A 72,089-nucleotide genomic window follows, 5' to 3' on the forward strand; every position below is an offset into this window, starting at 1 on the left:
AGTGGATAAAGGAAGAGGAAAGAAAATGGAAAGGTATTGAAGAAATGGAATTTTTAGATTTAACAAGAGAAGATATTGAAACAGTAACGCGAAAAATGAAAAACTGGAAGGCTGCGGGGTTAGATGGTGTACAAAACTTTTGGTTTAAAAAACTTACTTTTCTACACGAGATACTTGCTAAAAAATGTACAGAACTGATTAAAGGAGAAGCTCAATTACCAGACTTTGTAACAAAAGGTATAACCCATATGCTACCAAAAAGCGAAGATACATCAAACCCATCTCAGTATAGACCAATTACTTGTTTGCCAACCTTATACAAACTAATTACGTCCTGCATATCCAATAAAATTAAATCGCATATAGAATCCAATAACATATTAGCAGAAGAGCAAAAAGGTTGTAGGCAGAGTCATAGGGGATGTAAGGAACAGTTAATTATTGATTCTACAATTCTAAAACAAGCACAAAAACACAGTAAAAATTTACATGTAACATACATCGACTACAAAAAAGCTTTTGACAGTGTACCACATTCTTGGTTAATTAGAGTTCTTCAAATCTATAAAGTAAACCCGACAATAATAACATTCCTGGAAGATGCCATGACCAAATGGAAAACAACTTTATCCCTTTCCAACGGGACTTCCAAAATAATCACAGATGAAATTCATATTTGTAACGGCATTTTTCAGGGTGATTCTCTCAGTCCCCTATGGTTCTGCCTTGCACTTAACCCACTTTCGCATTTACTTAACCAATCTAAAAACGGATACAAGCTATCTAACAGTACAGCAATAACGCATCTTATGTATATGGATGACATCAAGTTATATGGTAAATCAGATAATGATATGAAAGACCTCCTAACAATAACAATAACAGCGAACTTCAGTAAAGATATCCACATGACGTTTGGACTTGATAAATGCAAAACTTTACACATTCACAATGGAAAGATATTGAAAGGAGATTATAACATAAATAATGAAATAAATATTACAGCAATGGACATAAACCACACATATAAGTATCTAGGCATACAACAAAACAAATACATAAATCACACACAAATTAAAAAAGAACTTACATCAGAATATCTAAGAAGAGTCAATATCATATGTAGAAAGAAACTTAATTCTAGAAATTTGTTTAAAGCTCTCAATACTTACGCCGTTCCTATACTGACATACTCATTTGCTATAATTAAATGGACCAATACAGATATATCTCACTTACAAACTAAAACAAGAACTTCATTAACTAAACACAAATACCTCCACCCAAAATCTGCCATTGAAAGAATGACCATTAAAAGAGAGAAAGGGGGAAGAGGACTAATTGATCTAAAAATATTGTGGGAAAGCCAAATAAATAACCTGAGAATTTTTTTCTATAGCAAAACTGAGAGTCCAATACACAGAGCCGTGGTAGACATAGACGATAAAATGACACCACTAAATTTAAAAGAAAAGCACGTTACTTATAAGTTAAAGAATATCACCGAAAAGGAAAAACTAGATACATGGCGACAAAAACAGCTTCATGGCAGACACATTAAAGACTTAGAACAACAACACATTGATTCACCAGCTTCAAACAAATGGCTAAAATTAGGTTACTTATTCCCAGAAACAGAAGGATTCTTGATTTCAATACAAGACCAAGTCATCAACACTAAAAATTACAGGAAACATATAATTAAAGATCCCAGCGCACTAGACGACCGATGTAGAAAATGTCACAAAAACCCAGAAACCATTCAGCACATAATAAATGCATGTCCACTTTTAACACAAAACGACTACACCCACCGACATAACCAAATCGCATATTTTATACATCAAAAACTTGCTATTAAATATAAACTGTTACCGCCAAAAGTAGAACCATACTACCAGTACACACCCAAAGCCGTTCTGGAGAGTCCCCGTTTTAGGATGTACTTTGACCGAGCTATACTAACAGACAAAACGATTTATTGCAATAGACCAGACATCACCGTAGTTGATAAAGCGAATAAAACTGCATATTTAATAGACATAGCCGTTCCAAATACCCATAATATTAATCAAACAATTGCAGATAAAATACATAAATATTCGGAACTTAAAGAAGAGATTCTTAGAATATGGAATTTGGACAAAGTTTACATCGTTCCACTGGTACTCTCCAGTACTGGAGTAATTCCTAACCATCTACACCATAGTATTAAATTACTACAACTCCCAGAAAATACATATATCACCATGCAATAAGCTGCCATTCTAAATACATGCCGTATTGTCCGTCGTTTTCTTCAGGATGAACCTACATCGAACGTATTACCTAATTAAATGCATAAATAAGATCATTTACTTGGCTATGCCCGTAAATGATCTACAAAAATACCAGCTCTCATGCTGAGAAAAACATATATACAGAAATAATAATAATAAAAACATTTATTGCTTCAGATAAAATCGCACATTACAAAATATATCTTAAGAAAAAAAAAAAAAAAAAACTATACATTCTACTTAATTGCTAATATTACAACCTATTTTTTTTTTCTTACATAGTGCTTTTTACTTGGCGACAGTATCGCAATTGGATGCTAGCTCAGCTATGTGCTGTGCTACGCACAGCGCTGATTTTCAGCTTGCTCCTTCTAAATTACTTATATTTAACTTATAGCGCCGCACCGTTCCGTAACAAGTTTATGTATAACAAAAAAAAAAAAAATTAAAAAGAAACCATTGACATATTAAAGCACCACGACTAAAAATAAAGTTAAAAAGAAAACATCTATTCTACATTAATATATAATAAATAAATAAAACGACTAAAAATTAATTTACGCTCACATCTCCGTATCATAACAACCACAACACTATGTTTAAAAGGTATGCCTACAAAAAAAAAAAATATATTGATATATAAAAGTAAATTAAAAAATTAAATAAATAAATATCTAAGCTATTTAGGATTTTAGGTATTTTTATTTTTATACGTAGCTGCATCGACTTGTAGATGAAAGTAAAATTCTTTGAGATATTTTTTTAAAGTTATAAGTGACAGGTGACATTCACGTAGAGGTGGTGGGAGGTCATTCCAAATTTTTGCTGCAGCGTATTTGAAAGCACCTTTAAAACCTGCAGTGTTATGTTTAGGAATTGATAATTTAAGCTTCACAGTTTCTCGGACACTTCTTTCTTTCCTATCTTCCAGCCAGTCGAGCTTTTTGTATAGGTAATGTGGCCTTTTGTTACGCACAAGTTTATGTATAGAAACTGCTAGATGTAGCTTCCTACGTGATTTCATGTTTAACATATTGTGAGAATTAATAAAGGGAGTTACATGGGATCTCTTTGGAATGTCAAAACAAAACCTAATGCAAGCATTGTGAACTCGCTGTACAGCTTTTTCTGTCTTTTTCAATAATCTGGGACCATACACTGTGTCACAGTAATTAAAAATAGATAAAATAAGTGACTCGACTAGGGTAATTCTTACTTTCTCAGACATGAAAGATCTCAAACCATATAGTACTTTTAATTTATAAAAAGCATTTTTTATTTTCAGATTAAGATGTTCTATAAACCTGAGATTTTCGTCGACGTAGAGACCAAGATTTTTTGCAACTTTAACTTGTTCTAGCAATTCATTGCCTATTTTAATCTGTGGATTATGTTCCTTAATACATTCCATTTGATATTTGGTGCCCAGTATAATATAGTTTGATTTATTCGCATTAAGAACCAAATTGTTTTCTTCAGACCATTTAGATATATGTTCCAAATCATTATTTATGGAATTTACTGAATTTGATGTATTTTTTGGATCAAAATGTAAATAAACCTGCGTATCATCGGCATATTGATGCATCTTACAGTATTTTATCTCGCTACTTAAATCTGCTGTATATATAATAAAAAGGATTGGGCTTAAACTTGATCCCTGGGGTGTTCCACGCGTATTATATTTAATGTGCGAAATCAGCGGTTCTCTTTGTTCTCCATTTATAAAAACATACTGTTTTCTATCCTTTAAGAAAGACTTAAACCATTTACAGGCATTATGAGATATTCCGTAGTAGTATAGTTTTGCTAGCATAAGTTCTATATTTATACAATCGAAAGCTCTTGAAAAATCTAGTAAAACGAGTATACTTCCATTGCCATTGTCTGAAGCCGATAAAATATCATCTGTTACTGCTGTTAACGCAGTGGCAGTTCCATACGCCTTTCTAAATCTAGATTGATATTCTGGGAGTATATTATGTGTTTCTAAATAGCTGGTTAATTGTATACAGACTATCTTTTCTATTATTTTTGCCATAGCTGGGAGAATACTAATGGGTCTTAAGTCTTTATAATCTTCCACTGATGTGATCTTCGGTAAAGGTATTACTTTCGCTATTTTCCATGAATCTGGGAACGTGTGAGTTTTGATAGACTGATTAATAATATAGATAATGATCTCAAGTGTTACAGGTAGTGTTAATTTTATCATAGTTATTGAAATGTCATCGTGACCTATTGCATTTGAAGAGATTTTGTTAATTATATTAAGTACTTGTTCTTGCGAGCATTATTTTATGGAAAATTCGGTGTTTGAGACTCGATTGGTTGTAAATTTATCTAATGTCTTTGCATTTGTTTTTTCATTGCCTGGCAATGTCATAAAAAAATCATTAATTTTATCAGGTTCTTGCAAATGAGGTGGTATATATCCGGAATTGTCTTTGCCCAAGGGGGATATTTTCTTAAAATGTTGCCACATTAAATTTGGCATCAGGACGAAACGAAGTGCCAATCTAATATCTTTATTTCTAACGCGAACACTGAATCCGTTCTAGACTAAATTTTCCAGTAGGCTGGCATGTGCTTAATTTGACTTTATAATTCATCTCGTGCTCGGAAAAACATCGTGAGGAAACCTACATGTGACAAATTTCATAGAAATTCTGCCACATATGTATTCCACAAACCCGCATTGTAACAGCGTGGTGGAATATGTTCCAAACCTTCTCCTCAAAGGGAGAGGAGGCCTTTAGCCCAGCAGTGGGAATTTACAGGCTGTTGTTGCTATGGATTGGACTGGACGTGGATACCTAGCCACGATAGTGTAAGCAATAGTTCGAGTACCAATCATTTATAAGAATCATTTTTCACTAACAATATCAGTTTGTATGTTCCAGAGCAGATTTATCAGGACGAAACGAAGTGCCAATCTAAAACTTTTTATTTCTAACGCGAACACTGAATCCGTTCTAGACTAAATTTTCCAGTAGGCTGGGTTCAGGATTTCGACACGTCTATAAGTTTTATACGCTATATTTTTCGACGTATAACAATATTACAAATATAACAAATCACTATTCATCAATAAGGTTATATAGAGATGGCCCAGTGGTTAGAACGCGTACATATTAACCGATGATTGTGGGTTTAAACCCAGGCAAGTACAACTGAATTTTCATGTGCTTTAATTTGTGTTTATAATTCATCTCGAACTTGGCGGTGAAGGAAAACATCGTGAGGAAACCTGCATGTGACAAATTTCATAGAAATTCTGCCACATGTGTATTCCACCAACCAGCATTAGAACAGCGTAGTGAAATATGTTCCAAACTGTCTCCTCAAAGGAAGAGGAAGGCATTGCCCAGTTATGGGAAATTTACAGGCTGTTGTTGTGTTGCGATATCGAGAGTAAGTTAAAAAGACAGTCAAAGTTTAAAAGCAGAAGGAAAATCTAATATTAGACACTATGTTATGAAGCTCGATTATTTAGCGATATATGAAATAGCTTTTTCCTCCCTCTGTGTCTATAGGCAAGAATTGCTGGCTTTGTTTGAATAAATTAAAAAAAAGAAAAATATCCATTTAAATTTTTTGTATAATAAACTTATAACAAAAAGCATTATAACGCTGGTAGTCATGAAACTGTGAATCAAGACGCTATCTGAGATTGAGAGATTAATGCTTTAAATAACACTTCATTGTATGGAGCCACAAAATTAGCGTTTATTTCGATTTTGATGAATATCTTAATTTAAATAATTCTATTTAACTAACTTGACTTTGTATTTTTTAAATGTTGAATAAAAGTAACTACTGTGTTTCTTGCCGGTTCTTCTCGGTAGAATCTACTTTCCGAACCGGTGGTAGCTTCACTTAATTGTAAAATTACGATTCAAAAGTGCTTGTAAAAGCCTACTTGAATAAAGTTTATTTTGATTTTTATTAAAATATTATTTTCTATACTGCATTATACTTTAAGGACAATAAAATTTGTTTTATAAAGTATTAATATTGTAGTAAATTATGTATAATCAAATAAAAATTATAATATAATAATAAACTATGTATAATTGGATAATTATATGATATAATTATATAATGAGAAAAAAACTTTGACAGAACTTTTTATAAGAAAAAAATATAATCATATTTTTTTATAAGAATTATAAAGCTAAAGAATTTACATTAAATTGTTTTGTTGAATTTGTTTTAATAATCTTTTAATTTTTTTAGTTTGATTGTTAAATGTGAAACAATTATTTATGTTATCTTAAAATAAATATCACTTACAAATAAAATTATAATAATTAACTAAATTCCGGTCATTTCATGGCCATATACCATGGAACTATTTGATCGATGCCCACAGTGATCTAACACGGCCGGCGCACGCGCAGATACCATCACGTCATATCGAATTAGAAATGCAATTGTCGAGTTAAATTAGAAGACTGACAGATAGACAGTCGTTCGTATCATTCACTCGGGGGTATCTAAGGCTCGTCTTAACCGTCGAAAAATGTATTCGTTTTTTAAATTTAATTTCGTTCTTTTTTATAAGTATTTTTAAATATAGAATTTGATTTGAATTCATTTTTTTTTGTTGTTGTTGTAAGTGTTCCATTTGAAATATAGGATTTGAATTGATTATTTTTTAATGTCTTTGTTGTGTATACAAACAGATTTAAAAGTAATATTTAAATTAAAAGAAATATAAAAAAATACATAAGTCAGTTCTTACAAATAATGATAGTATATTCAAATACTTATAATACGTGGTAGACGACCTCCTTGGTCGAGTGGTGTGTACACCGATTCTCATGGGTACGCCACTCCAAGGTCCCGGGTTCGATTCCCGGCCGTGTCGAAGTAGATTATTTATTAGTTTTCTATGTTGTCTTGATTTTCCATAACATAAGTGCTTTAGCTAATTACATTGGGATCAGAGTAATGTATGTGATTTTGTTTCATATTTATTATACTAATAAAAAGATAAAGCGCTTAATGTGAAGATCTACGGTATAATTATTTAGGTAGGAGACCAACGACCTCTTGTAGTAGTCATTTTGGTGTGAAGGATCACATCGTGAGAAAATCTGCATATGTCTAATTTCAACGAAATTCTTCAAAATTTGTATCCACCAATCTGCATTGAAGCCGCGTTGTGGAGTAAGTTCCAAGAACTTCTTAAAGTGGGAGGAGGTCTCAGCCCAGCAGTGGGAAATTTACAGGCTGTTACGATCTGGAATCTGCAGCCTCATATAGTATAGCAATAAATAGCAATGTGATGGAATACTAGATTAACGGATATTACCAACCACAGCAACTCATACTGAAACAGTACCGACTTTATTGAACGCTAAATAATAGCAATAAATAAATATGAACCGTGTTTCTGATAATTGGAAATGCTATTTATTGAGGGAAAAGATTAAATGAATTCTTTTCACGAATGTGTAGTAATGTTGCAACTCTTTGTAACGGGAATGTGTAAATAAATATAATTCATACCTACGTGAGTATTAGAACTAAACTAACGACTTTACCTATACTGTTTATATACATAGTCGAGATGGCCCAGTGGTTAGAAAACGTGCATCTTAACCGATGATTGCGGGTTCAAACCCAGGCAAGCACCGCTGATTCATGTGCTTAATTTGTCTTTATAATTCATCTCGTGCTCAGCGTTAAAGGAAAACATCGTGAGGAAACCTGCATGTGACAAATTTCATAAAAATTCTGCCACATGTGTATTCCACCAACCGGCATTGGAACAGCGTGGTGGAATATGTTCCAAACTTTCTCCTCAAAGGGAGAGGAGGCCTTTAGCCCTGCAGTGGGAATTTACAGGCTGTTGTTGTTTGTTTGTTGTTGTTACATATGTAGAATAACTAGTTACTTATAAGCAGTGGCAGATTTACAAATCTGCCGCTAGTAGGCTAGTAGGCTATTCAATTTTTGCCGTCCCTACTTTTTTTGCAACAAAATTGTGTCAAAATTTCAGGCCTCTAGGTCCAGTGGTTTAGGCTGTGCCTGTCTGTCAGTAGGCATTTTTTAATCGTTATTTAATAAATATATTAAGTGAAGCTACTACCGGTTCGGAAAATAGATTCTACTGAGAAGAACTAGCAGTAGTTATTTTTATTCAACATTTTAAAAAATCATGTTAGTTAAATACAATTATATATATAATTGTATATTTGTATTATTATTTTTAGTTGTATATGTTGTATATCCTACCAAAAAGTCCGCAAGTATTAAATTCACGCTTTTTTATCGTCTGTATAATCTTGTATTGAATAATTATCCTTTTTTTTATCAATGCAAACAAATCTTTCTATATCAATGTATTTCTTACAAATGATTTGAATTTATAAAACAGCAAAGTTAAAAATGTACATAATTATACATTTTCTAATAAATTTAGTTCTCGAAACAAATTTCACATAAATTTAAAAGACCATTCAAGTAAAATGGACATTTTTAAAATGGCGTCAGCGCGAAGACCGCTCGTATGCCACGGATTTGAAATTGGAAGCCATAAAGGCGCGAACCGACCGGAAGTCGGACGAGGCTTCATCAGATCCGTATCACAGACGCTGCGGATTCATTTCCGCTACACTTGCATTTTGAATTTAGAATCCTATTTGTATGATATGGGTCACATGAGATTTAACTTATGATAGACTTTATTTATGCAGATTTTTTTATATGTGTATATAATTAAATGTATTACTAGGTATATTATGATGATGAAAAAATTGGCAAAAATAAAACTGTTGTTTCCTTCTAAGTAATTTTATTATTACTTTTTAATTGTTTTTTACTTTACTTTCATACAGGGCTTTGCTTGTATCGGGGGCAGGTATGAGGTTACTCTATGACCTATTTTTCCCCTGGCAACTTTTCTACGAAGAACGAGCCCCTTTTGCTTTTACAATAATAATTAGAACGAGAAGGCATGATTGTAGGAATGCCTTTAAACGTCCATCTGCTGGGCCAAGACTTATTTAATTCCGCCAAGCGGGTCACATAGTTAGTGAATACAGATACTGTGGTAGGCTACCTCACCATGCTTTCCTTCACCGATCACGAGACGAATTATGAATAAAATTTGTACATGCATGCAACGCAGCTAACTACCAAATCGAATCAAAATATAATTTATTCAAGTAGGCACAAGCACTTTTGAATCGTCATTTACCAACTAAATTAAACGAAGCTGCCACCGGTTCGGAAAGTAGATTTTCAACATTTAAAAATACAAAGTCGTGTTAGCTAAACATAATTATATATGTATTTGTTTATTTGTCTGTATATATGACCACTGGGTGGCTCATATTTATACCAGCCAATACGTATATCACACAAACATAGATAAACCAGAATAAACGAGTGGTTTGATAAAGTTTTGTTTGAAACTCGGTCTCATTTTTCTAATTTTAAGTGTTGTAGGTTCTTGCAGCAACAAACGAAAACAATAAAAATAGAAAGAAGTGTAGCCTCATAAATAGTCTACGCGCGAACGTGCAAGTTTAGAATTTGCAGCGGGCAATAGATTCGCTGATATGTATCTGTTTCTAGGCGAAATCTAACGGATGTGTTTTGATATAATATGAAAAATATTCGTATGTGTTTATGAGAATTCCATGAATCTGTGCTTTGAGAAATAATATAATCTTCTAACAAGTTATGTTAAGTTAGTTAGTAGTTATGATAATTTATAATTAGTTAATGGATTTTTATTTATGTTATACCCTTTTATTTTTTAATGTTTTATACTTTGTATAATTTTTTCTTGTCCCAATAAACATTTCTTTCTTTATTCTTTCTTTCTAACAGATGTTTTTGGTGTTGATGTAATTTTCAAACGACTTAGAAAGGAGAATTTTCAATGTCAAATATAATAATAACTATAACTACGTTATATAATCGTAAATCGACTTTCAAGTAATCTAGTATTTTTCATTTCATTTTACTTAGGAAGACTCTAAAAAATATGTTGAATAAGTACGCAATTATTTTTATTACTTTTTAGTGCATATTCATTTGTTTTAAAATAGTGTTTTGTTTGAAGTCAGTTTTTCTTTTTGTGTATATTGACTAAATTATTCATCAAACTAATTCACAAGGTGAGATGAGAATACATACAGATACATAAAGTACCACTATTAAGCTATAACTTTAATTGTTACATTCACTTATGATCCTATAATGAACAGGCTGGATGTATACCATCCATACCAGCAAAGGAAAATGAAATGTGAATGAAAAATGAAATATATGCAGACTTATATTTACAGATATTTATATTGTAAATAAAAATCATAGACAAAATACCTTTATCATTTAACTTTGATGCTGGCTGGTACTAAAAACATTCAGACAAACTCAAAATTTAAAACAAAAAAGGTCAACAACCTACGGACAAGATATCTGTGTCCACAAATATAACAATAAAAAAGAATCTCCTTTCAAATAATGTAAAAAGAACAAAATTAAACAATTGTAAATTAAAAATGAACCCAAAATTAAAGTTCACGTAGTAGTCACGTAACTTCATAATTTGGTCAGGTTATAGTTTCATAAACCTCGACGCTGGTTTTTGTGACAGCCGGATAATCAACAACATAAGTTCTAGCTATTTTAATTAAAGCAATTCGAAATTAAACATTACAGATATGATTAGTCTCATGTAGACAGCTACTTTATTAGAGGTAGGGCTTGATGCCCGCCTGGGTACCTACCCACTCATCATCTGATGAGTGGGATACCTACCCAGACGGGGGTTCTAATACCCAACAATATTTCAAACAAATAACAACAACAACCTGTACATTTCCCACTGCTGGCCTCTCTCCCTTTGAGGAGAAGGTTTGGAACATATTTCACCACGCTGTTCCAATGCGTGTTGGTGGAATACACATGTGGCAGAATTTCTATGAAACTGCGTAAAGATATGCATTATCAAGGCAAATTAAGCAAATGAATATTCAGTGGTACTTGCCCGGGTTTGAACCCGCAATTATCGATTAAGACGCACGCGTTCTAACCACTGGGCCATGTCGGCTCTTAAACAATATTTATAATAATAATATTTATTGTTGTATTCCGGTTTGCAGATGTTTGAGTCAGTGTAACTATAACCACAAGGGACATAATATCTTAGTTCTCAAGGTGGGTGACGCTTCCACGATACAAAAAATTGTTAATGTATTTACAGGGCCAATGATTCTTGGACGGTGACCTCTTACCATCAGGCATGATTGCCTAAAAAAAGTGTTCTCAAATCAAACACCTCTATATATGTCTACTTATTCATTTGATTCCAATATTTAAAATTTCGGCTTAGACTGTCAGCCGTTCTTGGCGGTGGTAACAACTTGCCATCAGATATAAATTGCCTATATAAAGTGTTCTCAAATCAAAAACCTCTATATACATATAAGTCTATTTAGACTGAGATGTTTAATAAACCCCAAGAAAAATCCTATTTAATATTATAAATCGAATAAAATACTGGAGAGAAATACAGGTTTACGTGACAACGTCTAACAGGGAGACAGTTATTGTGACTGAAAAGGAAATTTGATACACCGCCTGTCCAGCAAGAGGTTCAGTTAAAACGAACGTATTGGAAATCATAATTGAATTTCATTTCTTTGACTTATTGGCCGGCTTTGTTAGTGAACGTTCGGAAATCATTTTAAACCAATCGAGCGTGAATTTTTTCAGTGGACGTAATTGTTAGTAATTAGTTTGTTTTGTAAATCATTTAAGAGTTTAACGTTTTATATGTGTGTACATATGACTTATGTGATGAGTAGTGCATACATGAATACGAATTTTATACAATAATTTTGTTCATTTATTTTTGGAGAAATTTTAAGATTTCAATCCGTTTTTAAATACCTATCCGAATTGAACAACGACAACAGCCTGTCAAATTCTCACTGCTGGGCTAAGACCTCCTCTCCCTTTGAGGAAAAGGTTTGAAACATATTCCACCACGCTGTTCTATGAATTTCTATGAAATTAGACACATGTCTCCTTAGGACGTTTTCCTTCAACGAGCACACGATGATATAAACACAAATTAAGCACATGAATATTCAGTGGTAAATAGGTTTGAACCCGCGATCATCGGTTAGGATGCACGCGTTCTAACCACTGGGTCATCTCGGCTCCAAAGTTGCAGAAAACTTGCTGGAAATTCTGGATTTTCCGTAAACAGTTTGCCCAGTAGTGGTATAAAGCCCAGCGAATCTACAAGTTTAAACAGACAAATGAATCATTAAAACGAACAACCATGCATGTTGGTAGTGTACTTTTTGTTCACATTAAAAAACCAGTATTTACTCAGAACGAGAGGATAATAATTTTTCCGCAGTGTTTTTAAGTAATCAAATTATTTCAACACATTGTTAACGAGCGATACTGATAGGGTGACCATTTTTTCAGTAAGGAATAATTCGGATAATTTTAAACATGAATTGCATAATTATTATAATCATTGGGAGAATCTCTTAAACAATGTGACTCTGTATTTGTCAAATTATTAATATTTCTTGTTATCTGGTTTTGGTAAATGTATTTTTTTTTGTGTTCAGCACAACTCATGAAGAAGTTCATTTCAGTTTCATTGAATTTAATCTTGAAAAGTTCGTATTCAAAGCGTATAAATATATGTAGATAAATTCTGGTCATTTTTTATGACAAAAGAGTAACGAATCGTGAGATAATCGGTTATATATTAAGCATTGAGTGACAGCCTCAATAAAATTAATTTAATCCATTGAAATGTTATAATTTTAAGAACCCCGAACTTGAATGTCTCAGACGACACCATTTTATTTTAGACATAGTAAAGTAACCGCCGAGCACGAGATGAATTATAAACACAAATTAAGCACATACATATATTGGTCCTTGTCTGGGTTTCAACCCGTAATCATTGGTTAAGATGCACGCGTTCTAGCCCCTGGACCATCTCAGCTCTATTTTAGAAATGTGTGTATTTTATTTTAGAGGTCACTAGTTACAGTTATGTATTGACAAGGGTTGCAACCCCAAAAACTTTGGGTTAAGCTTCTACAGAACCCTCCCACGCATCTCTAAAATAAAATTGCGTACTCTGACAAATGCAAGGTGAAATGTAAACCAATGGAATAATTAATAAAGTATAAGAATAATTAAATGAAAAGAAATAAAACAGTTATTAAAAATTCCGCGTGATAATCAATAACAAAATATACGTATTGACTTGTTGTATAATTTGACTTCCGTGGTCGAGTAGTGTGTATCAATTTTCATGGGTACGCCACTGTGAGGTCCCGGGTTCGATGCTCAGCCGATTCGATGTAGAAAAAATTCATTAGTTTTCTATGTTGTCTTGGGTCTGGGTGTTTGTGGTACCGTCGTGACTTCTGATTTTCCACAACATAAGTGCTTTAGCTACTTATATTGGGATCAGAGTTATGTATGTGATGTTTTCCAATATATTTTTCCAATATGCTCAAGTATTTTTATATAAAACAGTAATACATTGTAGAATATAACGCTGCTTCCTTACTAGACAATTTATGCTGGTTTACTTTACTTTAAGCTACGTAAACTTCTTTCGAAAAAATATAAAACCACTAGCGACTTGCACTGGCTTCTCACGTGTGCAATACTGATATACTATAGAATTTGTTTATTTACGACATCACATTTAAAACTTCTAAAATAGTCAGTGATCCTTTACTATATTGTCCATGTATTATATACAAAAACCTTCCTCTCGAATCACTCTATCAATTGAAAACAACAGCATCAAAATCCGTTGCGTAATTTTAAAGATCTAAGCATACATAGGGACAGACAGCTGTAAAAGACTTTGTTTTATACTGTAATGATTGTCACCCTAGCCACTGAGTGCGTTGTGTTTGTAATTTAAAAATAACACATCGTTATGAAGTGGCTTTAACACCAGTAATTCTGTGGTTATTTGTTAAATGAATATTGAATTTTATGTTTTTTATTACGATGCTTTTGTATTATTAATTTTCATTAATAGTTAGCAGACAAAGGAAACCGTCTGTTTTTAATTGCCTCTTCAGAATTTGGGTTATGGGACGCCATAGTCTTTATAATATAATGCAAATAAGGGTTAAAATCTAATGCAATGTTGACAATCTCCTAACGCTTATACCGAACTTTTAAGACCAATGCAAAAGTAAATTAAATTAAGATGAATTAAAATTGTTTCTTAAAATTTTGGTTAAAAATAAAAGTTCCAAATATTGGTACTTTAGTTCTTTCGTTATTTAATTAAAGAAAATAATTCGAGGCGTGACGAATCGAACCTACAAATTTCATATGTGATCTATGTCTGGAGTATTACTTATTGAATTTTTATGAACAATATAATATATTTTACATTCTTACAAATAAATAAATGAATTATGAATTATAAATGAATTACACTATGTTTAATAACTCGAATATCACAGATAATATATCAAAGCCTTGTTAATCAATATTCTTAAGTTTTTAAATTACAGTTATTACCTATTACTATTTACATCGATGGTTGAGGGAGATGATTCACCTTCCTTTGGCACCAGTCTCCACAGAAATGATAAGTTAAAGCCTTGTAATCGATGGAGAAAACTAGCTAGCTAACATTAATTAATTCTTAAGTCATTCATTTTCATAAAAGAGATCATTAAAATGTACGTCTAAAACTATGAAAAAAATGTATGAAAAATTACAATAGTGTTGTACGTAACACAATATCGCGGTTGTCGATAGCATCATTAAAAAAGGGAAACGAGCTATCGACTATACTGGGAATAAACAATATAGCCGACGTGCGTGATTTACGCCGTTCGGATATTGTTGAAATTCACGTCGATAGCGTTTTTGTTTCACCGTCTGCCTCCTTATCGCTCCATAGGGATGTGCCCCTGTGCATTGGTCATATTTAGATATATTTCAAGGTGAGTTGAAGGTATTTCATATGAAAAGGAGTGCAACAAATATTGCTTTTTTAAAAGGTTCTAGTGATATTGCTGTTTGATATCAAATACGGAAATTTATCTATGTATTTATAATGCAAAACTGTATACATATAATTACAGGACGTTGTCCCAATTTGAGCACACGTTAAACAAAAATATTTAAATTATCTATCTATGTTATTCTATAAATCTATCTAATATAATCTTTTATCCGCTTTATTGAGATAAATATAATATAGAGAATATTGCAATTCACATTATTTTTATTTTCGCCCAATATAGACTATGGTAAACAAATAAATTTCAAGTTAATCTTTTGGGTATTGAGAGGAATTAATTTCTTGATTGCTTAAGAATATAAGCGTATATAGTCTCCATTAAAAATATGTAAATTATTTTCGGAATATATTTTTAAATACCTCCTACACTATCAATTCAAAATAACGATGAAAATCTCCTCTTTTTTTGTATAACAGTCACCGAATTAGTCCTTTGCTAAATATATTTGAAGGCTGTTACTATATAAAGTATAAAGTACTCTATTAAAAATTCATTATATCGATATGCCAAATACATTCCAATGCTATGTACATCACTAAGAGAAAATCAAAATGGCGATATCGTGGTATTGTGAAAGGGCAATATTAAACGCATTCTACACTGTCGTAAAGGTATATTTATTAGTTTTAGCTCAATAATCTCTTTTTAATCTGCGTGGTTCCGTATAAAAGGCATACAAGGTGTACTTACACGGGTAATGGGCTATTAATGTCGGATTATACAGCCATATTTTATAGGTCATTTTTACAAAGCTTTTTAGGTTAATAAAATATAATATTGTAATTTCAGACTTGATTCGCCGTCTAAATGTCAACTGTCATCTTGTATGTTGTAATGTATGTGATGGATTGTGTGTCGAAATTATTTACAATCATATGTACCTATGTTTAAATATATGCTTAAATAAAATCGATATTTTGAAATTAAAAAGACGTAAGCGTCAAAAATTTTCTTTTATTTATAATTCTTATTGAATTAGTTTCCTTTGATGGTACGTTTAAAGTGTTTGTACCACGAGAGCACATACAAGCTTGTATGTGCTTTCGTTTGTTGAATTTGTTTAATTTTACAACTATATTTTTGTTTTAATAAAAAATCTTGGAACGATCTCTTTTTATACTCGTATAATAATAAGTAAATCCCACAGCTGGCCTTGGGCCTCTTCTCGCTCTGAAGAGAAAGTTAAGGAGCATATTCCACGACGTTTCTCCAATGCGGTTAGCTGGATTCACATGTGGCCGAATTTCATTGAAATTAGGTTTCATCAGGATGTTTTCTTTCACCGCGCTCAAGACGAATTATAAACACAAATTAGTCGCATGTAAATTCAGTGATACTTGCCTGGGATTGAACCCGCAATCATTGGTTAAAGTATGCGTTTTTACCACTGGGCCATCTCAGCTCAATTTTTATTATCATCTTTATTCATAAGCATTGTGGTCTTACAAATACGTAAACATCAGATGCGAGGCAATCATCATTTCGCTAACTGGGTATTTTTACAGAATACCATCCTTAATTTAACTCGCTAAACCTATTTATTACACAAATGATTCGTTTTTTCCTCTTTGAATTTCCCGCCATCTTAGCTGAAGAGGCGGTAATGACTTCAGACGACGTCGTAAAATGTAGCTGCGGTTCTTCTTAAGGGCTTCATCACACCTGTGTGTTTACTATCGTTTCTCGATTGTGAATATTTTTATTATTAATAACTTTCTGTGTTTTTTTTGTTTATAAAATTTGCTAACAAAGCATTTGCTGGTTATAAAAATACTAGCGGCTCGGGAAGCTGCGTATGGATGGACGTAAGATTTCTATTTTTATTTCTAATTATATGTTGTTTTTCAAAATAAAAAATCAAAATTAAAATAAAATTTATTCAAGTAGGCTTTAACAATTTGCAGCAATTTTGAATCGTCATTTTACAATTCAGTGAAGCTACCACCGGTTCGGAGATTTTATCATCTATAAAATCTTGTATCGAATAATATGTTTGTTTTTAAGAATGTATTTTTTGCAAACGATTTGAATTTACGAAACGGCAACGTTAAAAATGTCAGACATGTTTAACAATTGTTTTTAAACCTTAATTAATTATATGTTTAAACCTTTCTTATGAATCCCACCGTCTATTAGTGAAAACCTCATGAACATACAGATTAATAGTTAAATATTACTTTAATTATCAGTTTACAGTACATTAGAAGAAGGTTGAGTGAGCCAGTGTAACTACAGGCACAAGGGACATAACATCTTAGTTCCCAAGGTTTATGGTACAATGACGATGTAAGGAATAGTTAATATTTCTTACAGCGTCATTGTTTATGGGTGATGGTGACCACTTACCATCAGGTGGCCCGTATACTCGTCCGGCAACCAAATATATAATATGCTATTGCATTATAACTCCTTTACTAATCTTTCTATCAGTAAAAATTCGCATCAAAATCTAAGAAACAAACACACATATGTGACCATTCTCCATATTTTTTTGAAAAAACTGCACATTTTAACCATATGAGTCATATGTTATTCAATTATAAACTGAAACTTCAAACAACTTATGAATTAACGAATTAAGTAAACCAATTCACCGTATTTTTAATCAAACCGACATTGTTATTTAAATTACAAAATATATTTAATTAAATCACACTAACAATTTTGGCGTTCAATAAATCTATGGAGCTAAAGTGCATAAATCCTTTATTATTAAAATATTTGATTTATATAATACTAAAACCGTGGAGTGGTTACCGATAAAATTAATGAGCTGGCATGTAAAATTAATATACAAATTTAACACCATATATTTCAGTAACAAATAAATATGTTGACGTAAACCGTTTTGATTAAATTAACGTAATTTACGTGTTTAATGTTTCTATCAACATTTTATAATTGATCACTTAGGACGTTGTGGATTTGGGCTCTTAATGACAAAAGTGAAGTGAAGTGCTTTGTGTGATTCGTTACTGAAGATCTTGCTTGTCTTGAAATGCCTGCAATGGTCATATGTGAACTTTGAACCGACTTCAAAAAGGAGGAGTTTATAGATTCGTCTGTATTTTTTATGTTTGTTACCTTTGCATGCATTGCATTTGGAGTCGGTGTCAGCCAAGAAAACCCTACAATATATCTAGAAAAAAGTAATACGAGAATATATTGAGAAATACGTTTTTAATCAATTACCTATTATACGATAATATACTGTGTCAATCAAGGGACTCGTATAGCTTCTTTCTTTTGATTGTTAAGGCGATTTTAAGTAGTCTAATATTTTTAATTTCACTTTACTTAGGAGAACTCAAAAAATATTTTGAATACGAAGATTTTTTACTTTTTAGTGCATATTAATTTCTTTTGAAATAGTGTTTTGTTTGAAGTCGGTTTTTAATTTTGTTAATTTTTTTTTATACGTTCAACTGAATTATTATGTATTTATCTAAAAAGTTATTGTTCAATTCGCAAATCTTACAATAACATTTTAATTCTGCATTCGGCAGCTTTTGTAATATATACTTGGTGGTAGGGCTTTGTGCAAGACCGCCGAGGTAGTTACCACTCACTCATCAGATATTCTACCGCTTAACAACAGTACGCAGTATTGTTGTGTTCCAGTTTGAAGGGTGACTAAGCCAGTGTAACTACAGGCACAAGGGACATAGCATCTTATTTCCCAAGGTTGGTGTCACATTGACGATGTAAGGACTAGTTAATATTTCTTACAGCGTCATCTTCTATGGGTGATGGTGACCACTTACCATCAGGTGGCATATACGCTCGTCCGCCAACCTATTCCATGAAAACAATAAGTCGTTGGTGGCAGGCACCCGGAGGAGTCGTGGCAAGCGAGATGACTACGCGTTACTGGATCGTATTGGACATTGCGGCGTTCATTTATTATTTTATTATATATAATTCTAAAATAAAAGCTAAAGTTACTCCTTATTATATAAGCTATCTGCCAGTGAAAATCCCTTCAAAATCGATCCAGCCATGCCAGAGATTAGCAGGAACAAAAAGAAAATTTTTTAAAAATAATTATTATTTTGGTATATGTACCGTGTTTACATACGTATGCATTGAGTAAAAAAGCGCTATTTTAATATAAAAAACAGACACTCCTATTTTAATATATGTAAAGATAATTATATAAATCTGTTAATATTAGTAAGAGTAAAGAAATATTCTTATTATAAAGAACGCATTCAATTTCCATGAATACAACTGAAAACTCTTAAGGATCAGCGTGTTATTAACTCTAAACATTTATGTACGAAATTATTGTTATTTGCGAGTATTAAAATGTTTAGCTAGATTTTAAGCAACTTCATGAAAAGATTTTTGCAGCTATACCATTTGCAGTTTCAGTATTAAATACGACTTTACTTTAATTCTGATTATAAAGAGACGATTTAATTTTAAAGGATTTTCTGTTGCGTTGTTATATTTTAACTAGTTTGGATTACCTTTTAAAAATCGTATTGTTCTTCGTAACATTTTTTTTTGACGCTGGGTAAATCTATATAGATATCCTAGTCCTGGGGGGGGGGAATCGGTTTATGTGAGATTGTACTCACTAAAAACCTTTCGACGGCCATGTGCCATTAGCACGAAAACGGAGAGACTTTATAACATTTCCCTTTCCCAAAAAAAGTCTGTAAATTTCCCACCGCTTTTTTTTTTTTTTTTTTCTCGCTGGAGAAACGCTTTACGAAACCGGAAACGCGCTTCCCCCACGTGATGGAAAGTGGGGGGGTGTGTGGGACTCCCCGGAGCTCTGGACGCCTAGTGCGCCCAAGTACGCCGGGTTTACCCACTAAAAAACCAGCGGTACCCTCTCCGTCTTTCGGCGGACGCCACGGGATCGCTTACGCATGCTACCGTGACGCCCTGACGGTCGGCCCGCCTATGCGGGCCTCCAACTCCTAAGGGGAATTCCCGGGGTACTGGGACCCCCCCTGGTCCCTGCGGCGCCTAATGAGGCGGGGGGAGAAGGTGCGCGTAGCGCCTTTTCCTCCTCCCCGGTCGTCTTCTGCGGAGCGAGTCGGCGGCGGCATTATTTTCCCGCTCCCGCTCCGCGGCTTCCTTCTGCGACATGACACTTTCGCAGAAGGAGCGCATCTCCGACCAGCACATCTCGCTACTGAGCATGGCGTTGATAACGCTCGGTAGCGAGAGGTCTCCACCCATAGTCGCCGCAAGGATATGCCTCTGGGGTCCCCACGCAGCACACTCGTACAGGGTGTGGTACGCCGTGTCCACTGGCGCACCACACTCGTGGCAGGAGTGTGTTTCCTCCCGCCGCGCTATCGCGTGCAGGTACTTACCGAAGCATCCGTGCCCGGTAAGTACCTGCGTCATTCTGTACGACAGTGTGCCGTGCTTCCTTTTAGCCCAGCGACTCAAGTGGGGACGGATCGCCTCCACTGTCGCCAGGCCTGCTGTGGGTGACCCCAGATCCTCCTGCCATCGGACGATCAGGGCTTGCTGGGCTAGAGTCCTGATCCGCCCGATCTCCGTTGACCCTGGACGGTCGCCGCGGTTCCTCACCTCGACCCGAAACCGGTACACTTCCGCGAGCACCTCCGCCTGGAGCTCCCAGGGCGGATCGCCCGCGAGAAGTGTCACCGCAGTCCACGACACCGTACGGTACCCTCTGATGCCTCTCACCGCTATGACCCTCTGCGGCTTTCGCAGTAGGGCCCGATTTTTAGCGGTGAGGGCGTCTATCCAGATCGGGGCACCGTACAGCGCCATCGACCTCACTACGCCGGAATATAGACGCCGACATAGGGATCCCGGCCCCCCCACATTCGGAAGGAGGCGACCGAGAGCGGCAGCGGCGTTGATGAGCCTCGGGCCGAGATGGACAAAATGCTGCCCGAAGCTCCATCGCCCGTCCAGAATCAGGCCCAGATACTTCATCTGGGCCTGCACCTTGATCACCGTCCCCTGGACGGTGATACTCGCCCCTCGTGGGGGTCCTTTCCGTGGACCGTGGAAGAGGAGGGCCTCCGTTTTGGATATGGAGACCCTCAAGCCCAGCATTCCCATGCGGTCCACGGTGAGAGCCGTTCCGACTTCGGCGAGGCGAGGCGCCTCCTGGAAGTCCCGCCCAATCGCCGTGACGAGGGTGTCGTCAGCGTAACACAACACCCCCATCCCGGGAAGGACGGGAGCCTGCAGGAGCCAGTCGAAACCGACGTTCCACAGAATTGGGCCGAGAATCGACCCCTGTGGAACGCCACAGCCCACCCGATACCGGACGAGCCTCCCATCGACCCCCGCCCAGAGGATTACCCTGTCTTGGAGGTACGCCTCCAGCAGCCTCCTGAAATAGGAAGGCACCCCATGATATCGGAGTGCCTCCCGTATTGTCTCAAAGGGAAGACTGTTGAAGGCGTTCGCCACATCGAGCGACACTGCCAGGACGACTTGTCCCCGGGCCACCGCCTCCGTCGTCCGAGTCTTCAGGGCGTCCAGGGCATCGACCGTCGACCGGCCTGCCCTGATCCCGTACTGAGCCTCTGAAAGACCCGGACCGACTTTCTCGAGGTGTTGAACGAGACGGGCTGCGAGGATCTTCTCGAAGAGTTTTCCCGTCTCGTTCAGCAGCACAATTGGCCTGTATGCCCCAATCTTCCTTCCTTCCAAGGCTTCGGAAACTGTCCGCTGCGCAGACATTCGTCGAACAGCTCCCGAAGCCTTGTGTCTAGGTATTCCAGGGCGCTGCACAGAACAGGCCCTGGAACCCCGTCCGGACCCGGCGCTGTCTTCTTGGCCCACAAGCGGCCGAGGGCCATCTCCATCTCCCGCTCCGTGATCAGTGGTGGAGCCACTGCTGTTTCAATCACGGAGCGAGAGGCCATCTGCGGAGGGACATGCTCGCCTGGATGGGGGAAGAGTTCTCCAACCAGGCGCAGGAGGAGTTCCGGCGGCAGCGTCTCGGTGACGGGGGCACCTTGGGTGCGGAACTTCCCACGCACACCGCGGTACGGGCGCCCCCACGGGTCTCGGTTGAGACCCTCCAGAAGCTCCTCCCAGGCCTTCTCCTTAGCCTTCCTTATCGCCAGCTGCAGATCTTTTTTCAGCTGGCGATATGCGTCCAGCATCTGACCCTCCAGATCCGTGTCGAGGCCGTTGCGCCTTCGACAAAGGACGTAAGCCCTACGCGCCTGGCAGGAAGTCGCCCTAAGGACAGCGATTTCAGGCGACCACCAATAGACATGCCGGCGCGGTAACCTGCGCCTGGTCCGAGGCATGGCCGCATCGCAGATTTCCTTTAGCGAACTGCGCATGCGGCCCGCCAGCTCGTCTGAGCTGTCACCCTCCCTCCTCCCTGCGGAACCCCACCGCTGCACAATGGCGGCCTCCTTGACCATATCTCGGTCGACTTGACCGAGTGACCACCTCGGCAGCGTGGTCGACACCCTCTGGGGTTCCGCCGGCCTGCGCGAGGTGGAGATCTCAAATCGGATATAACGGTGATCCGATAGAGTCTCCACCTCCTCCTCCACTCTCCAGTCGACCACTCTGCGTGCTACGACAGGGGAGGCGAACGAAACGTCCACCACGGAACCCCCCTGCTGGCGCACGCAGGTATGAACCTGCCCCCTGTTGAGAAGGGACAGGTCGGAGAGTAGGGCCCACACTTGAACGGCCCTCCCTCGCGGATTCGTGGCGGGGTTGCCCCAAGCACGCGACTTCGCGTTTAAGTCGCCGAGAACCAATATCGGTTTCGGCGACTGCCTGGCCACCGCAGCTCTGACTAAGCCGAGATAGGTCTCGAACTCAGCCAGGCTGCGGTTAGGGGAGAAGTACGTCCCTACGACGACGTACTCCCCCCACCCCACCACTGCGTAGCCCGAGCCCCTCTCGATGAGTGAGAGGGGGGGGCCCGTTCCGCTCCTCGTGAGGACTGCCACGGTGTCGTCCACGTCCCCTACCCAGTGAGTTAAGGGAGGAACGTAATAGGGCTCGCAGGCCACAGCCAGGTCGATCCCCCACTCCGCCATGGACTGCAGCAGTAGATCCTGAGCCCCGGCGCAGTGGTTGAGATTCGTCTGAAGGAAGCTGAAGTCTGCGCTCATGTTGACATTGCAGCTTCCTCCTCGGCCTGGCGCTGTCCGACGTTGTTGTTGGTCTGGGTAGTGAGGACCACCTTACCTTTCGTGATGGGGGGGTTACATTCCTTAGACCCCATCACGTGCCCGGAGGGCTTGCCGGCGTCTGCGCACACCGCGCAGCGCAGCTTCCCGGTGCATTCAGCCGATTTGTGGCCATTAACGCCGCACCGAAAGCAAAGGCTCCCTCGATCCGCACTGAATGGGCATAGTATCCTCGTATGGCCAAGACCCATGCACTTGTAGCAGCGCAGAGGGCGCTGCTCCAGCACGTATACCCTAGCCGAGCTCCATCCAACCAAGAGACGTCCGGCGTCAGACAGCTTCTTCGCCGCAGCTACTGGACATGTCACGCGGACCATACCCATGTAACCGGGCCCACGTGTAATCTCTCCACATCTAACCACTTCAGTGGGACAATTTCCCTCGCGAGCGACTGCGGCGATTATCTTATCTTTGGTGACGGAGTCATCTAGCCCCGTCACCTTAATGTCCACCTTTCTTACGGGGTGAACGACGCTGGCCACCCCATCTAACACTGTGCGGAGCTTGTCGGCCAAATTTCCCACCGCTGGGCTAAGGTCTCCTCTCCATTTGAGGAGAAGGTTTTTGAACATATTCCAACACGCTGTTCCAATGTGAGCTGGCGTGTGGCTGGAGCTGCAAATTTCTATGAAATTAGACACATGCAGATTTCCTCACGATGATTTCTTCGCCGAGCACGAGATGAATTATAAACACAAATTAAGCACATGAATATTCAGAGGTGGTTGCGTGGATTTGAACCTGCAATTATCAGTTAAGTTGCACGTCTTCTAACCACTAGGCCATCTCTTCTCCCAAATCCGCCAAAAGAAAAATTTCCAAATATTCTTCCTTGCTTCTTGCCTTTTCAAGAATTATCAACTTATTGATTTGTATTCCAATTTTTTAAACTCAATAGTTTTTGAGTCTGACTTAATTTTGAGGACAAACAAGTTAATTTATAAATGAAACCAACTCCAATATTTTATGAAATAAAGCAAACTTCTCTAAACTAAATAATGACTGCTGATTGGTCGCTTATTACGTCATCATCTGTCATCGACCAATAACAATTGAGATTAAAGTATATCGTACAATGACACTCGACAACTATAGCAATGATATATTATGTAAGCCACTTGACAATTTGAGTATGAAATTGTTAGGAATAACTTTACAACATTTCATCGACCCAGTTAATTAGTGGCATATCATGCATGCATATTGATAATTAATTTGCAACTCTTATTATAAGTATATAGAGCTTAAAATGCAATTACCTTTAACGATAATGTCCGTATTCAAGCGATTGTAAAATACGTCACAGAACAAGAAGGTTGATAGAACTGGTATATTTTTGCATATAATGATGCCAGAAAAAAAAGTTTCTGACTAATTTGACTTTAGTTAATTGTCTCAGTATTGAGTGAGTAACAACATATAGGTATGTCTTGACTGGGTTGGATGTACACCACAGACACTCGGGGATAGTGCTCAGGGTAAAATTCTCAGGGGCGGCAAAATTAGGACATGAAAATAAATCTTAGCATTATCGAAATGCTTTGCCTTTTTCCAAACTTATTTAGAAATATGTTACATATATTTTTTTTATATAATAATTGTGTCTTACGACATTATCATCATCATCCTTCTGCCCTTATCCCAATTTTATGTGTCTTCTCCTTCCATACTTGGTTACATGGTTTCTTTGGTTGGATTGTGCAAAATTTCAATGCTGGGGTGGCATTCTTTTTTTAGCCCCTTTTTTCACAGGAACTGCGCTAAATGGAACTCGGTACTGGGTCATGCTACCTCGAAGCACAAGATGAGAATAAGCGAACAGATGATATTGAGTAGTATAGAATATTGATCTAAGAAATAAGCTATTTTGGAAAAAGTCAGGGCAATATTTTATATTATTGTTCCCATTATTTAGTAAACGATTGAATAGGAACTACGAGGCACGTGGAAAGATTAGCGTAACATATATTTATTGTACAAAAATATGCGTTATCTTTAAACATTATAAATATCAAATGATAATTATACATTAATATTTTGGGTATGCTAGTAAGAAACACACTGTCACACATAAGCATGATACAGAACTAAATAGTTTCACTGGGTCAAGTTTCTGTTTGTACTCAAGCAACCCAAATACTGGCAGATTTTTTAAGGACAGTTATTTTTTAAGCCAATTCTAGTCTTGTCTGTTCTGTGAAATATTTCGAGCAAATGATTCGCTTCTGATAGACCTGTAATGAAGTCTGTAATAAAGCCGAAATAAAATAGGGTAATTTGAGCGAAAAGTTATAAAAATTAGCATAAAAAGGACAATTTAATAACGAATTATATCAAAGATTAATGATAAGTTAATTTTTGTGAGATTTTTTATTGTCTTTGATTAATTATTTTTTTCATTAGTGGTGAAAGAATCGCGTTATCACATTCATTAAATCATTGATTATGAATTAACTTTGCCCAAACAAAAGAATATACATATATATGAATTAGATTTTTGACAATCAATAACCAACCTTAAGCCATATTGAATAAAGGCGATGTCTGTGACCTTACTCTTAGATGTCACATTCATTCATTTGTATTTTAAGATTACGTATATTATTAATAATAAATAAAAAAAAATTACAAAAAGAAAAACCGACTTCAAACATTACATAACACTATTTTAAATCAAATTAATGTGCACTAAAAAGTAATAAAAATTATTGCATGTTCAAAATATTTTAAGAGTCCTCCTAATTTAAAAGAAATGTATAAAATAAGACTACTTAAAATTCAATTTACGATTATATAATGTAGTTATGGTTATATTTGGAGCCGGTGTCAGCCACCGGCACAAGCCTCAACAATCAAAGGTAAGAAGCGATACGAGTCCCTCGATTGACAGTATATTATCGTATAAAAGGTAATTTGTAAAAAATAATGTCTTAAAGTATTCTCGTATTGTTCATTGATAGATATACTGTTTTTCTTGGCTGGCACGGACTCCAAATATAACAATAACTATAACTACATTTATAATTATCGCTATATTTGGAGTCAGTGTCCTCTTCTTTGAAGTCGGTTGAAAAATAAGCCATGTCGGATGTCTTCCTATCAAAAATTATTCAAAAATATTTTACATTTATAGTGTAGAACAATCAATTATTTACAAATTTAAGTACGGAGAGAAGAGAATAGTTCTGAAATTGTGCATTATGCAATGTAGGCAATACTTAATACCATAAAAATAAAATAATACTAAAAAATATACCAATGAATCAATATAAAATGTGAAAAGAGCTGGTAAAGATTAGACAGCATTTGTTAAAGCCGTTCAGCGACGATTAGATATACTCATATTCAAGATAAGATAACATTTTTAATTACAAATACATTAGTGATGGTAAAAATGTTGTTTATTGTTGGTTAAATGTTATTTATAAAAAAAAAAACTAAAATTATGAGAAGGTTTTAAACGCATATTTAAATAACGTGGTGGAATCTAATTTAGAATTTTAACTTAAAAGGATGCAATGATTTATAACTATTTAAATCTTATAACCCATATTTATCTTGCAAAGATTAACTTGATATAAATATCAGGATATATTCAGATAAGATAAACTAATGATTAATTTAAAAATTGATAATTTTCATTGTTATAATAACAATCGTTTGATACAAATGAAAACGTTCCTTGAAAATCCTGTAAAATGGAACTAAAAATAATTGTTTTAACATTATTCATAATAGCTGCAAACGCTGAAAAGGTAAGCTACGAAGGATATAGCCTTTACAAAGTAACTCCTACGAGAGAAAATCATCTGATACTTTTGAAAGATGTGCAAAAGAAGGGAGTGGGTGAATTTTGGGAAGATCCGTTGTATTTGAATTACGAAATGAGAATTATGGTGGCGAAAGAAAATAAAGTTTTATTTAAATCGATGCTCGGAAAATCTGGTATGGTCATTGAAGAGACGATAAAAGATTTACAGAGGTATGTGTACATTTATTTAAACTTGTATTTTTTAATGACATCATGCTTAATCAAAAGAAACAAACATTACATATATATTTTACTAGTTGTCGTCCGTGGTTCCGTTCGAGTTTCTGGAGTTAGTCGTCAGCTGATATGCATTCAAAATTATCTCTTCAAATTCGTTTCAGTGATCAAACAGACAGACAGACGTACTTACATTCACCTATACAATGTTAGTATAGATAAATAGGCAAAGACGAAACAGTTCAGTGCCCTTTTCTCCTTTTAATCAAATTTCCATATTTTTTTATTAGATAGATATTTTTTTTATTACAAACAGATAATTGCTTTTAAACATGGAAAAAATATTCTTATTCGCACAACCTTTCATATTTCAGAGCGATCGACGATCAATTAAAGCCGGCACAGCGGAGTGCACAGGACAGTCATTTATTTCTTTCAATGAACTGGAACCAATATTACAGTCTTGAAGAAATTAATAATTGGCTCGATGAAGTGGAAAAAAACTATCCAACTATTGTCACATCGGTTACCATGGGCCAATCATTCGAAAATAGACAAATAAAGGGGATCATCATCAATTATAGACCAGGGAGAAATAATTTAATTGGCATGTTACAAGGAACACTTCATGCCAGAGAATGGATAACAACTGCGACTATAACTTGGATTATCAAAGAGTTTTTGACGAGCACTGATCGTGAAGTAAGAGCTCTGGCTGAGAATTTCCAATGGCATTTGTTCCCAGTGGTCAATCCTGACGGATATGTCTATACTTTTACAACGGTAATTATGATATAACTTCTTTTCGGGCATTTTGTGTCGAATAGATGGCATATATTTTAAGCCATCTCTATATTCATCTAGGTCTTTTATATTTTCTGAAATGATGATGACATAACCATATTAAATGCAAGATACGAATAAAGTGAGAACTTACCTACTACCTTAGAACGGAGATGGCCCAGTGGTTTGAACACGTGCATCTTAACCGATGATTTTGGTTTCAAACCCAGGCAAGCACCACTATATATACATACTATGTGCTTAATTTGTGTTTATAATTCATTTCGTGCTCGGCGGTGAAGAAAAACATCGTAAGTAAACCTGCATGTGTCTAATTTTGTTGAAATTCTGCCACATGTGCATTCCACCAACCCGCATTGGAACAGCGTGGTGGAATATTTTCCAAACCCTCCCTTTAATGGAAAAGGAGGCCTCATCCCAACAGTGGGAAATTTACAGGCTGCTACTTTACTACTTTTACTACTTACCTTCCGATGATACATTTGACAGTCTTCGTATATAAATTAAAAAAAAATATATTTTATTGTGTTTTGTCAATATATATGTGGTTGTATATTATGGTCATTTTGTGGTTTATGTTTATCACTTGACCGCGCACAGAATGACCATCCACTGATACATTTGCCAGTCTTCGTACGTAAATTACCATACCTAAATTGCCAAAAATATTTTTTTCTTTCATTTTGCCGACATGTATGCGGTGTGTATATTATGATCATATGTTATATGTTTATATCTTAGAACAGAATGTGGAGAAAGAACAGAAGCACACAAAGTTTCACTTCTTGCCTCGCCTCGGGTGTTTCGAACGATTTAAGTAATGGAGTCGATTTGAATAGAAATTTTGACTATGCTTGGATGAGTAAGTAGTTTTGATACTTATAATTTAAATTTTGGATAAAATTAATAACTAACCAGTTCCAGCTATGTATGGTTGCTATTTATTAATGAGGAATATAATATGATCTGCAAACAATTTGTAGCCTCAGCTAAGGAATTCTGTAATTTAATACCTAATTTGTGAGATTACCCTACAGATGTATGGAATTGTTCCATAACTGATGTAAAATTAGATTCCAATTATAATTAAGTTTAAAAATGTTAATTTCGATTACATTTAATCTATTTTTTAAGAAGATATCTTAAGTTATAGTTATAGAACTTTAAAGACTGTCATGTTTGTTTTAGCTTTGGGTACATCTGATAATCCATGTACCCAAGTATATGCCGGTCCCGCTGCGTTTTCTGAACCGGAAACGAGAGCTATATCGAATTATATCCTGGGTCTGAATAGGGAAGGGCGTTTCATCTACTTCATTGACTTCCATTCCTACACTCAGCTCATTTGTATATCCTACAGTGATGTCAATGGAACCGACGTTTTGTTGGCAGAAAATTATGCTGATATGGTTTGTTAATATAAATTTTAGTCCATTTTTAAAATCACCGAGCTGAACATAGTTATGAATTAATTATAGAAATTAAGTGATTTCATTTCGCTATCGAATATTTTTATGTTTCAATGAATGCCAGCTGTACGCATTCATAAAAAATATTATATTTGAAAATTGCCAAATTAAGTGCTTTTATTTAATTTTTTTAAAAACGTATTAATGTTATCGATTGAATAATGGAATAGTAAAATTAAAAACATTTATTTTCATAAGCATTTAACATTAAGAGCTTAACTGTATGAAAATAGTAACTGTATACATTTTGACCACGCGAAATGGGAGCAAGAATGAAGTAATGGGAAAAAAACGTAAACTAGTGTAATTTGTTTTTTTATTGTAGTATGAGATAGCTGCAAGAGGCGCCGCAAAAATTGAAAACAGTCATGCAACGAGGTATAGAGTTGGAGTAGCGGCTGATATTTTGTGTAAGTTTTTTTATTTCACATTATGACAATATACTCTCCTTGACAACTTTGATTTTATAACCCTTATACCTGTAGTCATCCTTCAAACCGTACAACAATATTAAGTATTACTCTTCAGCTGTGGGATATCTATCTAATAGAGAGCTGAGATGACCCATTGGTCCGATGGTTGCGGGTTCAAACGCAAGCAAGCACCACTATATATATGTATGTGCTTAATTTGTGTTTATAATAAATTCATCTCGTGCTCGGCGGTGAAGAAAAACATCGTGAGGAAACCTGCGTGTGTCTAATTTCATTGAAATTCTGCCACATGTGCATTCCACCAAACCGCATTGGAACAGCGTGGTGGAATATGTTCCAAACCCTCTCCTTAATGGAAGAGGAGGCCTTATCCCAGCAGTGGGAAATTTACAGGCTGATACTATTCGTGAAATATCTGATAAGTTGGTGCTACCTGCCCAGATCAGATTGCACAAAACCCTCTAGAAATATATAATATATCATGTGTTATATTTCGACCACAGGAATACATTGTTATTATTTTTTACGTTTAGTCTCCAAAGTATTGAATATCATCTAACCAAGTTCCAAGTATTAAATTGTTAATGATTATCATTAAATTAACCTCTTATTCCTGAATGTAATCTTTTAGTTGAAGTCGTTGAATCTTTCGATGTCACTCGAATGAAGATATAGTAAGATAAATTCTTTTCAGATCCCATGAGCGGCACTAGTTTTGACTGGGCGAAGTACGCCGCGAGAATACCTATATCTTATCTTATCGAACTGAGAGACTTAGGCCAGTATGGCTTCCTGTTACCTCCTGAACAGATTATACCAAACAGTGTTGAAATTATGGATGCATTGCTGGTAATGGACAAGACCGCTAGATATATGGGTTATTATTCGGGGTCACAGTCTATAATTTGTTCGTTCAGTATCATTTTAATTGGGGTCCTAGTAGCTTTAATTAATTAAGTGAATTCTACAGAACTTTTTTATATGTGTCTTTCATATCTATAGATAATATGAAAATTTACATTATTTAATAAATATTTTATTGTATGTTAAAATTTTTATTTTTTCTTTTGTACATTTATATATTATACATTATATACATAGTATCTACAAAGTAGACTATTACATTATGTTTTTACCGCATTAAAGTATTGAATTAAAATTGCATAATAAAATTCTGTAAGTTTCGATAGGGTAAAGTAATACTCAATATATTTTCCACGTTGGATAAAAGCCCAATCTTCTGTTAAGGAGCTTATTCTATCACGCTCGTCTACAGCGGCTTGGTTATACATGTATTAAAGAATATATTTTACCCCTTCCTTAACTCATAGGTTTTTCTTCTAGGATTAGAATAGGATGATTTATAAATGAAGATTAGTGAATTAAAATAATCAGGTAAGGTGAACATAAGAGGTTATAAGGTCGCGAATATCAGAAATTTAAATTATGAATTATAATTTTTGACTTATAAAAACTAATTATTTATGTGATAGTTGTATAATAAGATGTAAATTTCAAATTCCATTGTTTTAGTTGAATTGCTTGCTGTCAAAACTTTTCTATTGATCATGCTAGTACATTTCATTTTTTTTTATGGCTAGGTGGCAAACGAACAGGAGGCTCGCCTGATGGATAGTGACTACCACCGCCAATGGACATCTGCAACACCAGGGGGCTTTCAGGTGTGTTCCCGGCCTTTAAGAAAGGAGTACGCTCTTTTCTTGAAGGTTCCCATGTCGTATCAAACATTCCTCGTGAAAAATTCGGTACAAGATGCAGAGTGATCCAACATCTCTACGCAAAGCCAAAGGATCAAAGGAGGTTTTTTAGCGGTTAACGCGCAGAACAGAATTGAACCCGAGATCATCGGTTAAGATGCACGCGTTCTAAGCACTGGGCCATCTCAGCTCTTTGACTACTTTTTTATTTACTATTATATACTCCAACTCATAATTTACTATAGTTTAAGGTTATTTTATTCATCTCTCATCTTCTATAGAAATCAAATAAATAATAATCCTTCTAATTCATAATGTGGTTTTAAAATTACGTATTGAATTGTTTACGATAATATTGAAGATATATTAAATTGATAAAAGGTCTTAACTGTTAATAGGGTTTGTTATCACTTTAATTACGGAACGTTGACAAAATGTGATAAGTATGGATATCATTAAATTAGTTTAGTACAAATGAATAAAATATATCGTCAGTTAATATTGGCAATATGAAGTTTAAAAGTAAATTATTACTGGTTTTAATATTAGCTGTATATGTTAATGCAGAATATATCAGTTATAAGGATTACAAAGTATTCAATATAATTCCAAAAACAGAAGAAGATGTAGACATTATAAAAAGTATACATAAAGAAAACAAATACATCTTCTGGAGTGATAAGATCAAAGTTGATAGTGATGTGAAAATTATGGTGAAACCAGATGAAGCGAGTGATTTCAAGAACTACGCAGAGAGTATTGGTTTAAATGCAAAATTAGTTATACAAAATGTTCAAAGGTTAGTAAAACTAAATGTTTTTATTAATTTATTGAATTAAATACAACAACAACAACAACAGCCTATAAATTCCCACTGCTGGGATAAAGGCCTCCTCTCCCTTTGAGGAGAAAAGAGGAGAACAGAGGTTTGGAACATATTCCAGCACGCTGTTCCAATGCGGGTTGGTGGAATGCACATGTGGCAGAATTGCTACGAAATTAGACATATGCAGGTTTCCTCACGACGTTTTCCTTCACCACTGAGCACGAGACGAATTGTAAAGACAAATTAAGCTAATGAATTAGCGGTGCTTGCCTGGGTTTGAACCTGCAATCACCGGTAAAATGCACACTTTCTAACCACTGGGCCATCTCGACTCACAACATCTTAACAATAACTACGGTTTGTAAATTTCCCACTGCTGGGCTAAGGCCTCCTCTTCCTTGGAGGAGAAGGTTTTGGAAAATATTCAATTAACATTAAACAATGATTATTTCAGTTTTATAGATGCTCAGCTAAAAAGACCATTAGTACGGAATTCGCAACAATACAATTGGGATTACTACCAAACCTTAGAGGAAATTTACGATTGGATGGACGAAATCGCTGAAGAACATCCTGATGTTGTTACCATAATAGATCTAGGAAGAAGCGTGGAAGGAAGAGTGATTAAGGGTGTAAAAATTGATTATAAGAAAAAAGAAAAGCCAGTTATAGGTTTCTACGAAGGAGGTTTGCATGCTAGAGAGTGGATATCTCCCGCAACGCTAACTTGGCTTATCAACGAATTCTTGAACAGCAATGACAGAAAAGTGAGAGAGCTAGCTGAGAATGTTGTTTGGCATATCGTTCCTGTGACCAATCCTGATGGATATAAATACAGTTTTACTGATGTAAGTTTTTTTATAGTGGTAAGTTGAAATACAGGTTATATAAATTATAATGATGATACTGTTTGTAGAATCGGATGTGGAGGAAGAACCGGAATACCGCAAACTTCACGTCCTGTGCCCAATGGAATCTTGATGACGATATGAGCAATGGGGTCGATTTGAACAGAAATTTTGGTTATCTTTGGATGAGTATGTTTTTTATCTAATGTTATAAATGTGAAAGTAACACTGTCTGTCTGTCTGTCAGTCTTTATGTACCAAACCGATGAACCGATTTTGATTTTTGATCTGTTGTGAAGCAAACCTAAACTCCAAGGAAGAATATAGACTACCGCGTAGCCGCGGGTAACAAATAGTTCACTATAAAATGTAAAATTGTAATAAATTAATTTGTCCGTAATATACAATCTTTGGCACACAATTTAGTAGACTATATTCTAAGCACGCGTTTACTTATAATTTCAATAATTGTTCCGTGAATAAAATTTTTGTTTTTCATATCAATTTCACAACCAAAAACTGGCAGTAACTAGTATCAGCTTAATAAATTATGTTTACAAGTTTTATATTCGTACGGATGATAATATTTTTATCAAGAACACAATTTATATGCCCTAAATATGATAATTTCATAATTTTATTATCTGTGTGATTATTTTGACATTCTGCATAGGTGCTATCATATACTATATACCTAGTAGTATGAAAGTTACGTATATGTTTGTATGTATATATGCCAATAAAGAAAATACTATGTAACCTGATCACAAATATTTTCTGACATATTCACATGCAATTATACGAATCTTGTATTTAATATTTATTTAAATATTTCTCTTTTCATTTACAAAAAAACGACACGTTCTTTATAGTACCGATTTATTTTAAATATAAACACCTCCTATATATCTTTAATTGATTAATATTACATACCTTTTAGCTACTGGAGCATCCCAGAACCCATGTGCTCAAACTTTCGCTGGACCAGTTGCTTTTTCTGAACCAGAATCTATAGCTATTGCTAATTACATCCTGGGCTTGCAACGGGAAGGCAACCTGGTCTATTATATTGGATTCCACTCCTATTCCCACATGATCTTAATTCCGTATAGCCATGTTAAAGGAGCTGATGTCTTGGAAGCTGACAACTATGGTGATTTGGTAAAATTATTTTGATATTTCTACTAATCAATAAGCGAAACGTCTTTATTGTTATTATTGCTAAGATTAAAAAAAATAATCAATTACAATAGGTGAATATCATTTTGATAAAATTATTTTGTCAAAAACTGAAAAAAATGAAATTCTTTGGAGGAGTCTTTTATCCTGAGATGGTGGTCCACAGATTAAAATGATTAAATTTTACTAAATTTGTTGGTTGCAATTATTTTTAATGGAATAAACGAAGCTATTATTAACGCTGATTAAGAAGCTATATTATTGTAATATTATTTTAAGGATCGGGACTGTTAAAATAATTTCATACAATTACAAGGATAACACAATAAAGCATACATGTACGTACCATTGAGTAAAATTCATTTCATTTGTTCTTTTTTTAGTTTGAAATAGCGGTTAAAGGCGCAGAGAAACTAAAAGAAAGATACAATACAACATACAGCGTTGGTACATCCGCGGACATATTATGTAAGTTAACCAATGTTGAAGATAGGAATTCCAAATCTGATTTGTTGTTGTAGAACTGTGACTGCCACACTGGTAATATGAGAGCTTACTCGGGCTCAAAATTTCTTTAGACGTCACTTTTACAAATTTAGAAAATTTGGAAAATAACAATACTAAACTAGAGTTCAAAAAATTGATGTCCAAATGCTTGGCCCTTGGAGTAGTGGCGCAAAAAGCTTCATCAAAAGTATAACACCTCGCCTCATTGCCTCCACTGGTGACAGGAAAGCTGGTTCGTTCTTTGCCCAGAGGATCGGAATTGCGATTCAACGGGGAAATCCTGCTAGCATTCCTGCCACCATTCCATGCAATCAATATTTATTCAGTAACTAGTTTTAGTTCATATTTGTATATATTTAAGCATTTTATTGATTCTTATGTTAATAAAAACTTTGGTTTTCATTTGTTTTTAGATGAAGTTACTGGTTCCGGTTTTGATTGGGTCAAAGGAGCTGCTAGAGTGCCTTTAGTATTTCTCTTTGAACTACGTGATTTAGGAGAATATGGTTTTCTTTTGCCACCAGAACAAATTATTCCAAATAATAAAGAAGTAATGGATGCGTTGGTTGAGATGGACAAAGTGGCGAGACAAATAGGGTATTATTAGAGGAACAGTTATATTCTAGGAACGAATATATGTTCGTCTAGAATATAACTGTTCCAAAATAGTATAAGTCAATAAAGTTTATACTTTATTGACTTATACTATAATATATATAAGTCAATAAAGTAAAATATGTATAAGTCAATAAAGTTTATACTTTATTGACTTATGTTGTTTTGTTTCCACATAAAATTTGTAAAATTGTAAATAAAATTAATTGTTTCAAAATTCTTTTTATTTTCACTACCTATATGCCAATATTATGTCGAAATATTGTGTAAAGCTTTTGATTATTTTAAATGATTTCAAAATAAAAAATCTTATAATGTAATGATCATAATGATAATGAAATAATTGTTAATACATTAAAAAAAAATTACAGTAAATTCAAAATATAAATACATTGATAAATAAAATTTTAACAAAAAGAAAAACCGACTTCAAACAAAACACTATTTTAAAACAAATGAATATGCACGAAAAAGTAATAAAAATAATTGCGTATTCAACATATTTTTTAGAGTCTTCCTAAGTTAAATGAAATGAAAAATATTAGACTACCTAAAAGTCGATTAACGATTATATCATGTAGTTATAGTTATTGGTATATTTGGAGCCGGTGTCAGCCACGGTGCCCTTGCCCCAACAATCAAAAGAAAGAAGCGATACGAGCCCCTTGATTGATCCAGTATATTATTGTGTAAAAGGTAATTTGTAAAAAACATATTTGTCAAAGTATTCTCGTATTGTTTTTTGATAGATATACTGTAGGGTTTTATTGGCTGACACCGACTCCAAATATAACAATAATTATAACTACATGATATAATCGTTAATCGACTTTTAAGTAGTCTAATATTTTTCATTTCATTTAACTTAGGAAGACTCTAAAAAATATGTTGAATACGCAATTATTTTTATTACTTTTTCGTGCATATTCATTTGTTTTAAAATAGTGTTTTGTTTGAAGTCGGTTTTTCTTTTTGTTAAAATTTTATTTATTTTTTGATTTTAAGTGAAGCTGATGTTGACTAACTATTTTTTTTTAATATGGATAGATTAAACGTTCCGTTTATATGAGTCAGAAACTACTTCGAGGACAATTTCAAAGGAAACTTGCGAATAAAGCAAAAATAGACTTTCGAAAATGCGGATTTAATACGTCGCGCGGCGTAAACTACAAGGATCCCTCGAAAGAGCTGTAATCGAACTCAGCAAAAAAAACTTTTGAAAAAGACCAACTATATTTCGTACATCATATGACATCACATCACATACACAAAATTTGATTAAAGATAGTAAGAAATTCTGCCCCATATCGCACCCTAACTGCGAGCCGTATAGGAGTTCCATCACTACATAGTATAAAACAAAGTCGCTTTCTCTGTCCCTATATCTTTAAATCTACGCAACGGATTTTGATGCGGTTTTTTTTAAAAGATAGTGTGATTCAAGGGGAAGGTTTGTGTATATAAAACATGATCAATATAGTAAAGAAACACTGATAATTTTAGAAGTTTGCGATGTGATGTCGTATATAAAACAATTCAGTAGTATATTTAGTATCAGTATTGCACCCGTGCGAAGCCGGGGTGCGTAGCTAGTTGATTATAATATTCGACTATGATAATTACATAAACATAACCACATTACGGAAGGTGACTCAAATATCCAAATAACCTATAAATAAAAGATTCGACCGAGTATCGCTAACGTGCTCCTCAGAATTGTTCCGTTCCCTTCCGTTCCGTTACTTTGTCATGGATCCTGTGCTCAGAACCTTACCAAACTTTCACCAAATTACCCTTGAAGTATATATTTTATAATAAAAAAAGAATTATCAAAATTAGTTAACGTGATTTTCAGTTATTCACCTATTTGTCGCGCATATACATAATGCAAATTTAAGACTTATGTCGTTTTCACATGGATACCATCATCGGAAAAAAAAATAAAAAAAATGGGACCCCACGGGAAGCACTACCTTTCAAACAAAAAAAAAATTATCAAAATCGGTCCACCCAGTGAAAAGTTATGAGGTAACAAACATAAAAAAAAAAAAAAAAAAAAAAAAAAAAAAAATACAGACGAATTGATAACCTCCTCCTTTTGGAAGTCGGTTGAAAATAACGAATGTTTCAATTTCTCGAGGTTTTGCTTTACTGTCTTGTAGTAAATTTAATAATGCAGTAGATAAGTCATACATAACTACTAACAGATTCGTTTGTGACGCTAATTTAACAGCAGACTGTATCAACTCAAATATGCGTTGATAACAGTTAATTCTAAAATATATTTCAGGAAAGCGTGAAGCTAGCTAATGACCGTCTTAAAATATAAAAATAAACAAAAATAAAATTTCTTACCACTTCTTTCTTTCTTTATATTATTTTTGACGAAGGTAAAACAAAAACTAAATGTATAAAAATATATGGATTTCTTAGTATATATACAGATACTGTACTACAGATCTATCGTCTACAAAATATGCTAAAAAATGTTCTTCTATAATACATTATAATCAATGACAATATTTAACTACAATCAATAGATACTTAGTTTTATCAAAAAAATTTAAACGTTTTTATTGTACTATTTAGATAAATCGGTAATCTCTCCATTTAGTAACTCTTCGACGAAATACAACATTTATCAATAGATCTTTTCATTTCATGATTAGGTTTAAATGGACACATAAGTTTTTTGAGTTAAAATTTCGTTTAAATTCAAAAGATCAAAATGAAAATTTTGTATTTAGAATTAGTGATATTTGCCGTATTAATAGTTGCAGTCAGTGGAGCTTATAAAAGTTATGAGAACTATAAAGTATACAAAATCGTACCGACAACGGATGAACAAGTGCAAATTTTGAACGATCTGGGAAAAGAAGAGTACGATTTATGGACTGATGTTATTGTTGTTAACAAAGATGTTAGGATAATGGTACCACCTAATAAAGACAATCAATTTGTTAAATATATCAAAAGTGTTGGAATGGATCCTGTTGTAAAAATATCTAATGTGCAAGAGTAAGTGACTTTAATAATAGTAAAATTTCTATTTAGTAATCTTAAGGGAAATTAAAGTACTATAAAATAAACAAAATTAAAATGTAAATGTGCAAGAGTAAGTGATTTCAATAATAGTAAAATTAGTATGTAGCAATATTAACGAAATGAAAATTCAATAAAATTTCCAAAATTGAGATATGGTATTTTAAATACTTATAGTTACTTTTTTATAACTTACTGGGATCGAGTATTTGCATTAATGACTTTATGTTTTACGAACAATCAAATTTATCAGAAATCTAATAAAATGGACGGTAGCTGTAATATTTTCCTGAATCACTACTAATTGTACTTCCTCGTATTCGTTTCTCCGAAATAATTATGCTATAAGTAATTGTTACCCCGAATTCTAATCGGTCAATATATCCGGTCTAACTCCTATTCCGCGAAGATATTCCGAAAGACTTCTAAAGATATTTCGAATAGACGCATTTCAGATAAAATTTTGGAAAAAAATTTGGAACTATTCTCTCTTTAAATGCTTTATACGTAATAAGTCCTTTCTCTGTTTTTATTTTTTTTATTTAAATTTATATTTAATTTTGTTATGTAATATATTTGTTGGGTAATTGAGATTTACTTACTGGACCCGATTTTCTTCAATATGTAGTTAGATTAGTTGGTGTATTTGGCACCTTACTGACTTTCTAAGAAAGTAAATACTTTTTTTCCTAGATTGATACACGCTCAAATGAAATCTGCCAAGACAGATCGAAGCAGCAGCCTTGGTTCTTTTAATTGGAATGAATATCACGATTTACAAAGAATCCACGCATGGCTTGACGAATTACAAACAATGTATCCAGATAATGTTAAGACAGTAACAATTGGGAGATCTAATGAAGGCCGTGAAATTAAAGGCGTGATTATTGACCTTAAGCCTGGTGACAGGGGAAATAATCCTTTAACAGGAATGATTGAAGGTGGCATTCACTCCAGGGAATGGATTTCCCCAGCAACTGTCACATGGATTATAAAAGAATTTCTAACCAGTAATGATCCTGACACCAGATTTATGGCGGAAACTTTTGTATGGCATATATTCCCTGTCGTTAATCCTGACGGCTACGTGTATACTTTTTTAAATGTAAGGTTGTTTTTATTATAAATAAATAATACTACCTGTATTGGAACAGTTTGAAACGCTAAGCTTCTTTCGGTCCCTAAAATGAGGAGGACAAATAACAGTGGACCATTTTGCTGACTTATTATAAGCAGAAATAATCTACATGTTTATTAAATACATCGATAATTTTCAGGACCGTATGTGGAGAAAGAATCGTAATCTTAATTATAGCACTAATTGTCCCGGAAATAACGATCTAAGTAATGGTATAGATCTTAACAGAAATTTCGACTATTTGTGGATGAGTAAGTTTTCAATTTCAATAATAAAGTATTATATATCAATTTTTCTACAAAAAAAAAAACCTCACAATCGTATCACAAAGATCATTAAATATTAAGCATCGTAATAATTTACTATATAATTTATTACTCTGTAAAGAATAATATCGTGACTTACATATGTATATCTAAATAACTCTCTACGTAAACTACAAACGTATGTATTTTTATTTCAATCTATACATATAATAAAATTGGAGTGTCTGTTTGTAATATTAAAATAGCCCTTTTTTACTCAATGTATATATACATATATATGTACACGGTATATATACCAAAATAAAATTTTTTACAATTGTCTATCGGTCTATCTGTTTGTTTGTTCCGGCTAATCTCTGAAACGGCTGGGCCGATTTTGTCAGGACTTTCACTGGCAGATACTGACATAATAAGAAGTAACTTAGGCTACAATTTTTTTTTTTGTTAATTTGAAACGCATATAAGGTAGCGAGCACAGCTAGTATTAACTAAAACAAAAGCGAAAACTTAATTAATTTCTAGTAACTTGGTTTAATTTGAATCATTTTCTACAGCTGTTGGTGCTTCTTCTGACCCATGCACGCAAACCTACGCTGGTCCATCTCCCGCATCTGAGCCTGAAACCCAGGCCATATCGAACTACTTGTTAAGCTTGAAGAGAACCGGAAACGTTTTATACTATTTCGCTTTTCACTCATACTCTCAGATGACTCTTATACCATTTAGCCACTTGTCTGGCATGGATGTTCTTCAAGTCTCCAATTATGCGGATTTGGTAAGATTTTAATATAAATGTATACATTTCTAAACTATTTAACAAACACTTTTAACACTTTTGAAGGACTAGCTGCCACGATATCGGAACCCACTTTGTAATGAAAATCAAAAACTTGAATACAACCTCTAACCTAAAACTTTGTCTTATTGACGTGTAAAAAAGTAGCGTACCTGCGTCCTTGAGGCACTTGATTTGCACTTAATTTCATCAAAACAATGCATGAACATACAGATAAAATTAGTATAGGTGTTTTGAACAGAGTTTGATGATGAGGACACATTATATTAGAATACTGAAATGTACTCTCAATGTACCTACATAAAAAGTCATCGTTTCGGTATTATTTTTTTTATGTTATAGGTTGGCGGACAAGCATATGGGTCACCTGATGGAAAGTGGTCACCATCACCCATAGACAATGACGCAGTAAGAAATATTAACTATTCATTACATCGTCAATGTCTCACCAACCTTGGGAACTAAGATGATACGTCCCTTGTGCCTGTAGTTACACTGGCTTACTCATCCTTCAAACCGGAACACAACAATACTGCGTACTCTTGTTTGGCTGTAGAATACCTGATGAGTGGGTGGTACCTACCCAGGCGGGCTTGCACAAAGCCAAAAGTATATTTAAAACAAACATTGAAATAATAATAATAATGTATACGTATAGGTTATCTATTCACGTGCTTAGATAAGTTCAATTATTTGATAATTACTAAATAAAACAGTACACAATCAAATGTATTGTCGATAACAAATTCCTTTACAATGATATACATCGATGTATCTAAAATATTTGTGGCAATATGAGATAAAACACTCGACATGTGCAACAGTTCATTGAAGGAACATCTTTACGAACATTTTTTGACGACCTCCGTGGTCGAGTAGTGTGCACCGGATTCCATGGGTACGCCACTCTGAGACCCCGGGTCCGATTCCCAGTCGAGTCGATGTAGAAAAATTTCATTAGTTTTTCTACGTTGCCTTGGATCGGAGTGTTTGTGGTACCGTCGTTACTTCCGATTTTCCATAACACAAGTGCTCTAGCTACTTACTTTGGAATCAGAGTTATGTATGTGATGTTTTCCAATATTTATATTTATTTATTCATTTTTTTTTAGATATCTTAGATAGAGATATTAATATATTTTTTAAGTCAATTATTGTTGCTACATTTATCATGAACAGTCAAAGTTATTACTTTGACTGTTCTTAACCTATAACATAATCAGAGTAATTAACTTGTGAATCAGCTGATTTGTCATAGTTGTGTTGATTCATTTTACTATTACTCATAACTCAATCACAAATAATGACTCAATAATAATACTTTTATTTTCTTGATATTAACTTGTTGATGAGTTTCGTAACATTCACGTAGCACTCTGTATCAAAAAGATTATTAGCACAAGTATGAACGAAATAGAATGATTAATAGTAATAATTATTGTATAATATATGATTACACGAACACAGGCATCTTAACCGATCATTTCGGGTTCAACCCCAGGCAAGCACCATTATATTCCTGTGCTTAATTTGTATTTATAATTCATCTCATGCTCGGCGGTGAAGGAAAACATCGCGAGGAAACCTGCATGTGTTAATTTCATTGAAATTCTGCCAAATGATGAGCCCAGCAGTGGGAAATTTACAGGCTGTTACTTTACTTTTTACTTTATATGAAGAATATTAAAACAATTTAATTTCCAAGTACAAATAAAACAGATGATCATAACGTTAATAACACTTTGAACAATGATCCAACGATTTTAAAAAAAATCTTTAAAACAAGCTAACTTTGTTGAAACAAAATAATTAAAAATATATAAAAACCACTCACTTTGATTCGAAGCTTAAAGGGAAATACTTGCAAAGGATATCAAAGTAACCGCGAACATAACTGTTGAGATTTATCGTTTAGATAATCACGATTCTTTTAAAGTCGGCCTTATTTACCACCAGTTCAGGGGAAATTAAATATTAGACAACATCACATACATCACTCTGATCCCAATGTAAGTAGCTAAAGCACTTGTGTTTTGGAACATCAGAAGTAACGACGGCACCACAAACACCTAGACCCAAGACAACATAGAAAACTAATGAACTTTTTTACACCACCATTTTCTACATACCCATGATCGGTGTACTCGAGTCATATACTTGACCAAGGAGGTTATCAATTGACTTGAAACGACCAATATTTTTTTCCCTGTTAACAGTATGAGATAGCGATTCGTGGAGCGGAGAAACTGACTCAGACACATGGGACTAACTACCAAGTTGGAACTTCAGCTGATATTTTATGTGAGCCATTTTGATACTTAATCGACACTATATTTAATTAATAGATAAGTTCACACATTTTGAAGGTAAACATGTAAAAATTAATTAGTTTACAATTTATTATGAATTTGGCGGTGAAGGAAAATATAATGAGGAAGCATAAATTTTTCCATCAATCCTTACTGCAGCGTGGTGGAATGGCCTACAAACTTTCTGCTCAATATTGGATCATACATTTGTTCACAAATGAGACATTTATTACAAAAAATAACAATTTAACTAAAACTTTCTTTCAAACGCGGCCTCGCACATGGGTTTGGAGTCGTGGTATTAGATGTTCAGTAGGTTAGGCGTTTTAGCGTGGTTAAGTAACAAAAAATTATGATTGACTACTTGGTTTAGTACTTTGTGCAAGCCTGTTTGGGTAGGTGTAATCCACTCATTATATTTTCTACTGCGTACAGCAACACTTTGTATTGTTGTACTCCGGTTTGAAAGCTCAGTCAGCTAAGGTAACTACTACAAGCACAAGAGACGTAACATCTCAGTTAACGGTACATTGGTTATGTAAAAATTGTTAAAAATATTATGGGAAGTAATGACCACTTATATAGACATTAGAAGATCCATTTGCAAAACCAATGCAATGAACAAAACCAATCATTCAAACTTCAACATAAGATTAGTAGTCTATAAACATTATAAAATTGGAGTGTAAGTTTGTAATAATAAAATAAGCGTTTTTACTTAATGCATGTGTATGTTTACACGGTAGACATATCTAAATAACACTTTTTACAATTTTTGTCTATTTACCTATTTGTTCCGGCTTATCTCTGGAATGGGTTAACCGATTTTGACGAGAATTTCACTGACTGATGTAATAAGGAGAAACTTACTACTAGCTACTTTTAATTTAGAATTATACACAAAAATTCAATTCAAATGCGCTCTTAGTCGCGGGCACAGCTAGTATAATATATAATCCTCCTTAAAATGATTTTCATATTTTTCAGATTCTGTATCAGGGTCCAGCTTTGACTGGGTGAAGGGAGTTGGGGACATTCCAATTGTATATCTATTTGAACTTCGTGATGTTGGCGAGTACGGTTTCTTATTACCGCCAGAACAGATCATACCAAACAATGAGGAGATCATGGCGTGCCTTGTCGAGATGGACAGAACTACTAGAGAACTGAGATACTATTCTGGCGGTGCTACAATCTACGCTTCTCTGATTTCAATAATGATAAGTGCGGCATTTGTAATCATTGTTAAATGATTTGTTGTCTTAACTGATTTTCCTATTAATCTATATTTCAATTCACTTATGCCATCGACGATTCTTTGTGTTCTGACAGTTACCTATTATATATCTTAATATAGAAAATATTTTGATTTAAATGCTTATTTTATTTTTAATTATTGCACTATACTTATTAAGTGGTCTGTGAATGTTGACAGAAATAAATATGCATTCTCATTGCCAATTGCCCTTTGTATGGATAGCTTATTACTACTTAAGCTAACTCTGGGTTGCTTTTGATCATTGTCTTTTTTATGATACAAGTTGGTGGTCGGATAAAAGGATCATCTGATGGTAATCGGTTCTGACTGTCGATAGATATTATTACACATATTTACCATTGTTTAAATTCCCCATGCACCAACCATGGAAACTTATCTTTCACCCTTCAAACCGAACAACACAACCATACTACGTCGTGCTATTTGGCCGAATATTTGATGATTGGTTATCTAAGCAGAAGGATACACAGTCCTACCACCAAGTACTTGACTCAGTCTAACTCTTACTGCATCTACCCAGGATTCGATGCGAGAACCTCAGCATCAATATCTTAATAAGCAAGCCACTACACCAAATATACTATAGTTTAGCATTTAAAAGAACAATAGTACAAGACAATATCAATCTACGTCAACAATAAATAATTATAGAAGATCTTAAATAACCCTGATGTACTGATACGAAATTTCCTATTTCAACTCTTAATGTAAGTTATTTTAATAACCATTTTCGTTTACTTACATTTAAATACATCGCCGAACCTAAAAATAATAAATCAGGAGACGACAGCAAGTATTTCCGAGAAAAGGATGTTTTCGTAATTAACTAAAGTGATTTAGAACTAAAAATCGTCTAACAGCCCTCACGGGAATTCGAAATTTGTTGGAGAATACCGAAATCGAGTATTTTTAGCAACTATTTTGTTTTGATCGTTAATAATGTTGAAGATAAACGTATGACTATTAAATTACAATGCAATTTGATTATCAAATACTCTATAGATATAAAATACTAGCCACCCGTCCCGGCTACACACGATTGCAATGCTGATACTAAATATACTACAGAAATTGTTTATTTACGACATTAAGTTAGAAGATTTCCCTACTATATTGTGCATGTTCCTTTTGAATCGCTCTATTGATTAAAAAAACCGCATCAAAATCCGCTGTGTAATTTTAAAGATCTATGCATAGGGACAGACAGCGGTAGGCAAGCTTTGTTTTATACTATGCAATGATGATAATGATAAGGACTACCATTCGTATCTGTCTAGATGTAATTCTGATTTAGATATCAGTTACGAATAAACTGTTAAGCTTAATGATTAGACATGATTAGACAAGCACGAGGTGAATTATAAAATTTTAACAAAAAGAAAAACCGACTTCAAACAAAACACTATTTTAAAACAAATGAATATGCACGAAAAAGTAATAAAAATAATTGCGTATTCAACATATTTTTAGAGTCTTCCTAAGTTAAATGAAATGAAAAATATTAGACTACTTAAAAGTCGATTAACGATTATATCATGTAGTTATAGTTATTGGTATATTTGAAGCCGGTGTCAGCCACGGTGCCCTTGCCCCAACAATCAAAAGAAAGAAGCGATACGAGCCCCTTGATTGATTCAGTATATTATTGAGTAAAAGGTAATTTGTAAAAAACATATTTGTTAAAGTATTCTCGTATTGTTTTTTGATAGATATACTGTAGGGTTTTATTGGCTGACACCGACTCCAAATATAACAATAATTATAACTACATGATATAATCGTTAATCGACTTTTAAGTAGTCTAATATTTTTCATTTCATTTAACTTAGGAAGACTTTAAAAAATATGTTGAATACGCAATTATTTTTATTACTTTTTCGTGCATATTCATTTGTTTTAAAATAGTGTTTTGTTTGAAGTCGGTTTTTCTTTTTGTTAAAATTTTATTTATTTTTTGATTTTAAGTGAAGCTGATGTTGACTAACTAATTTTTTTTTATATGGATAGATTAAGCGTTCCGTTTATATGAGTCAGAAACTACTTCGAGGACAATTTCAAAGGAAACTTGCGAATAAAGCAAAAATAGACTTTCGAAAATGCGGATTTAATACGTCACGCGGCGTAAACTACAAGGATCCCGCGAAAGAGCTGTAATCGAACTCAGCAAAAAATCTTTGAAAAAGACCAACTATATTTCGTACATCATATGACATCACATCACATACACAAAATTTGATTAAAGATAGTAAGAAATTCTGCCCCATATCGCACCCTAACTGCGAGCCGTATAGGAGTTCCATCACTACATAGTATAAAACAAAGTCGCTTTCTCTGTCCCTATATCTTTAAATCTACGCAACGGATTTTGATGCGGTTTTTTTAAAAGATAGTGTGATTCAAGGGGAATGTTTGTGTATATAATACATGAACAATATAGTAAAGAAACACTGATAATTTTAGAAGTTTGCGATGTGATGTCGTATATAAACAAATTCTGTAGTATATTTAGTATCAGTATTGCACCCGTGCGAAGCCGGGGTGGGTAGCTAGTTGATTATAATATTCGACTATGATAATTACATTAACATAACCACATTACGGAAGGTGACTCAAATATCCAAATAACCTATAGATAAAAGATTCGACCGAGTATCGCTAACGTGCTCCTCAGAATTGTTCCGTTCCCTTCCGTTCCGTTACTTTGTCATGGATCCTGTGCTCAGAACCTTACCATACTTTCACCAAATTACCCTTGAAGTATATATTTTATAATAAAAAAAGAATTATCAAAATTGGTTAACGTGATTTTCAGTTATTCACCAATTTGTCGCGCATATACATAATGCAAATTTAAGACTTATGTCGTTTTCACATGGATACCATCATCGGAAAAAAGTAAAAAAAAAATGGGACCCCACGGGAAGCACTACCTTTCAAACAAAAAAAAATTATCAAAATCGGTCCACCCAGTGAAAAGTTATGAGGTAACAAACATAAAAAAAAAAAAAAAAAAAAAATACAGACGAATTGATAACCTCCTCCTTTTGGAAGTCGGTTGATAAATACTGAAGCACATAAAACCAAGTGGAAACCAGTACGCCATAGTAACCCAATAAGGAGTACGTATTTTATAGCTCTGTGCAAGCTCGTCTGGGTACCACCCACTCATCAGACATTTTACCACCAAACAGTAGTACTCAACATTGTTGTATTCCAGTGGGAAGGATAATCTATTTATATCTTTTTATAATTACATCGAATTGTATATAATCTTCAATTTAAAGAAAAAAAAACAAATGCCGTCTGGGTAGGTACTACCCAGTCATCTGATAATTGTCCGCTAAGCAGCAATACTAGGTATTGTTGTATTGTGATTTGAAGAGTGAGTGAGCCAGTGTAACTACAGGAATAAGAGATATAACATCTTAGTTCCCAAGGCTTGTGGTGCATTGGTGATGTCAGGAATTGTTAATACATCTTACATCGCCTTGTCTATAGGCGAAACAGGTGGATTATTGGTTTTCAGAAAGCCTATATCATAATATAAATATAAAATAAAGAGTGTCATTAGAGTCTACAAACATTAACCTATTATAATATTATAAAATCTTATTTCACCCGAGGTGTCTAAGCATCTCTAGCGTGAAAACAAGTAAGTCGACTTATGACACATTTAATTTCATCTCGCGATGTTTGTACAAAAATAACAGCCCCATAACGTCCCGGATGATATGAGTGTAATAAATAACGGTACCCCTGACAAGGTGACGCGTGACTGAAATCAGACGTCAGAGAGCGGTCACAAATCATAGTGCACACCTATTTGGTTTCGTCAGAACAGGGATTGGATGGGAGTCGCAGTCGCGTTATTCTTGTTTATTGTGTCTTTTTTTTAATCATTTTATATAATCTTTCAATTATATTATTTAAATGTTTGGTTTTAATTGCTCTTTTTAATTTATATTTTACTTTTTGAGCTTACATTTCAATCACTAGTTGAATATGAGATAAATCAAAAATAATGTACTACAGTATTGTATACATTTAAAACCCGTACAAAACGTGTATTTAAAAGATTAATGAGTAAATGTTACAGTATTAAAATGCAGGGACATAGCGTTTTCTATTGTTTTATAACAAAAAAGCTATATTTTAAGCAATATTTTAAGCGTTATATATAAAGATCTTCTGTAGTACATTCAATATCAGCATGGCAGTCACGCGAAGCCGGGGCTAGGATAATAATAATAAACGTATGAAGAAGGAAAGAGCGAGAGAGAGAGAAGAGGTATAACCATGAACATTATCCCCAAGGCGATCACTGGATCGAATTCTAAATCTACTGAGATTTTCATTAAAAAAAAAGGTTTTAAGAGACATCTCCATGGTTTTCACTGTGTAAATCTTTTTCAATTTATATGATAATACTCCGTAATGATCCTCCTTTTATTGTTTTCTTTTGTAATCTTGCGTAAAATTAACCAGTTATTGAACGGGGCTTGATGGGTTAAATCAATAGTACGTGAACGCATTTGTATTCTAATGTTGTCAGTCTAACTTGATTTGGTTAACTTGTCGATCTCTTTATAACTACTTGATACAAGCTTTGTATTGCAAATGTCGATGCGGGTTGCAAAGACCGATGATTGCGGGTTCAAATCCAGGCAGGCACCACCTAATTTTCAGTTTCGTGAAAAACCTGCCTGTTTAATTTAAAAAAGAAAGTGTGGCTTATTTTTATCCTAAGTACGGAGATATAGATATAGTATACTAAGAATACTTTTCTTAACGATTATTATTAAAGTATCAAATTAATCTCCTCTTCTTTTGAGTAGTTTTGGAGATCATTCTACCACACTGCTCTAATGTGTGTTGTTGGATTAAAGGCGGGCAACGCACCTGTAAGCCTTCTGGTGTTGCAGATGTCCTAGGACGGTGGTAGACTTTCCATCAGGAGAGCCTCCTGCCCTGCCTTGTTTGCCCCCTATAATACATAAAACACATGAGACATAAAAAATAGACACATGGAGGTTTCGCCGTCGAGCATCAGATGAATTCTAAAATCAAATTAAGCACATAAAAACTGGGTACTTACCCTGGGTTTGAACCTCCAATCAGCGTTCACTATCCTGGCTCTCTAATGTAAATAACAAAGGCATTAAGATTCATTGTTGCTTGTCACGTGTCACTTCCGATTCACGTTGTTTAACCACTGGACCAAACAGAACACTCTCATATTAAACTATCATTAGAGGGACCATTTGCTTTCTGTAGTAAATTAAAAATACCCCTCTTCGATGTCTCTATGACAAAAACATTATTATAAACTATCCCAATTCAAAACACATTTTACATCCAACCTAAATCAAAGAACGAGAAACTTTTAAAATTTCACGGTTAGTAGAGAACTCTTTCTGTACATTAAAACCATCTTCACAGCCATCCATCATCAGAAAGTCGTTAATGATCCCCAACTAAATATTTTCTTTAAACCAATTCACCGGATCGCCAATTTATTATGAGCCGTCATTATAAATATTTATTACGGTACTGTAGATCTTCGGTATACTGGTAAACCAGTATAAAATGGTCCGTTACATGATTTATTTATTGAAGACGTTTAGGTCTCTTACATTGGTTATTGCGTCTATTTTAAGTCTCGCTAGTTTAAGTTAAAAACTATTATAAAAGTCGTAAACTAGTGGCAAAGTCGTTTATTGAAGCTTTAAAATTTTATACACAAACAGTTCGGGCTATTTTTGTTCAAACGGATGCTTATTTGTATTAATTAGTGTCAAAGATGGCAACATAATTTTGTAACTCTTTACCGCTCCACATCATAAATTAAAATACATTACATACAATTTTATACTAGGACTATGTTCAAGTCTGGGTAGGTACCACTCGCTTTTTTTATGATATAGGTTGGCGGACGAGCATATGGGCCACCTGATGGTGAGTGGTCACTATCACCCATAGACAATGACGCTGTAAGAAATATTAACTATTCTTTACATTTTCAATGTGCCACCAACCTTGGGAACTAAGATCTGTAGTAACGCTCGCTCACTCACCCTTCAAACCGGAACACAACAATACTGCGTACTGTTGTTTGGCGGTAGAATATCTGATGAGCGGGTGGTACCTACCCAAACGGGCTAGCACAAAGCCTTACCACCAAGTGAAAGTGAAGTTTACATATTCTGCCACAAAACAGTGGCATAGTTGCATTGCAAATGTCTTGATCAAAAAATTAAAAGTATTAAACGTAAAAATATCACTGTTTCGGGATGTAATCTACCGGAAAGAACTGTCAAGAAATTTATTAGTTATTCTTTTCCAATACATAAAATATAAAACTAAGTATAATTATGTATGTATAATATTATTATCATTATCATGCCTGAAAATTAATAAGTAGCCAGTAACAGACACAAGAGGCATAACTTCTTATTTGGCAAATTGATTGGTGTATTGGTGATGTATAGCATTTCTTACAGCTCATACAGAATGATGCTTGCGTTTGACACTAGAAGGTCTTTTCGCTCGTGGCAACTCGTTATAAAAATTGAGCCGAATAAAAATGGGCGTGTGATACACATATGCGTCATTATGAATATAAATAAATCTTCCAAATACCTATAGTTAACACTTCATTTTATCTTAAAGTGTTATTATTATAATTATGATTTTAAAATTCCTAATTAAGATAAAATATACTCCTGCTTGATAATATATAGACTAAATATGGACTGGATTTCAATTTATTTCAACAATTCATTTCTAAAAAGTCGTAACGTCTTTTTATTTTCTTTAATTCATAGCAGAATTAAAAAAACACTTTTTTAAACTTTTGTTTTGTTCATAAAAAATAAAAAAAACAGAAAACGCCTTCATTATGTATTACTTAAAGGTGTTTATCGAACATAATTTATCACACAACGACAGCGCGTTGAGTGAACGATCCCCTTTATTTTGATGTGCCCTCATACGTCACAGCCGCCCATACACATTTCAAACTGTCAACATGACAGTTACGGTTGCAATACGGTGTAGGAGAGAGCGGATTGAAATCTCCGAAGCTTCAAAAACGTTTATATGCATAATAATAATAATAATAATAATAATAATATTTTATTTCGACCATCCAAGGATCATAACATTTACATTTATACAATTACATATTATCTACTTATGAAAAGATATTAGTATACAAAATATTTATTTTAAAACTACGTTAGTAACAATAATAAAAAAATATACAATAGTTAAAATTTATTTAAATACTTACTCTATTTATTTATTTAAGACAGGAACGATTTGCCAGCACATGAACCATTCCACAATGATTCAAATACCGGCAATCGCACCTGTCACTAAATGTTTTCAGGGTGCTGCTGGGACTAGCACGAATCCTACGCAACAAGGATGTACACCGTTTTCTTAACGTAGTGTAAAAACAATCTACTCGTGCTTCGGCAAACATACCGGATGCACTGCAGTATCGCGGTAGACCCATCAGCAACCTAAACGCATTATTATATTGTACCCGTAGGGCATTGAACTGTTTTTGCGTGTAGTCGACCCACAGGTTGCTCGTGTAAAATGAGGTACAGTAAGCTCTGAAAAGAGTGACTTTAACATCTATGGAACAACGAGCAAACCTGCGTACAAGCATATTAGCTCTAACAGACAACGCCCTGCGCTCCCTTTCCATGTCTGCATTATCTGTCAGGTCAGAACAAACCACATGTCCGAGGTACTTAAACTGCTCCACCCTTTTCAATGGAGTCCCATATAGCTTAACAGGAGGAACTGCATAAGACAGTGGCTTATTACTGGCCGGAAACACCATGAATTCGCTTTTCTTTACATTATATGTCAAGCCATTCAAACTAGCATAATTTTCACAGATCTTAAGCAATTTATTAAGACCAGAGACAGACGCACTCAGCAGCACCATGTCATCTGCATAACTGATATTATTAAAACATATGCCGTCGATATAACATCCGACATGTGTGCTACTGAGCTCCTCAATCAGAGCGTTTATGTAGAGGTTGAAGAGCTTAGGTGATGTAAGCCCCCCCTGCCTTACGCCACACTCTAGCCTATATGGTTTCGAGAGGCTTTCAGACCATCGTACTACATTGACCTGGTTAAGATACCAAAATTTAAATAAATTACTGATTTCAAGAGGTATCCCCGTGTGTTGTAACTTTTTCCATAAAATATCATAATTTACCAGATCAAAAGCCTTAGATAGATCTAAGAAACATGCAAAAACTGGTGTGTATCTCTCTGTGTAGTACCTGACAGTTTGCTTCAAACACAATATAGCTGATTCTGTGGATAAGCCAGGCCTGAAACCAAACTGATTATCATGCAGATTTAAGTATTTGTCGAGTTGTGTATCAAGCAAACCATCAAGCACTTTAGCTGCAACAGTAGCGAGAGAAATCGGCCTGTAGTTGGATTTATCACTAATGTTACCGGTTTTGTTTTTCACGATTGGTACCACCACGGTCTTCATAAGTGCCTCGGGTAAATATGCATGTTTGATACAAAGATTGTATAAAGTCGCTAAAACTCTCGAAAGATGAGGCCCTGCATGTTTTAGATGTTCAATACTCAACCCGTCGTGCCCAGGAGATTTTCCGCGCGACATAGAGTTAATTATCTTGTAAACATCATCGGGTGTAAAACGAACTTCTGTCCCTGGACAACGTGTCGACGAAAAATGACCCTGTTGTGATGGCCCCAATGGCGATGTTACTGTAAAATGATCCCTAAACAGATCGGCTATAAGACTGTGTTCACTAATACCATCGACGCTCACTGGAAGGCCAGGCCGACCATTATTTATTTTGTTTGTGGCCTTCCAAAAATTATTGAAGTCATGCTTTGAGTGATGTGAAGCAAGGATGTCCATTTTTATTTGCTCACTATGATTTTGGCACCACTTTAACCTTGACTTAAAGATACTTCGGGTTTCTTTCATTTTATTATACACGTGACCTTCTACAGGCTTACCATACCAGCTCCACATCAAAAAAGCAGATCTGGCCTCCCTATGAGCATCGCGTACATACCTGTTCCACCCAACTACAGGCCGCCTTTCAACAGCTCCCTTTACACTGCACGATTCACTTGCCGCCATCGACAGTATATTAATGACATCACTATACAGGTTATCAATTAAGATTTTGTGATTCGTATTTTTACATATGTAATTACCACAAAAACTGTCATCTGGCAGTTCTAAATTACTTAATCGCTCATGACATAACATTGTATACAGTTGTATTTGTTCTGGGTTTTTATTTCCCCATAGTACTGTATTACGAACAGATTTATCGTTATAATTTATTTTTGGTGGAATTAACTCTAAATTACATTCGATTATTAAAGGAAAATGGTCAGACCAAAACACATCATACATTATATAAATGTTTACAATAGATGATAGGGCGGACTTGGTGACTACACAATGATCCAGCCAACGGTTTGTTCCGTGGGCTTCACTGACAAAAGTGTATGTGCCCGAATTGAGACCCAAAAACTGTGTATCAACACAGGTCCACTTTAACTCGTCACAAAAACATTTTAGTTCAATATAAAACTGTTCGTTAGGATGCGCGTTAAAGTCCCCGAGTATATAAACGTACTCGACATTTTCATTATTAATAATAGCACTTACCGAACTGAGTATATCCGTAAATTCTGGGAGATTTTGAACATTTTCAGTAGGCATATAAACACTGAATACCAGCACTGCCCTGTGGTCAATCACTATTTTTATTGCACACAATCGAGGGTTATCACATTGCACTACGAATACACTTGGAAAGACACTTTTCTTCCAAAGCAGCGCGACACCTCCATACGGTCTGCCACGTAGCACACCCACAGCTGTGTCTACCGCAGAGGTACCAGTACAACTATATTCTTCATTAATGTTACTCAGGAATGGTATATCGTGCGGTAGTAACCAGGTTTCTTGCAAGGCTATAATATCCGATATCTCACATAGCTGATTTATATCGGCTAACGATCTTTTTACACCTTTGCAGTTAAAACTAGCTATTTTAATGTTATTCATTTACAGTATTGATGGGGTAATTTTCGATCTTATCAGATGCAATATGCGGATTATTTTTATTTTTAAAATTTATGAATCGCCTAAAAATAACTCCTTGTGGCCATAGTTTATCATCCAAGAATGTACCCAGTTTATGTTCGGAAACAAAGAATTTATAAGCATTGTAACCCTTTTCCCTTTTAAAAGAGATCTTTTCTAATTCAATAATTTCTTTCGTTTTATTACGTATATAGTCCTCAATGTCCTTCTTTGTCGTGTCTTTGTGTATTTTTGTTATAAATATGGGTACACTTCGTTCCGCTGCCTTAAAATTACAATCCTTATCATTGGATATGCCTGTCGTGCCTAAATAGCGATATGTATATTTGTACTTAGGTTTACGACGCTGTACTGTTTTCCACTCGTTGTCTCTTTTTATTACCTCCGCAAAAGATAATGCACTCTTTGTTTGTTCATTCATCGCCGCAATCACCTGATCGCACGGAACGGTAAACGGGCGCGTTGTTGCCTCGCCCCCTGCGCCTTCGTCTCGCACTACGGTACGACCTTGACCGAGGATGTCGCTGTCGCCGACCGTTAAGCGATTCATATTGTCACTTGGTACCTCACTACCCTCTTCTCGATTCCGAAAAAATTGTGGTGATGACGCACAATTCGACTGATTTTCATTATTTGAAATAAACGTATTATCTAGGTGCGACAAACCGATGGGTCCACTATCACGATATGCTCCTCTTCTCATGTTCACTTTCATTGCAGATAAAGGCGGAGCAGTCATTTCACGTTTATGACATTCTTTTGTTATGGATTGTAATTGATCTAACGTAACGTATGATGATTTAATTTCTTTTATTTCGGCTTGTACGACAGCTAAATCCTTAAGAAGCTTCGATACGTCCAGATGGTCGAAGGTTATTGGAGGCAACTTGTCAAGATCTTTAGCCACAAAAACTGGTAAGACATCAGGATCAGTGCTTTTGAAAATACTGATGATGTCATATAATATGCGATTTTCCTTTCCCTTACCTTTCCTTCCAGTTTTACGGAATTCATTAGGCAGGGATTCCACCAATAAGCTATTTGCTTCTTCAATCTGATTTATTGAGTACGTCGATGCACAGATTTTTACTAGGCTTTCTTCATCAGCAATAGATAGCTTATTCTGTATATAAGCTAGCAGCTCGGATATAACAATGTTGCACGTATTACATTTTAACTTCATCTTGTATCAAAAATAAATTGCATCGCACTCGCAAGCAATCGACAACACACACATACACGTCCGACGTCCATCGATGCGCTCACGCGACTGATAATGCATCCATTTTTTTTTAAATTGGATTTCGTAATACTATTTATTTTTTATATGTAATTAAAAAAATTGTCTGTTACATAAAACAATAAATTAATTATTTAAAATTTTTAACGTAATATAATAACACCCTTGCAAGTCTAATTTACAAATTCATTAATAATAATGATAAGCTTTTACAAGCACTTTTAAATCGTCATTTAACAGGTACATTAAGTGAAGCTACTACCGTGTGGTAAATACTATTATTTACCACACAGTAGTTACACTTATTCAACATTTAAAAATATAGTCATACCAAATACAATTATATATGTATTTAGTATCCTGTCTGGATATCAACAAGTTTTAATTCCTTTTTATCGTCTGTAAAAAAGATAGCATAAAAAAAATCAGAAATCGCTTTTTTTTGTCGACCGTACACGGCACCTAATTTCTTCCCCCTAAACTGACAGAGATTAAAAATTTTTTTTTGTCAAATTCCTCGATCGCTCCGGGACCACTAAACGTTCTCAATAATTACGTGAAACTTTGTGACTTCCCGTTTTCAAAGTATTTTTTTTTTTTTGTTAACGAAATTCTAACTTAATTACCTCGATAGCTCGTTATATTAGCGACTTTGTTAGTGGTTTTCGTATCCGCTGCTTGTAGACATTAATGATACCCTAATTTATGAGAACATCTTGTCGACAAACTCATTTGAAACAAGCTGAGCCTGCGACCTTGTACGCGTTTGAATTTAACAAAAAAAAAAAAAAAATGATCGCAGCCTAAATTAGTCATTATTTTGACGACCTCAGTGGTCGAGTGGTGTTTACACTGGTTTTCATGGAGGAGTCGATGTAGATTATCTGTAGTTTTCTATGTTGTCTTGGGTCTGGGAGTTTGTGATACCGTCGTTACTTCTTATTTTCCATAACACGAGTGCTTTAGCTACTTGCAATGAGATCAGATTAATGTATGTAATGTTGTCTCATATTTATTTATTATTATTTATTGTATTAGTTATCTGCCAGTGACAGTTCCGTCAAAATCGGTCCAGCCGTTCCAGAGATTAGCCGGAACAAATAGACAGACAGACAAAAATTGTAAAATAAAGATTATTTTGGCCTTTGTACCGTGTATTAATACAAATGCATTGAGTTAAAAGAGGTATTTTAATATTACAAACAGACATTCCAATTTTATTTTATTTTATTTATAAATATATATGTGAATTTACATATAAATATTTTTTTAACTTTATAGACAGCTTGTACTTTACAGCATATATACATAGAGTATTATTCTGTTCCAACAGTTGTGTGTTATTTAAAAGGTGAGAGCCAGTGTAACAGAAAATATGGTAAAACATCTTAGTTCTCAAGGAAATTAACTAATATATTTTACAGTGCCATATTTTACAGTTGTCTATTTGGCAGTCTGTCTAACTACTTCAAATAAAAATGTTTATGATAATGATAAGGTAATAAATAACATAATTAAAATATCCGAATGCCTCATTAGTAGTTATAGCGTCTATGTAATGTTTCCAATTTTAATTATTTATTAAGTAAATAAAAAAATAATAATTATAAAGTTTTACAAACTTGGGCATAGGGATTGGGAAACATCGTAACGGTAGCATGCGTAAGCGATCCCGTGGCGCCCGCCAAAAGACAGAGAGGGTACCGCTGGTTTTTAGTTGGTAAACCCGGTGGACCTGGGCGCACTCGGCGTCCAGGAAATCGGGGAGTCCCACACCCCCCCACTTTCCATCACTTGGGGGAAGCGCCTAAAGCGTTTTTACAGCGAGAAAAAAAAGGGCTTGGGAAACATGTTCCAAACCTTCTCCTCAAAGGGAGGGGAGGCCTTAGCCTTAGTGGGAAATTGACAGGCTGTGGATTTGATTTGAAGTACAACCAACAAAATGACTATAATAAACATAGTACTCGCATATACACATAATTGTTTAATTTAATTATATTTGAATACGAAATTGCATTAAAACATTTTGGTTTCAGATTTGATAAACGAAATGTAATTTAAATTGTGATTCCGAAATTTTGTGAAAGCGTTACGTTTGTTATGTTATGCTTGTTATAATTATGAAATAAGGTATAGTACGACACTACTTAGACGTAGCATCGGCAAAACCGCTATAGATTCTCGCGTCAGTTCAACCCGAGAAAGAAAGTGCATGTAAATCGACGTGTCAAAATGACGAATATATTAGGTCATATGATATTACAAGTTATTACGTTTGTGTAAAGATCATATTCATATGAGAAATAAATATTGATTTGGGAATTGGGATAGCGTTCTTAATTCGGATGTGATCGGTTTTATTTTGCCGATGCGACATCTAAGTTGTGCCGTACTATACGTTTGTGTTGTATTGCCTCTAGTATAGTAGCTTTTAATAATTATGACTCGAAAATAAGGTACAAATTTACGAAAAGATTTTCCATTTCATAATTAGCGTAAAAATTATTTACATTATCAAAGTTGCTTTTACCGAAATCTTGGTTTCAAAAGCCAAAGTCATTGTGGTGAGCAATTCACAGAAGCAGACTTCCATAACTTTCTCTGCTTATATCAGATTGTCACCTGAATTACTATCTCACTATCACTAGTCACTACAACTACTATAAAACAGAGTTTTCCGGCCGCGTCTGTATGTCTGTATGTTCGCGATTAACTCCTAAACTACTGAACGGATTTTCATGCAGTTTTCACTAATAGACAGAGAGATCATTAAGTAAATAAGTTCAAGTAGCTAAAAGCTAAAACTAAAGCTTATGTCCACCCGGGCGAAATCGGGATTGGCCGCTATTTTAATATAGTATATAGTATAGGGTTTAGACACCTACTCCTCAATGAGAGAAGATACATAGCTCAGCAATGTGATATATATATGCTGTTTCTTTCTTAAAAATCTTTGATGCTGCAAAGAGAAACACATGGTACCACAATCGCCGTAGTCATCCGCCATGGCTGAAAATAATGTCAATGAAACCTACTGACAATGTAGAATGTGCTCCATTTGATCACAGACCTCCAACAGAGTCAAATATGATAAATACATATTATGTATAATTTATCATTCAATGCAGTATTTTAATATTTGTTTTTAAATATAATAAAATAGCTTTTCTACTCAGAATATAACTGGTTAGAACAACCGATGTAGTTTTAATAATAGCAAAAAAAAAAATACGAAATTAAAAATGGAAAATGACGCACATTACCTAAACCTGAAGGCATACTGCTTCGATGTTAAATATTGAAACTTTATGCAAAGTCTAACATGCTGAACAAAGCATTTGCCATGAAATAGTAATTCTAAATTAGTTGAAAGTTTTGATCGATTACATTTTTAACAAACTGTACCCGACCTTGTACGCTTTTGAATTTAACAAAAAAAAAAACCTAAGTTACTCCTTATTATATCAGTTATCTGCCATTGAAAGTCCCGTAAAAATTGGTCCAGCCGATCCAGAGATTAGCCGGAACAAACAGAAAGAAAGACAGGCAAAAATTGTAAAAAATATTATTTTGGATACCTACATATGCATCAAGTAAAAATTGGCTATTTTAATATTACAAACAGACACTCCAATTTTATTATATATATAGATTTTTAAACTAGAAACTTTTCTGAAATATACTTAAATCCGTATGGTAGAGATTGAATCAATGTATTTAAATTGATTTAATAAATAATTAATACATTTTCAATTAACATAACTAATCCGTTACCACAAACCGCGTTCAGATTTCGGCTGATTCGGACAATTTGCAAACAAATAACTAATCGGCAACTATCCGAAACTTCTACTGCGGTGACAATTAAATTGGAAACTTGTAGTATCTTTGCTGGGTTTACGAATAGTTTGAAAACCACTTGCTCTATTAATTTCGAACTATCTTCGGTATCAAATGGTTCGAGCCTTTGGAAATTGTTTCCAGCCATTTGATTGGCTTTTTATAAAATAATAATTAATTAATTATATGATATATGTCATGTATGATACAAACATTACAATTATAGCTAACATAAGCTCTGGTAAAGGATGTAGAGTAAGACTATAAGATCGAAAGATTAAACGTACATTCGCTATCATTACATAGTATAAAACAAACTTGCTTACCGCTGTCTGTCCCTATATATGCTTTCATTCTTTAAAATTAGGTTAATTATTATTATTTTATGATTTTGATGCGTTTTTTTTAATAGATAAAGTAATTCAAGAGGAAGGTTTTTGTATACAATACATGGAATATAGTAAAGAATCAATGATAATTTTAGAAGTTTTTAATGTGATGTCGTAAATAAACAAATTCTGTAGTACCCGTGCGTAGTCGGGCGGGTCGCTAGTATTACTCAATTTCAGTACAAATCCATTGGAATAAAGAACAGTCGATAGAAACCGAGTATAAATCGGAACTTGTAAACAGCTGTGTGGCATTATCGCTCAGTAGTCCTCACCTATTCCGAAGCCGGAAGACCATCCCCGTAACACTAGCCGTCAGAGAAACATAACCAACAAACGTGCAGATAATTGATGGGGAAGCGACGTCCCGTTTCGTCAGCTGTCGCTTGATGATGACATTCGAGATGACGTTCGAAAGACAATTAGGGGGTACGACACGATAACGATACGACATCACGTTTTTTATATTAAATGTTATGTTGCAATGTCTTGAGACGAGATGGCCCAGTGGTTAGATCGCGAGCATCTTAACCGTTGATTAGGGTTCAAACCCAGGCAAGCACCGATTCATGTGCTTAATTTGTCTTTATAATTCATCTCGTGCTCGGCGGTGAAGGAAAACATCGTGAGGAAACCATGTGACAACTTTCATAGAAATTCAGCCACATGTGTATTCCACCAACCCGCATTGAAACAGCTTGGTGGAATATTTTCCAAAAACCTTCTCCTTAAAGGGAGAGGAGGTTTAGCCCAGCAGTGGGAATTTACAGGCTGTTGTTGTTGCAATGTCTATTTATCTGACATTAATAAATTTGTGCAAAACAACATTTAAAATACTAAAATACTACTGACATAACCGTTGTAGATGATAAGAAATGAATTTTACTATTACTAAGTGTTTTAATTAAAAAAGTAAAGGGATGTATTCGATGCTTTAGTGGGATTTATATTAACAAAAGGTCTTGTTGATTTATAAATAATACCATTTTTAGGGAAATATTTTTATCAAAACTTTAACTGCTATAACTATTAATTCAAATTAATCCAATTTAATTTATGTAAGTTTTGCGGGTACATACAAGGCCAATATATGAACATGTGTATTTATAATTCATACAGAAAGAAGCTCCCCATTACATGAAACCGAAGAGATGTCTCAAGTAATGAAAAATTAACTGTGTTTTGGTCACATGTCGTGTCGTATAAAACATCGTGATAAAATATGACATTTGGTATGTCTTTTTGAACGTTGATTCAAAAAGCTTTTAAGTCTATATTAATATTATATAAATAAACCACAAATAGCTCGTACATTTTTATCGTCATTTTTAATTTGAAACGGAAACAAAATGCGTTATAAACGATCATTCAGAATCAACTGGTAACCGCGTTGTTGACATTTATAATTAGCGTCGGTTACTGAATGTTTTAATAGTTAACGATTTTATAGCGTTCAGCGATTCATTAGAATATATAGATTTGTTTTACGTTAGTTTTGATTTAAGGGGTTTAATAAATTAATAAAAAAATAAAGAAAATTAACAGCCTGTAAATTTCCCACTGTTGGGTTAAGGCCTCCTCCCTCATTAAGGAGAGGGTTTGGAACATATTTCACAACGCTGGTCAAATGCGAATTTCAGAATTTCTATGAAAATAGACACATGCAGGTTTCCTCACGATGTATCCCACCACCGCCGAGCACGAGATGAATTATAAACACAAATTAAGCACATATATATAGTGGTGCTTGCTTGGGTTTGAGCCAAAAATGATGGGTCAAGATACACGCGTTCAAACCACTGGGCCTTCTCAGCTCGTACACTAATAATAGTTTGTTAATCATGTTTATATCTAGTAAGTATTGTAATGTGATAATGATACTGAACTCGTGTGTTGTATAAGAAATAATAGCATAGATGGAAAACCTTATAGGGAGTGGTCACTGCTGCCCAATGACATCGTTTGGCTATGCAATGCTTTGGCGTTTGTGATGCCAATTGTCACTGGCCAATTGGAAAGTCTACATGCCTATTAGATAATAATAAATTCAAAACATTTCATTGACACGGAATTCGAATCCGGGATCTCCAGACTTATGAGGTCACCGCTGGATCAAAAAAGTTATCTGAAACGTAAGAGCGTAAATAACTCTGAATGAGTTTTTGTTGGATACAATTCAGCAACTTCTTTTATAAATTAACTATAGTTGGTGCCGTTAAAAAACCAAACCACGCTCTAGTTTGGGGTTTGCTATATATCAAATTTAAGGACGGTTCAGTATTTTTGGGATTTGAAAGCGTAAAAGTAATGTAATATTAATACAGGTTATTTTACTGCATCATTTACTCTTTATTTATACTGTTTTCTAATAGATGTATATATATTTAATTCTTCTGAGTTACTTTTCCAAATACTTTTTTTGTCGCTGACTTTGATAAATCAAAACTGCGAGTTCATTGTGGCGTCGAAATTTTTTATTTTTTTTTAAATATGAAAAAGGTCAATATTAAAATATTAATTATTTCAGTACTAAATCTAGATGAAGTTGTGTTAGTAGTAGCGGGAACAAGAGTTCAGAGCTGAATCTGCATTTTCTACACCACCAGACAGACTGTGACCATTCATTGAGATTTATAAAACCTGCTCGAAAATAAAATGTAACATATACATATAAATTGCCTCACGTAATTGACTTTTAAACTCCGGCTACCCTAAGAGCCTTTTGATAATTGACAAAAGGATTCGCGAAGTTGATGATGAAAACGTCAAAGATTATGATACAGTAATGAAAATGAATCGTCCGAACATTAACGAATATTTTTAAACACCCCGATTGTCTCACAACAATCGGACAACGCGACTCCATTAGCAAGTCATGTCAAGTCACTCGGCTATTGACAGATGATGCCATTTCTACCGGGAATCGAATCCAACACCGATGGGGGAACGTGCCTAACGATCCGTATGATTTATTACTGTCATTACACCGTGACAATTTCAAAAAGAGAAATATGCCAATTGTTGTCTATTGAAAATGAATCTTATCCATGTTGCGATAAAGTTTAAAATTGAATGTTTATAATAACGATACATAATATTTTGTTGTTGGCTTATGAAAAGAAAGGACATTATACGTTGTCCATAATTGCGTTTTTGAACAATTTCCCCTTCCCGATGAACTTTTCTTCGCGGATTTGCTTTTATTGAGGCCAGTAATTATCCTAGCTTATAGCTTTACCTCTCATTAATAATATTATATTATAAACGAGTTATAATTTTTGTTTAAGCTTATTATAATTTGGTATGATGATTGTGATTTATTAGGTTAGGTTATTAAGTGACCACATTCTTGGATACACACACACATGTATACAAAATCTGTTTAAAAATAAATAAATTAGAATCAAGATTTTATCAGATAATAATGAATAAAAAAAATTCAAAAGTGAAGCAACAGTCTGTAAATAGGAGAGGAGAAGTTTTGTAGTGGTTAGGTATATCCAATCATGCTGCTTCAGTGGGACTTGATGGATACACATGTTGCATTTATTACGACACATGCAAGTTCCTCACAATGAATTTCGTACACAAAATGAATTAAACACAAACTTTGCACATTTATTTCTTAGCAGACCGATATCTATGGGAGAGTTACCAATTGCCATCAAGTAGTCAATTTGCCGTAAACATACGTATTTTACGGAAAAGGAATATTTTGAAAATTCAGTGGTTTTTCTGGAACACGCAATCATAGAACAAGATATATTCATCCTAACCACCAGGCTATATCTGCTATGAAAGCTTTCCAATGTACATTGTACAGTCAGAGTAAGAAAACCTTCGACAGTTTCCAAATTCATTCCTTTATCAAGTCTTAAACTCTTAGTGCCTTTTGAATCTAAACATCAAATCACTGCGACGTAATATGACATTCTCGATCGGTAAAGCAGATTATCGCTCATACCGAGCACACGAATATAGATCTTAAGGTGACGAACCTTTTCTTACTCTCAGTGTACATTTTCAGTAAAACAGAGAGACCAAATAAACAAAAAAAAACAAACGTCATCTATCAGTTAATTAAATCTGCAATAAAAAGAATCCATATAAAAACTCCTTTCGAATTCAGCGCAATCTTCATACAGCGATATTATAAGCAAAATGATGAACTGAAGTCACAAACAGAACACGAAACAGACGCAACTTGTACAAAAGAACTGCTGCCGAACTCTTGGAAGCACACTTCATACATAGCGAAAAGTTTCCCTGAAGTTCCAGAAATGTAAAGACTTAGCATAGACAATGAATAAATAGAGCATGCTCGAATAAGGAAGCGCGAGAATTTGATTTTAATACATTCAATGATTTAAAATTCGAATATAGTTTCAGAATTCAAATTCCAATTTTAAATTTTGATGGTAATTTGTATCTGTAAACGTGTTTTGAGAACAGATATCGATTCTTCGATTTCTGTGTATTAAGTGTGTTTTTGTGTTTGTGTGCGTACGTAAACGTCGCTTGCGTGAGTGTTCGTGTGCGTTTATTACATTATTTGTTTTTTTTTTTTTTTTATTCACAGGCTTACGATTGTTTTTACGAATTTTAAATAATTAATTAAAAAATGAAAATTTCGTTATACTAAAATGTAGCAAATTATAAATTTTATTTATTATTTTTTGGATATAATCGCTATCATGGGTATACTTAATATTGTGATATCATAAATCATATGCTAAAAATATATTAAAACTCCGTGGTCGAGTGGTGTTTACACCGGTTTTCATGGGTACGCCACTCCGAGGTCCTGGGTTCGATTCCCGGCTGAGTTGTTGTAGATTATCATTAGTTTTCTATGTTGTCTTGGGTCTGGGTGTTTGTGGTACCGTCGTTACTTCTGATTTTCCATAACACAAGGGCTTTAGCTTCTTACATTGCGATCAGAGTAATGTATGTGATGTGGTCTCATATTTATTTATTTATTACGAACAAAAATTTAAAGAAAAAAAACCGACTTCAAGCAATACACTATTTCAAAACAAATTACTGTGCATTAAAAAGTAATAAAAATAATTGAGTATTGAAAATATTTTTTAGAGTTCTTCTAATTAATACGAAATGAAAAATATTAGACTACTTAAAAGTCAATTTACGATTATATAATGTAGTTACCATTGTTGTTATATTTTGGAGTCGGTGTCAGTTACAAGGGTTGGTTAGCAATTTTTCATATTTATTTGACATATAGGCTGCCACCCAAGTATCGTAAGCACAGTGGCGGATTTACAAATCTGCCGCTAGTAGGCTAGTAAGCTATACAATTTTTGCCGGCCCTATGTTTTTTTGCAACATGTATGATTTGTGTTCTATCGTCCTCATTACATCGGTTTTTTCCCTTTATCAGTATAATTATAAACTAGGTGATATTTCCGTCAGTTACTAGATTATTTTTCCAACCCGCTATTTAGTGACGAGTTTACGGATTACGGACGTAATGTGTACACATATAATTACAAGTGTTTTTTTTATTTTAATTTCTGTAAGATAATAACAAATTTTGGCTAAATTTGCCGCCCCTTTAAATCTGCCGCCCTAGGCTCCAGTCTACTTAGCCTATTGGTAAATTCGCCACTGCGTAGGTAAAAAGAATATGCTAACTTATGTATATAAACTTTAAAAACAATTTAATTCTTTATGAATTCAGAATTCCTTTGACACGAAATAATGTCATTATTGAAAAGTCCTTTGCAGCACGTCTTGCTAGCACCGAGTCTGCGGAACACACTGGCAGAACTTCGAAGCGGGACTGTACTACAAAGGCTTTGTCCAGGCTTACCGAAAGGCAACGCCTGCGTTTCCGCATTTATAACTAGTTTTAATAATGTCAAATTAGTACTACAATATCGCAACTTGATTGAACGGAAATAACAATTCTTATACAGTAATACCGATGGTAAAATTAAATTAAATGATTATTAGAGATAACTTTAGTGCATTAAAAAAAATATTTAAATACATTATTTGCGATTTGGAAATTAAGTGCATTTTATTTATTTTGAATTATTCAATAAATTTCTTGGTGGTAGGGCTTCGTGTAAGCCCGTCTGGGTAGGTACCACCCACTCATCAGTTATTCTACCGCCAAATAACAGTACTCAGTATTGTTGTGTTCCGGTTTGAAGGGTGAGTGAGCCAGTGTAACTACAGGCACAAGGGACATAACATCTTAGTTTATTTTTATTTATTTATAAATAAATAAAAAATAAATAGTTACACCATCGACTTATCACTAACACATTCACTTAGCAGTAGATACAGGGTATTAAATCTAGGTGAATAAATCATTACAGGTGTAAACAACATTGACCTTAAGATAAGACTATACTAACCTAATTATATCTTTACTAAAAATTAAAAAAAAGATAAATAAATTAAATCCCAAGGTTGGTGGCACATTGACGATGTAAGGTAATATATCGTACAGCGTCATTGTCTATGGGTGATGGTGACTACTTTCCATCAGGTGGCCCATATGCTCGTCCGCCAACCTATACAATAAAATAATAATAATTCAATAATAATGAATAATAAACACAACAATTCTAAATATTATAGTTTGGTGGCAAAATATTTGTTGACTGGGTACTTCACAGGACAACCTGCATAATCTAGTTTAATTAATAATATACATATATGTGAAAGTAACTCTGTCTACCCGTCGCTTTTTCACAACCAAACCACTGAACCGAATTTGATAAAATTTGGTATGAAGCAATCTTGAACTCCCTAAAACGCGTGCAAAGCCGCGGTTGACTACTAGTGTTCTAAAAAAAACGCAGTAAAATTATTTACATTATCATTAATAAAATGCAAATTTCACGCGACATAATGGATATTTAAATTCACCCGTTTTCCATAATCCACGCACGTGAAAATGTGATTGAAGTCGATGGTATCAGCGAAAAATGTATTTTAAGCAGAAAAATACGTATTGCCAATTAAAAAGTAAACAATTGCATAATTAAAAAAAACGCGTACCCTGATTTTACTGTTCGTTATTAACCTCGGAGTTATGAAGTTTACTTTTTATATCAGCGAATCGTTTTCACATTCACTCGTACTGAGTAAAACTTGTAAATAAAGTAATGTGTTTGTTTGGTTCGATTGATTGTTGTTTTATGTGATTTTATTTTATTCATTTACTAGCGGCTCCCGACTTCGCACGGGTGGGTATAAGGTTTTTTTTCTGCCTTTTCCCGATGTATTTAACAATTGTCGCATTATCGCAAACATACAAACTGTAGTTTACACAGATCTGTAATAATAAGATAATTATTATTGGACGTATATTGTATATGGATATATACAGGGTTATTGGTAACTCGACGTATATCCATTAGGAGGTGATATGGGTGACTATTTGCAATAATTTTAACCCCTATATGCATAATCCAAAAGTGACCCATTTTTGAATTATCATGTTTTTTAGCTTTTTTTAAAATTTGTCAAAATGCAACTTCAAAAATTTATTTTAAAAAAAGTATCAATTAAAATCTATTTTTTTTCTTTTGTTTTATAAAAATGATTAAACACTGGATATTTGTCAATATTTAAACAATAATTATCGGTCCAAATTTAAAAATGCCAGACGTAAAATGATTTCTTTTCAATTATTTTTAGATTTTTTTTCCTCAAAAATGCCTGCAGATTATTTTAAAATATGACCGTTTTCTTAGCTTTTTAAAAAAGTATAAAAAGAAGAAAATTATTTAAAATCAATCGAAATAAAATGTTCAGAAAGGACGCTGGTGGAAATTCGTAGTCGAACATGAACGAATTCGTACTAAAGGTCGCTCTTTAAAATTCTCACAAAATTAACTACTAAAAACCAATGAAAAAAAAAAACTTACTTACTTTTTAAACTGACATATTTAATACAAATTTAATTAAATAAATTATATAATATGTGAACATTACACAAACAGCCAAAAAAAACGATTCAAAATCCATTGAGTAATTTTAAAGATCGAAGCATACACAGGGCAAAGGAAACACAGGCAGCAAAGGTAACAAACGAATGAACTTTTCATATATCGTCTCCGCCGTGGCGTGGTCTGGTGAAGCGTACCCATGGAAACCGTTGTACACATTTTACTCACTTGGATTCAATCCTAGGTAGCAACATAGTCACTATAAAAATGCTTTGCGTAAATGTACTTTATTTATTTATTATGCTATTGGATAGCGGACGAGCATATGGGCCACCTGATGGTAAGTGGTCACCCCCGCCCATAGACAACGGCGCTGTAAGAAACATAAACCATTCCTTCGCCAATGCGCCACAGGCCTTGGGAACAAAGACGTGATGACTATCTAACTTAAATTTGACCTAAAAAACTAACAAACATTTCAAGTTAAATAGATTCTTGTAAAAATAACAGTCATGATTTCGTTGTAAGCTTAAGTGATGATAAATTAATAACTGTCCATAAACAAAGTGTACCCTCAATAATACCGTCTTGTCTTTTCGACTTCGCGTAATTTATGTAGCGTCCCGAAACGAAATTAATTGCCACTTTAAAGGAACTTTAGGAACTCTGTCAACGATTTATAAACAGCCATCTAAGATATAACCTCGAGTATCTTTTTGTTTTATAATTAATTATCTTCGCGATTATTATTATTATTTAAAACTTTGTCGTGTCAATGCATGCTTTGTATGTTATTTTACACAAAATTTAGCCAGTCAGACATTATACTTGTCTACTATTACTTCGTGGTAGGGCTTTGTGCCAAGCCCGCCTGGGTAGATACCACCCACTCATAAGATATTCTACCGCTAAACAACAGTACGCAGTATTGTTGTGTTCCAGTTTGAAGGGTGAGTGAGCCAGTGTAACTACAGGCACAAGGGACATAGCATCTTAGTTCCCAAGGTTGGTGGCGCATTGACGATGTAAGGAATAGTTAATATTTCTTACAGCGTAATTGTCTATGGGTGATGGTGACAACTTCATCAGGTGGCCAATATGCTCGTCCGCAATCCTATTCCATAAAAAAAATGGTGATATTCGAAATACAAGTCTAGTCGTTCACGTTCGTATTATCTCTCTTTACGATATTCCATCAAATATCACGTTTAAAAAATCACGATAAAAAAAAATCCTAATTAAACTTTTTGGTACTCCGCCATATAAATATAATTTTGGAACAAATATCTTTTACGCGGCTTTCAATAAAGTGTTAAAATCATATGACGCCCCTTTCTCTCTCTTAATATCTATCTCTTTCTTTCGTATACAGTATTATTTGTTATTGTTTTAATTATCTAGCAATTAATAATACAACTTTTATGACAATCAATCTATAACTAATGAATACATTATACATAGCGAAAGCAACTTCATTTCAACTTGTTTTTTATTTTTTTTTAAATCTTTTTGTTTTGAGCACACATTTAGAGTTGCAATGGGCCGAAATGGCGCAAAGAACACGTGCATATTTACCGATAATTCCGGGTTCAAGCCCAGAGAAGCAACACTGAATCTTTAATGTGCTTAATTTGTGTTTATATATAATTCATCACGTACTCGGCGGCGATGGAAAACATCACGAGGTAACCTGCATGTGACCAAATTCAGCCACATATGTATCAACCAACCCGCATTGGAACAGCATGGTGGTATATCAAAACCTCCTCCTCATAGGGAGAAGAGGCCTTAGCCCAGCAGTGGGAAACTTATAGATTGTTAATCTTATTATAGCTTCAAATCTTTATCGATTTTAAAGGAATTCAGATCCTATTTACTTTTCAAGTACATAGGAACTTAATGCCTATTAGTAATTTACTCTTTCGATTACAATGATAACAGCTGACGTGACATTACAAGATTCTTATCATATTAATCTAGTATATTTTATGTCTCGATTTAAAATAATACCAAAGTCATTGCTGTTATCAAAACCTAGTTAAAGACTGTTATCATAATACAATATTTTTGTATATATGTATTATAAAATTAAGCTGTTTAAATTTGCATTCTGATAACGGATAAAACAATGTTATTTTTTCTAAATTCTTACGATATGTATTGACACATATTACATACAAGAATGTAATATATTATTTTGATAAGCTGTCATCGTAATATAATATAAATCATTACATAGTATACAAAGTCGCTTATCGTTGTATGCACCCTATGTTTGCTTAGATATTTAAAAGTACGCAACGGCTTTTGATGCGATTTTTTTTAAATAGAGTAATTTGAGAGGAAGGTTTTTGAATATACTTAATACATAGACAATGGAGCTGAGGTGGCCCAGTGGCTAGAACGCGTGCATCCTAACCGATGACTGCGGGCTCAAACCCAGGCACACAATACTATATATATATATGTGCTTAATTTGTGTTTATAATTCATCTCATGCTCGGCGATGAAGGAAAACATCGTGAGGAAACCTGCATGTGTCTAATTTCATCGAAATTCTGCCACATGTGCATTCCACCAACCCGCATTGGAACAGTATGGTGGAATATGTTCCAAACCCTCTCCTTAATGGAAGAGGAGGCCTTATCCCAGCAGTAGGACCATTTACAGGCTGTTACGTTTTACTTTACTTTATAGACAATAAAGTAAAGAAACACTAATTGAATTTTAGAAGTTTCTAATGTGATGTCGTAAATAAACATATTTCATAGTATATTTAGTATCAGCTTTGCACACGTGCGAAGCCGACTTACTAGTATTTTATGAACAGTACGAATTTGTATTGTCATTATGTTCATATAAAAAAGAACCTTATTAGAAGTACAAAAATGATAGTACATTGCTGAAAATAGCCCTGTTTTTTTTTGACTAATTAATTAGCAAAGTGTTAGGTATAAATAAGTAGCCTAAGCTTTTCTTTGCTTCAAGCTTGCTTCAAAAGATTCAACACAATTGTTTTGTAAAAATAACAGGTAGCTTTAGTTTCACATTTATAATATTATAGTTATACACTAAAAATGTTACATTCATTAGTCTTTATTTAATCGGCGTACGATCATACGATACGGAGGTCGTCGAATATATTAAATTGTTCTTTTTACTTACAGGTTCTTTAATTACAAATTATTAACGAAAATGTTTAAGAGACAGTAAAAAGGCAAAGGCATGTCATAGTAACGTTAAGTAATATTATATTAATATGACAAAGCGAATATTCTTAAAGGTCAATATCCTTTTCGACCTGGAGTATAGTACGACACAATTCAGATGTAGTATCGGCAAAATTCGTAAAACCGATCACATCCGAATTAAGTACGCTATCCCAAATCATCAATATTTATTTCTTATGTGAATATGATCTTTACACAACGTAATAACTTGTCCTATATCGTATGACCTAATATATTCGTCAATTTGACACGTCGATTTACATGCACTTTCTTTATTGGGTTGAACTGAAGCGAGAATCTATAGCGACGGAGAGCGTCGAATGGCGCGATAGGGAGCTATTTCTATTAGTTGTATAAATCGGCAGTAATCGGTCTTATTAAATTTGCCGATGCTACATCTAAGTTGCGTCGTACTATACTACAGTAATAATATTGACACCAATAAAAGTTGATGTAAAAAACTACGGCAACGAAGTTTGAAAGTGATTTTAATTGGCGTGAATTTTTTAAATAAGGAATTGATATTTTTTAACGTTTTTTTTTCTCTCTTATTTAGCGAAAAACGGTGTCATTTATTTTT

General features: G+C 34.4%; 3 protein-coding genes across 3 annotated transcripts; all 3 read left to right on the forward strand.

The window, feature by feature from the left end:
- Positions 1–27,156: 27,156 nt before the first annotated feature.
- On the forward strand, positions 27,157–31,262 carry LOC124538377 (zinc carboxypeptidase-like). Its single transcript, XM_047115422.1, has 6 exons — positions 27,157–27,505; positions 27,886–28,294; positions 29,057–29,177; positions 29,504–29,724; positions 30,110–30,194; positions 30,913–31,262. The coding sequence occupies exons 1-6, from the start codon at positions 27,222–27,224 to the stop codon at positions 31,173–31,175; spliced, it is 1,383 nt and encodes a 460-aa protein (XP_046971378.1). The 5' UTR covers positions 27,157–27,221; the 3' UTR covers positions 31,176–31,262.
- Positions 31,263–32,361: 1,099 nt separating this feature from the next.
- LOC124538387 (zinc carboxypeptidase-like) lies at positions 32,362–35,970 on the forward strand. Its single transcript, XM_047115432.1, has 6 exons — positions 32,362–32,735; positions 33,217–33,610; positions 33,679–33,799; positions 34,551–34,771; positions 35,173–35,257; positions 35,710–35,970. The coding sequence occupies exons 1-6, from the start codon at positions 32,446–32,448 to the stop codon at positions 35,901–35,903; spliced, it is 1,305 nt and encodes a 434-aa protein (XP_046971388.1). The 5' UTR covers positions 32,362–32,445; the 3' UTR covers positions 35,904–35,970.
- Positions 35,971–38,550: 2,580 nt separating this feature from the next.
- LOC124538372 (zinc carboxypeptidase-like) lies at positions 38,551–44,837 on the forward strand. The gene is made up of 6 exons (XM_047115417.1): positions 38,551–38,929; positions 39,647–40,058; positions 40,231–40,342; positions 40,912–41,132; positions 43,370–43,454; positions 44,450–44,837. The coding sequence occupies exons 1-6, from the start codon at positions 38,640–38,642 to the stop codon at positions 44,713–44,715; spliced, it is 1,386 nt and encodes a 461-aa protein (XP_046971373.1). The 5' UTR covers positions 38,551–38,639; the 3' UTR covers positions 44,716–44,837.
- The last annotated feature ends 27,252 nt before the right edge of the window (positions 44,838–72,089 follow it).

The sequence above is a fragment of the Vanessa cardui genome, chromosome 20, assembly GCF_905220365.1.
Source record: "Vanessa cardui chromosome 20, ilVanCard2.1, whole genome shotgun sequence".
In the NCBI taxonomy this organism is placed as follows: domain Eukaryota; kingdom Metazoa; phylum Arthropoda; class Insecta; order Lepidoptera; family Nymphalidae; genus Vanessa; species Vanessa cardui.

Coding starts and splice junctions, on each gene's coding strand:
- LOC124538377 (XM_047115422.1), top strand. CDS start 27,222: ATGGAACTAAAAATAATTGTTTTAACATTATTCATAATAGCTGCAAAC. Junction 28,295..29,056: donor ATGTCTATACTTTTACAACG/GTAATTATGATA, acceptor TTTATATCTTAG/AACAGAATGTGGAGAAAGAA. Junction 29,178..29,503: donor TTTTGACTATGCTTGGATGA/GTAAGTAGTTTT, acceptor TGTTTGTTTTAG/CTTTGGGTACATCTGATAAT.
- LOC124538387 (XM_047115432.1), top strand. CDS start 32,446: ATGAAGTTTAAAAGTAAATTATTACTGGTTTTAATATTAGCTGTATAT. Junction 32,736..33,216: donor GTTATACAAAATGTTCAAAG/GTTAGTAAAACT, acceptor TGATTATTTCAG/TTTTATAGATGCTCAGCTAA. Junction 35,258..35,709: donor TACATCCGCGGACATATTAT/GTAAGTTAACCA, acceptor ATTTGTTTTTAG/ATGAAGTTACTGGTTCCGGT.
- LOC124538372 (XM_047115417.1), top strand. CDS start 38,640: ATGAAAATTTTGTATTTAGAATTAGTGATATTTGCCGTATTAATAGTT. Junction 38,930..39,646: donor AAAATATCTAATGTGCAAGA/GTAAGTGACTTT, acceptor TTTTTTTCCTAG/ATTGATACACGCTCAAATGA. Junction 43,455..44,449: donor AACTTCAGCTGATATTTTAT/GTGAGCCATTTT, acceptor CATATTTTTCAG/ATTCTGTATCAGGGTCCAGC.